Source organism: Dipodomys merriami, unplaced genomic scaffold, assembly GCF_024711535.1.
Source record: "Dipodomys merriami isolate MVZ:Mamm:240054 unplaced genomic scaffold, mDipMer1.0.p SCAF_628, whole genome shotgun sequence".
Taxonomy (NCBI): domain Eukaryota; kingdom Metazoa; phylum Chordata; class Mammalia; order Rodentia; family Heteromyidae; genus Dipodomys; species Dipodomys merriami.
This window is the reverse complement of record NW_027206211.1, coordinates 482,584-553,068: the sequence shown is the minus strand read 5'-3', so window position 1 is coordinate 553,068 and position 70,485 is coordinate 482,584. Positions and strand designations below refer to the sequence as shown.

The following is a 70,485-nucleotide window of genomic DNA, read 5'->3' as shown; positions in this document are numbered from 1 at the left end:
CTAGGCTATTGAGGGTCCTGGCTTTGGGGGTATGGCTTGGAAGTAAGGCCATTGGGCTGCTGGTCCTGGGGGGACGTGGCCTGGCAACAGTGATGCTATTGTGTAGTCTGGCTTTGAGGGCGTGGCCTGGGCGTGCTGCCATTGGATGGCTGGCCTGGGGGGCGTGGCCTGGCAGGAACCAGGCCGTTGGGTGCCCTGGCTTTGGGGACTGAGCACCCAGCACCTCCCCATGGTGACCCAAGGCAGGGACTTAGCACCCACCACCTCCCCATGGTGACTCAGGGACTGAGCACCCAGCACCTCTCCATGGTGACCCAGGGCAGGGACTGAGCACCCAGCACCTCCCCATGGTGACCCAAAGTGGGGACTCAGCACCCAGCACCTCCCCATAGTGACTCAGGATGGGGACTGAGCACCCAGCACCTCCCTAAGGTGCCCCAGATCCAGCAGTAAGCACCCAGCACCTCCCCATGGTGACCCAGAATGGGGACTGAGCACCCAGCACCTCCCCATGGTGACCCAGGATGGGGAATAAGCCCCCAGTACCTGCCCATGGTGACCCAGGACCAAGACTAAGCACCCAGCACCTCCCCATGGTGACCTAGGGCCAGGACTAAGCACCCAGCACCTCCCCATGGTAACCCAGGATGGGGACTAAGCACCCAGCAACTCCCCATGGTGACCCAGGGCCAGGTCTAAGCACCCAGCACCTCCCCATGATGACCCAGGGCCAGGACTAAGTACCCAGCACCTCCCCATGATGACCCAGGGGAGGGACTGAGCACCCAGCACCTCCCCATGATGACCCAGGGACTGAGCACCCAGCACCTCCCCATGGTGACCCAAAGTGGGGACTAAGCACCCAGCACCTCCCCATAGTGACTCAGGATGGGGACTGAGCACCCAGCACCTCCCCATAGTGACTCAGGATGGGGACTGAGCACCTAGCACCTCCCTATGGTGCCCCAGATCCAGGAGTAAGTACTCAGCACTTCCCCATGGTGACCAAGGGCAGGGACTAAGCACCCAGCACCTCCCCATGGTGACCCAGGACCAGGACTAAGCACCCATCACCTCCCCATGGTGACCCAGGGCCAGGACTAAGCACCCAGCACTATCCCATGATGACCCAGGGCTGGGACTAAGCACCTAGCACTATCCCAGGGTGACCCAGAGTGGGGACTAAGCACCCAGCACCTTCCCATAGTGACTCACAATATCCCCCAAGCACCCAGCACCATCCCATAATGACCCAAGACAGGAACTAAGCACCCAGCACCTCCCCAGGATGATCCCCAAGCACCCAGCACCACCCCATAGTAACCCAGGGCTGGGACTAAGCACCCAACACCTCATCATAGTGACCTAGGATGATTCCCAAGCACCCAGCACCATCCCATGACGACTCAGGGCTGGGACTAAGCAACCAGCACCTCCTCAGAGTAACCCAGGACCAGGACTAAGCACCCAGCACCATCCTATGATGACCCAGGGCTGGGACTAAGCACCCAGCACCTCTCCATGGTGACCCAGGGGAGGTACTGAGAACCTAGCACCATCCCATGATGACCCAGGACAGGGACTAAGCAACCAGCACCTCCTCAGAGTAACCCAGAACTGGAACTAAGCACCCAGCACCACCACCTGGGGAACAAGGACTGAGCCTAAGCATTCAGCACCTCTCCATGGAGACCAAGGATAGGAACTAAGCACCCAGCACCTCCCCATGGTGACCCAGGAACGGGACTTCACACCCAGCACCTCCCTACTGTTTACATAAGTCAGGTACCAAGCACCCAGCACCTGCCTATTACTAACTCAGGACAGGTACCAAGCACCCAGCACTTCCCCACAGGGACTCTGGATAATCAGCAAGCACCTAGCACCTCACGTGTGTGTCCTTTCCCTCCCCCTGACCCCATCCCAGGTTCTCCATGTGGCGCGATGACCGCTGGTTGTACAGGATGATGGACTATGTGCCTGGTGGCGAACTCCTCAGCTACCTGCGCGCCCGCCAAGATCCTGTGCGCACTGGCCTTCCTGCAGGTGAGCGGACCAGCAATGATGGGGGCCGCCCATCCATCCATCCATCCATCCATCCATCCATCCACCCACCCATCCATCCACCCATCCATCCATCCACCCATCCATCCATCCATTTACCCATCCATCCAGCCATCCATCCACCCACTCATCCATCCACCCACCTATCCATCCATCCACCTATTCATCCACCCATCCATCCATCCACCCATCCATCCACCCATCCATCCATCCACCCACCCATCCATCCACCCATCGATCCTCCATCCATCCACCCACCCATCCATCCATCCACTCATCCATCCATCCACCCATCCACTCATCCAGCCACCCATCCAGCCACCCATCCACCTATCCATCCATCCACCCATCCATCCACTCATCCACCCATCCATCCATCCACCCATCCACCCACCCATCCATCCACCCATCCATCCACCATACATCCATCCAGAAAGTTCCAGAAAGTTCCCCCAAGGTTCCAGAAGGTCCCAGAAAGTTCCAGGTTTCAGAATAACTCAGCACATTCCCCAGGCAGGCGTTCCCTCCACCCAGACACACCCCAACACTCCCACCCCCCTTCTTTGGCCCAGGAATGATTTTGGGGGGAGGGGGGGAGGGAAGGAGGGTATTGATGATATTGGTATTGGTGTTGGTATTGATACTGATCCTCTCATGGTCTATTGATGATAGGTTTTCCCAGGGGATCTGTTTGATCTAAGGACTTGAGACGCTTCCAGGACAACCCATGGAAGGTTCTAGAAAGAAGCCAGGGCTGGGGCTGGTTTCTGTTTCCTCCCCCCCATTCTCCCCAACATCTGGGACCCAGTTGTGTTCATCCCTTGGGATTCTCCTCCATGGGAGAAGTTGAGGATGGATGATGACATCACCCCTTCCCATGATCTTTTGCGGTGACTGGTCCAGGGTCCCTTGACTATTCTTGTTCTTCTTGTTGTTGTTGTTGATTTATTATGATTAGCTCATGTGCATGGTCTTGTCTTTCCCTTCCCCCTGCCCCAACCAAGCTTCTAGAAGCTTCTGGGACAAATTGCTGATGGATTTCCTGTGTGTGTGTCAGACTCAACCAGAACCCAGCCAATGGCTTCCTCTTCTCAATGCCTGGAAATCCGCCCAACACTTCCTGGAAGGGGGGAGGGGGAGGGGGAATGGAGGAAATGAATAATGAATGAATGAATTCCCTCCTTCCTTCCCTCCTTCCAATCCTTCCTTCCCTCCATCCTTTCTTCCTTCCTTCCCTCCTTCCTTCCTTCCTTCCCTCCTTCCTTCTTTCCTTCCTTCCTTCCTCCTTCCTTCCCTTCTTCCTTCCCTCGTTCCCTCCTTCCTTCCTTCCTTCCTCCTTCCTTCCCTCCAATCCTTCCTTCCTTCACTCCTTCCTTCCTTCCTTCCTCCTTCCTTCCCTCCAATCCTTCCCTCCTTCCTTCCTTCCAATCCTTCCTTCCTTCCCTCTATCCTTTCTTCCTTCCTTCCTTCCCTCCCTCCCTCCCTCCTTCCTTCCTTCACTCCTTCCTTCCTTCCTTTCTTCCTTCCTTCTTCCTTCCCTCCAATCCTTCCTTCCTTCCCTCCTTCCTTCCTTCCCTCCATCCTTCCTTCCCTCCTTCCTTCTTTCTAATCCTTCCCTCCTTCCCTCCTTCCTTCCTTCCCTCCCTCTGAAAGATTAAAAATTGACCATTACCATTACTAACTTGCTAACTGCTGATTCTGCTTCTGTAAACTTGCTTACGCTAGCATTGACCCTTCCCTTCCCAGAAATGAGTTAAGAAGTTTCAGGGACCAGATGCCGGCCCCAGGACAAGGTCAGTGGTCATAGATAAAGAACAGACAGTATGTGTTCCTCAGTTCCCATTTAGAAATTCCCCAGACAGGACCTTGAGATAACGACCACCTGGCAAGACCACAAGCTAAGCCAAGTGTCAACCAATCATAGGCCTGTAACCATGTAACCCCCCCCTTAAACCAACCATGGGCCAGTCATTTTACAAAGAGTGTTACAAAATTTCCCGAGTGGCAAGGTGATTGTTGGCGTATATGATGACCTTTAAATGGACCAATCATGGGATGCTTTGTGTTATGCATTAATCTTGTGGTTTTTGCCTTTAAAAAAAGGCTTGTAACCGCTGCTCGGGGCTCCCTGTCTGCTCGGGACAGAGAGTACGTTTGCGCAAACATCAAATAAACTCCTCTTGCTTATTGCATCTCCCGGCCTGGAGTCTGAGTTTTCTGGGGCGCCCTCCCGTTGACGAAAGTATCCTAGGGGGCTAGGGTCTTTCATTTGGTGCATTGGCCGGGAACCAGGCACCCCCAAACCCCAGATTCCAGGACCGGCAGGAAGTAAGATAGAGCTCTTGTCTTTTGTGTTTGTCGTGTTCGTTTTATGTTTTGGGGATCCAAAAGTGCCTGTACAGGACGTGTGTGGTGGACCAGAGGGAAAAGCAGACATGCCCACTACCCTGGTCCCGCCCTGGGCTTCTACCCCAGGGTGCGTGAATTTGTGGTGGACTAGAGGGCAAAGCAGACGTGCCCACTACCCTAGTCCTGCCCTGGAGTCCTACTCCAGGGTCGCGTGGAGGGGGGACGAGATCCGAGTGTCTCTGTGTTTGGGGGAGTTAAGGCACGGCCGGCCTCTCCCTTCTGAAGTTTCTCTCCTCATTTTTGCTCACTCGGGGACCGCGCGGCGTTTGTCTAGTCTTGTCTGTGTGTGTCTGACATTAATTGTCTTTGGTGTTTGTTTTGTGACTTTCAAGGAAATGGGTCAACAAGCGAGTCACTCCTAGGACACCTGAGACCTTGTCCTAGTTCGTTTAAAAACAAAAACCGCTGGTTCTGCTTTTGTAACTTGCTTGTTTGTCACTTATGAATCTGCCACTGACCACCTGCGAGTGGCCTCAGTTAGATCTCAGCCTCGGGCCTTGCCTCGGGGGGGTCTAAACGTGGGGGAGAACCTGTCAGTCTGAGGGGATGGCTGCTAGGGACTTCTTTCCCTTGCCCCAAGATGACTGGCAATTCTCCTCCGCCTTGGAAGGCCCCTGGGTCAACGTCTGCAGGAATCTAAGAGAAAAATCCTCCGGAGGTGAGTAGGGGTGTTGAGTTCCCTGGTAAGTGAATGGTGGTAAGATGTCACCCCATTCACTGAGACTTGATTTTGTCTTTGTGGCCACTTGTTTGTCTTGTTAACTTTAGTATGTGTTTGTTTTATGTTTTCTGGGGTAGGGAAGTTCTGGGTGAGTGTGGCAGGCTCACCCAGCAGACTCTGGATTCAGCTTGCTGAGTGAGAACAGCACAGAGTTCCGGTAGGGATAAACTGGGGCCCATTATTCGCCAACTCAGCCTTCAGTTCTTGTCTAGTTCTGTTTTAAAATTGGTACCAGTTTTAAATGTGGATCCTTGGTTTTTGTGTTTATCTGTGTTTTTGTTATTTATTTATTTGAACATCTCTGGGGAAATAAAAGTTCCAGCTGGGCTCAGTCACAGACCTGCTATGCCCACCCTCCTTTGAGGCATGGAAGGTTACTGGGCTAGTTTGGTTCCCTTCAAGCCTCAGGCTGCATTTTCTCCTTGTGGAGGCTGCCAGCAGGGTGGGTGTAGAAGGCTGTGTGCCTAGTTTGGACTTTTTCAGCTAGTCCTGACAATGTAACAATTTGTAAAGTGCTCTTGTTTAAAATTGGATTAAAAAAAAAAACTGGCTAGTTTAGTTTCAGGTGACCCCCTCCCCCAGCCCTCCTCCAACAGAAGGGATTCAAAGAGACTAATTAGTGAATTGCCTTGCTAGATAAGCAAGCTCTGGAAAAATAAAGCCCAACAAAGGTACCTAGTTTAAAAGAAATACTGTCTTACATTTTTGTTTAAAAACTTTAAAAGGTGTACGTATGACTGATTTTGATTTTTTGGGTGCTTTAAGATCTGTGTGAGTGTTTTGTGTGTGTGTCTGTGAACTTGTTCAAAGATAAAAATTGTCAGCATGCTGTAACAATTGGGTGAGTTTAAATTTAAAATTCAAAAGGTTGTGAGGTTTGGACATTACCAAAAATTCTAAAAAAAAAAATCTTCACATTGTTTTAAATGGCTTTTTAAAGATTTTTTAACTTGCAAATTAGGAAATCTGGTATTTTAAAAACTAATGTTTTAAAATACATAAGACTGTTTATACTGTAATCAAGTTATCTGGCTTAACAAAAATGCATTGGCTGTTTGGGATCTAGTTCCCTTGGCTAAAATTTGGGATAAATATTAAAAATTTAAATGTAAAGGTTAGTTTAACACTGTCAAAGATGTAACTTGTTCTGTCTGTCTAAAAACTGTGTATTTCATTCAAGAACCAAGAGATAAGAAAAGGAAAAACTAAAAGTGTGGCTGAAATTAGGAAAGCAACTCCATTTGTAATAGCCCCACAAAAAATAAAATACCTAGGAATTAACTTAACCAAAGAAGTGAAGGACCTCTATGATGAAAACTTTAAAATCTTGAAAACGGAAATCAACACAGAACTTAAAAAATGGCAAAACCTCCCATGCTCCTGGATTGGCAAGATTAACATCGTGAAAATGGCAATACTTCCCAAGGCTATCTACAAATTCAACGCGATACCTATCAAAATTCCACCCTCATTCTTCAAGGAAATAGAGGAGGCAATCCAAAAATTCATATGGAACAATAAAAGACCCCGAATAGCAAAAACGCTCCTCAACGGAAAGAACACTGCTGGAGGAATATCAATACCAAATTTCAAACTCTACTATAAAGCCATAGTAATCAAAACAGCTTGGTATTGTCATAAGAACAGACCTCAGGACCAATGGAATAGAATTGAAAACCCAGAAATGAACCTACAGACCTATAGCCATCTAATCTTCGATAAGGAAGCTAAAACAATAGAATGGAAGAAAGACAACCTCTTCAGTAAATGGTGCTGGCAAAATTGGTTAACTACATGTAGAAAACTAAAGCTAGACCCTTATATATCACCCTGCACCAGAATCAACTCCAAATGGATCAAAGACCTTGAAGTCAAAGCAGACACTCTGAAAACATTACAGGATGGAATAGGAGAAACCCTAGGTCTCCTTGGCTCAGGCCGAAATTTTCTGAATAGAGACCCGGAAGCACAACAAATCAAAGAAAGGTTGGACAAATGGGATTGCATAAGGTTGCAGAGCTTCTGCAGGGCAAATGACATAGCTAGCAAGATCAATAGAAAGCCGACCGATTGGGAGAAGATCTTTACTAGCCATACAACGGACAAGGGTCTCATATCTAAAATATACTTGGAACTCAAAAAATTAAACCACCCAACAACAAATCCTCAAAGAAACAACTGCCCAATAAATGAGTGGGCAAAAGACTTAAAGAGAAGCTTCTCTGAAGAAGAAAGAAGGATGGCCAATAGACACATGAAGAAATGTTCAACATCCCTAGCCATAAAAGAAATGCAAATCAAAACAACATTGAGATATCACCTCACTCCAGTTAGAACAGCAAAAATCAAGAACTCTAACAACAACAGATGCTGGAGGGGATGTGGACAGAAAGGAACCTTACTTCATTGTTGGTGGGAATGTAAACTTGTTCAACCACTTTGGAAAGCAGTATGGAGGTTCCTCAGAAGACTTCACATAGATCTCCCCTATGATCCAGCAATCCCACTTTTGGGCATTTACCCAAATGTTTACAAACAAGACCACACTAAAGCTACCAGCACAACTATGTTTATTGCAGCATTATTTACCATAGCTAAGATATGGAACCAACCCAGATGCCCCTCAGTAGATGAATGGATCAAGAAAACGTAGTATATATACAAAATGGAATTCTATGCCTCCATCAGAAAGAATGACATTTCCCCATTTGTTAGGAAATGGAAAGGTTTGGAAAAAATTATATTAAGTGAAGTAAGCCAGGCCCAAAGAAGCATAGGTCCCATGGTTTCCCTTATTTGCAATATCTAGTATAGGTATGAGTCAAGCGGAAAAGGTCAGATAATGTGATGTTACGAAAATGAAACCTTAAATATGTATTTCAATGTTTTCGTTTCTTTCATGCATGTGTTTCTAACACATTTATAAGATTATTTCTTTGTTGCTTTGTATGTCCCTCCCCCACAATGTAACCCCCGCTTTCACTATATTTGATGTCAGTATAACATGTGGAGGAGATGGGGACAAACAAGTCGTTTAAGGATTCAGGTGGACCTGTTGCAACAATGAGAAGTACAAAATGTCATGTCAAAACCAGCTTTACAATGTCGGTGTGGGGGGGGAGGGGGGTATAATTGGGTGGGGGGAGGGGGGTATAATTGGGTGGGGGGAGGGGGGAGGCGGGGAAGGGAGGTGAAGGGTAAACAAAGGAGGAGGCTGCAATGCTTGGTAAGAAATGTATGCATTATCCTGCCCATGTAATTGTAGCACCTCTGTACAGTATGTTCTCAAATAAAATAAAATAAAATTTAAAAAAAAAAAAAAAGAAAAGGAAAAACTAGAAGCCAACAGAAGACCTATCTTTAGGGGTGAGGGGTGAACAGGCAGAAGTGCAGTTCAACTGGACATGGATGGTGGGACAGGCCCTGGGAGGAGTCCACACATGGTGAAAGAGGGCAAGCTGGCACAAACGCAGTTCATCTAACCCTAAAGAGTCGGATTGGGTGCGTACCCATTCCATAGAAGGGGCTGAGTGGCCCATCTTTGTTCTCTCTTTTCCCTGCAGACAGACACTGAAAACATGATGGTTAAAATAAGTGATGTAATGATCTGATTAGTATTGCTAAAACATCCCCTTAAATATGTTAACATTAAAATTAAAAAGGCCTTAAAAAGAGGGCTAAAAAGTTATTTGTATAATGTGACTTGCTTTTAATGTTTTACAATTAGGATGTTTTACAATTAGGAAGTTATAAAGGTGTTAAATCTAGCTTTGTGGTATAGTGAAGGTGACTGTAATTCTTGCATTAAGGAAAAATTGTCATTTGAGTTTAAAAGTTTTAATGTGTAAAAACAAGCAGCCGAGACAATGAGTGACACTTGGCCTCAAGATTTTAAGAGGTTTTTTATAAAATGCAAATAAAAACTAAAGTATAAAATATTAAAGGTGATTAATAGGAGGTTTTTAAAAAAATAGGGAATGGATTTTTGGGTATAAAGTTTAAATGTAAAATTGTTCTTGACATTGGCCTCAATGTGCACAAAGAAGGAAAAAAATTAGGATTATCAAAATGATTGCTATTCTAGTTTGCTCTTATAGGTTTTTATAAGTTTCCAGCAAGCCCAGAGCAAAGCACAGAGGATTCTTAAAAGTTTGTCAGATGTAACTTTGGCTCTTAACAAGTTTCAGGTAAGAGCATGCTTAAAAGCGACTTCTATGTTGACCACCTTGTTGGTTTTAATTGGAGTAAAATGGCCTTTTATAAGACTCACTGATCTGCAAACTGGTTCAAAGCCAGCCCAGGCACAAAAAGGTTCCTGTGAGACTGTCACCTCTATTCAGCCAGCAGAGTACTAGCCCTGGACTGAAGAGTCAGGGGACAGTACTCAAGCCCCAAGCTCGAGACTCACAGTGGCAGAGTACTAGCCCTGGACTGAAGAGTTAGGGGACAGCATTCAAGCCCCGAGTCTGGTACTCAAAGTGGCAGAGTGCTAGCCTTGAGCTGTAGAGCTGAGGGACAGTGCTCAGGCCCCGAGTTCAAGTCCAGCGACCAGCTAAAGGGAAATGCCAATGAGGCATTTATCCAAATGTGGAGAAGACACTCCTGGGACAAAAGCAATGGAGGAGCATCCAGAGGCAGTAAGCCACTGCTTGGATGGCAGAAATGTCAGATCCTAGAGTCATTTGTGTGTGGCCCTTCAAAACTGGTCAGAGCCGGGAGGTCATAGGAAGATAGTTTAAAAGCATGCCTAATGTTCATGACTACCTTGTAAGGGACAGGAACTTGCCAGTCTTCTGTGATAATAAAAAGCTAATGTTCTAAAATATGGGGGATAGTTTAAATCTCAACCCCTTTATGTGCTTTAATTGACAGTAACTATTGAGCTGACATCAGCTACATGAAGTTCATCTGCTCAGAAAAAAGTTTATAAACCCGAGAGTGTGTTTCTATTGATATCTGTCTAAAGGCCTGTAAAGGTAATTTAGGCATTGTTGGGATCTTTAGAGATCACATTCCTAAGCCATCGAGAAAGATGTTTTTGCAAACCAGGGTGCTAAACAAGCTACACTGCTGTAGCCGGAGAAAAGGTCTGTGCAGTTGTCAAAAGTTAAATATTGTTCTAAATGACATCTAACCCTGATGGCCTCTTTGTAAAATAGGCTAAGGTTATAGGTTCCTGGCTAGGTAGGATCAACGCCCCTGAAGTCAGCTTGAAGAAGTTACAGAAGATGGACCTTCGCCCTTCTACCCCCTTTTTAAGATCAAGGGTCCGGAGTCAGAAATTTTGGAAAAATGAGGCAAAAAAAAGGCATAAAAAACAGTGTTAACAGTTGTCGGTGTGCAAGGTATGGAGACTGCATCTGTACTAAGCCTTCTGAGCCTTCTGTGTCTATTTACAAAAATATCTGGTTAGTAAAAAAAAGTTGTGATTTTGGTAAATTGTCCCGGACTATTGTTTGAAGATCTTAAAAACCAGCAGGATCAAAGCCTGCCAAGCCTATGCAATGTATCTTTAACCAGTCTGTGTAGGAATTTACAGCCCAGCATGAGGTGTGACAGTCCCTTGGAGCCACTGAGAGACCCTGCTGCTGCTGCTGCTGCATACCCTAATGGGTAAAGTTCAACAACGGCCTGACAGCCACCTGGAGGAACTCCTGCCTGATTCCATCACCTGAGTCTGCTTCCTGGTTGACTGCTGCTATATCTAAGATCTTGTGAGACATTCTTTTGGGTGATATCCAGAAACCCTCTCTTCCCACAGTGGATATTGGGGACAAAGATATCCCTGGCTTGCTTGTCTTAGGCACTTCAGTGCATAGTGACTGGAAATCCACTCTATGGTCACAGCCTAGTTTGGCTCTGGTATGGTAATGACCTGAGTATGTTATCAATGAAAATTGTAAAGAAGAGGGGGGTAGTAAAGAAAGCCTTGGGAAAAAAATTGTAAAGGAGAGGGGGGTAGTAAAGAAAGCCTTGGAAAGGAAATTGGGGAAAAATTAGTATCCCCTTTAGATAAGAAAGGATTTAAAAAGTAAGGATTGTCTTTAATTGTTTAAAAAAAAAGGGAAAAAAGACAAACCTCAGAAAGTTTAAGTATGTCGCAAATGGTATGAGTATGTTGCAAATGGTATGAGTATGTCTTAAAATTGGAGCTTTCCCTTCTTCCTTCCTTCCTTCCTTCCTTCCTTCATTCATTCTTTCCTTCCTTCCCTCCTTCCTTCCTTTCTTCCTTCCTTTCCTGTGTCCAATCCTTCCCTCCTTCCTTCTTTCCTTGTCTCCAATCCTTCCCTCCTCCTCTCCTTCCTTCCTTCCTTCCTTCCCTCCCCTCCTTCCTTCTTTCCTTCCTCCCTTCCCTCCTTCCCTCCTTCCTTCCTTCCTTCCCTCCTTCCTTCCCTCCTTCCCTCCTTCTTTCCTTTCCTCCTTCCCTCCTTCCTTCCTTCCCTCCAATCCTTCCCTCCTTCCTTCCCTCCTTCCTTCCTCCCTCCTTCCTTCCCTCCTTCCTTCCCTTCCTTCCTTCCTTCCTTCCTTCCTTCCTTCCTTCCTTCCTTCCTTCCTTCCTTCCTTCCTTCCTTCCTCCCTGGTCCAACCCAGGGCCTAGGAGAAGCACCGAGCTCGGGGCCCACAGCACCCATGCTGGGTGCTGATGGCTGAGTCCTTCCTGTGTGCAACGTGGAACAGCAGCTGGGTGGGGGGAGGAGGGGCGCAGGGAAACTGGAAGCCTCTGCTGCTGTGGCTTTTTTTCTCCTGCAGGCCCTGCATGAATCATGGCCTGGAGGAAGCTGGAAACATCTGGAAGGAATTAGCAGGAAATGAGACCAAGATGTGGGAAAAGCCTGCGCCTCCTCCTCCCACTGTGGCTGCTGCTGCTCCACCTCCTCCTCTTCCTCCTCTTCCTTCCTTCCTTCCTCTTCTTCCTTCCTTCCTTCCTTCCTTCCTTCCTTCCCTCCTTCCTTCCTTCCTTCCTTCCCTCCTTCCTTCCTTCCTTCCTTCCCTCCTTCCCTCCTTTCTTCATTCCTTCCCTCCTTCCTTCCTTCCTTCCTTCGTTCCCTCCACTCCTTCCTTCCTTCCTTCCTTCCTTCCTTCCTTTGTTCCCTCCACTCCTTCCCTCCTTCCTTCCTTCCCTCCTTCCTTCCTTCCCTCCACTTCTTCCCTCCTTCCTTCCTTCCTTCCCTCCTTCTCTCCTTCCTTCCTTCTTATGTCTTTCTGTCTGTCTCTGTGAGTCTCTGTATTTCTGTCTCTATCTGTCTCTGTGTCTCTTTCTGTTTTGCAGTCTGTTTGTCTGTCACTCTGTCTCTGTCCATTTGTCTCTATGTCTCTGTGTGTCTGTCTCTGTATCTGTCTGTCTGTCTCTGTCTGTCTGTCTCTGCCTCTGTTCATCTGTCTGTCTGGCTAGCTATGTCTGTCTCTGTCTCTTTCTGTCTCTGTCTGTCTGTCTGTCTGTCTCTGACTCCATTTTTCTGTCTGTTTCTGTTTGTGTCTGTTCATCTGTCTCTGTGTGTCTGTCTGTCTGTCTCTGTGTTTCTCTGTATTTTTCTGTGTCTGTCTCTGTCTGTTCGTCTGTCGGTCTCTCTGTGTGTCTGTCTGTCTTCATCTGTCTGTCTGTCTCTGTGTGTCTCAATCTCTATCTGTCTCTGTCCGTTTGTCTCTGTCTATGTCTCACTCTGTATTTGTCTCTGTCTGTCTGTCCATCCGTCTGTCTGTCTCTGACTCCTTTTTTCTCTTTTACCGTTTCTCTGTCTCTATGGTTCTGTCTGTACGTCTGTCTGTCCCTGTCTGACTCTGTGTCTCTCTGTGTCTGTCCATTTGTCTGTCTCTCTGTCTGCCTCTGTCTGTCCATTTGTCTGTCCATCTGTGTCTGTCTGTTTCTCTATTTCTCTGTCTGTCTGTCTGTCTGTCTCTGTTCATCTGTCTCTCTGTGTCTGTCTGTCTGTCTATCTCTATTTCTGTCTGTCTCTATTTCTCTTTGTGACTTTCTGTCTGTCTGTTTCTCCGTCGGTCTGTTTATCTCTGTGTCTGTCTTTCTGTCTCTATGTCCATTTGTGTCTTTGTCTGTGTCTGTCTGTCTCTGGTTATCTGTCTGTGTCTGTCTGTCTCTCTGTCCATTTGTCTGTCTCTGTCTGTGTCTGTCTGTCTCTCTGTCTCTTTCTGGGTCTGTCTGTCTGTCTCTGACTCCATTTTTCTGTGTTTGTGTCTGTGTCTCTGTCTGTCTGTCCCTGTATCTGTGTGTTTGTCTGTCTGTCTCTGTCTTTCTCTATCTGTGTGTCTGTCTCTCTCTGTGTCTGACTGTCTCTGTTCATCTGTCTCTCTGTGTTTCTCTCTCTCTATTTGTCTCTGTCTCTTTGTCTGTCTGTCTGTCCCTGTCTGTGTGTCTCTCGGTCTCTATTTGTCTCTTTGTCTATCTCTATGTCCATGTCTGTCTCTGTATGTCTGTCTCTGTTCATCTGTCTCTCTGTGTCTGTCTGTCTGTATCTCTCTGCCTATCGCTCTGTGTCTATTTTTCTGTTTCTGTCTGTGTGTCTGTCCGTGTTCATCTACCTCTCTGTGTATCTGTCTGTCTCTTGTGTTTCTCTGTATTTGTCTCTGTCTCTCTGTGTCCATCTGTCTGTCTATGTCTGTGAGTCTGTCTGTCTGTGTTCATCTGTCTCTCTCTGTCTGTTTGTCTCTGTCTCTGTCTGTCCATCTGTCATTCTCTGTGTCCGTCTGTCTCTGTATCTGTTTGTCTCTGTCTATCTGTGTCTGTCTGTCTCTGTGTCTGTCTCTCTGTCCATGTCTGTCTCTGTTCATCTCTCTCTCTCTGTCTCTGTGTCTGTCTGTCTCTCTCTCTGTCTCTGTCTGTCTGTCTCTATATTTATCTGTCTGTATCTCTCTGTGTGTCTCTGTCTGTCTCTATATTTGTCTGTATCTCTCTGTCTGTCTGTCTATTTTTCTCTCTCTGTCTGTGTCTGTCTCTGTTCATCTGCCTCTCTGTGTGTCTGTCTGTCTCTTGTGTTTCTCTGTATTTGTGTCTGTCTCTCCATCTCTCTCTGTCTGTGTGTCTCTCTGTGTCTCTGTCTCTCTCTGTTTATCTGTTTCTGTCTGTGTTTTGTCTCTCTGTCTCTGTCTGTCCATCTGTCATTCTCTCTGTCTGTCTCTGTCTCTCTGAGTCTGTCTGTCTGTTCATCTCTCTCTGTGTCTGTCTGTCTGTCTGTCTCTCTGTCTGTCTCTGTCTGTCTGTCTCTGTCTGTCTGTCTATATTTGTATGTCTGTATCTCTCTGTCTGTCTCTCTGTGTCTGTCTATTTTTCCCTCTCTGTCTGTCTGTGTGTCTGTCCCTGTTTATCTGCCTGTCTGTGTGTCTGTCTGTCTCTGTCTCTCTGTCTCTCTCTGTCTATCTGTGTGTCTGTCTGTGTGTCTGTCTTTGACTCCATTCCTCTGTCTTTCTGGCTGCGTTTCCTCTCTGTCTGTCTGTCTATCCCCCCTCCTCCCCCGCCCCCCCACACCCCCTCTTTCTCAGCTCTGTGCCCCCCACCCCACAGGTCTGGCCTTTTCCCCTTCCTCTCCCCTCCTCCTCCTCCTCCTCCTCCTCCTCCTCCTCCTCCTCCTCCTCCTCCTCCTCCTCTTCCTCTTCCTCCTCTCTCTTTCCTTCCAGAACTTTCTCTTCGGCCGTTTCTCCCTCCCCCTCCCCAGCATCCCCCCCTTCCCCGCCTGGCCTGGTGGGGGGGATTCAGGGTCTCCCCATCCCCCTCTCCCCGACCCCCACCCCTTCTTTTTCTTCCGTGCTTCCCCTCCCTCCTTTTCCCACTGACACCCCCCCTCAGCCCAGGCTGTGTGGGGCGGAGCTGAGGCTCAGGCCGCAGCGTGGCGGGGTGGGGACATCTGGGCCTGGGCGGATAAAAGAGGAGCCCGCAAGCTGTGCTGTGCTGTCTGGAGACACAGAACAGAGAGACAGACAGACAGACAGACCAGGTGAGGGGGCCTGGACGAGGGGTGGAGGGGGGTGAGGGGATCTTGGGGTACAGGGGATCCTGGGAGGGGGGAAAGGGGGAGGTGTAGGGATTTGGGGGTTCTGGGGGTCAAGGAGGAGAGGTTAGGGGTCAGGGAGATGCAGGGGGAAACATGGTCAATCCTGGGGTTCCCAGGACCCCAAAGTTCATTGGGGGAAAGCACAAGGATTCCTGGGAAGAGGGGGTCAAAGGCCCAGAGAGCAAAGGTCCTGGGGTGCAGCCAGCAAAGGAGTTCAAAGGTCAAGGAGGGGGGAGACAGAGGTCAGGGGAGGGCGGACACCTGGGACATGGGCAAGATCAGGGAGCCAAGGTCCTGGGGTGCAAAGTTCAGGGGTGAGGGAGTCAGGAAGAGGGGGAATGGGAAGTTCAGGGGTGCAGGGATCAGAGGTCACCAATCTGGGGGGTGAGGGAAGGCATCTGTCACGGGGGTCCTGGGTCCTAGGTTCCCCCAAGTTCAGAGGGGAAAAGCCCAGGGAGCAAAGGTCCTGGGGTGCAGAGTTCAGGGGGTGCAGGGGTCACAGGTCACAGGAATCTGGGGTACCAGGGTCCCAGGGCCCAGAGGTAATGGAAAACCCACCTTAGGGGTGCAGGGTGTCATGGTCCTCCTCTTCCTCCTCTTTCTCCTGTCCTCCTCCTCTTTCTCTTCTTCCTTCTCCTCTTCCTCTCTTCCTCCTCCTCTTCCTCCTCCTCCTCTTCCTCCCCATCCATCCATCCATCTACCCATCCATCCATCTACCCATTCATCCACCCATCCATCCACACATCCATCCATCCACCACCCATCCATCCATCCATCCATCTGCCCATCCACCCATCCATCCACCCATCCATCCATCCATCCATCCATCCACCCATCCATCCACCCATCCATCCATTCATCCACCCATCCATCCATCTACCCATCCATCCATCCACCCACCCACCCACCCATCCATCCACCCATTCATCCATCCATGAAGCCACGCCCCCTGTGGCTGGTCCAACCCATTCTCTTCCTCCTCCTTTTCTTCCTCTTCTTCCTCCTCCTCCTCCTTTCCTTCCTCCTCATTGTTATTACTATTATTCTCATCATAGTTATTATTATTACTGTTATTGACATTGTTGTTTTTACTATCATGGTTGTTACTGTTATTGTTAATATGATGGTTATGATCATCATTATTGTCATGGTTATTACTATTATGGGTATTGTGGTTATTATTGTTATTGTTGTCATGATGTTTGGGTTATTGTTATGATTGTTATTGTTGTTATTGTTACTATGGTGATGGTTATTATTATGGTTACTGCTATTGTTGTCATGATGGTTATTATTGTTATTGTTGTTGTCATTGTTATTATTATAGTTATTATTGTTGCCATGGTTATTACTATTATGGGTATTATGGTTATTATTGTTATCGTTGTTATTATTGTCATTGTTATTGTTATTATAGTTGTTATTGTTGTCATGGTTATTATTGTCATTGCTATTGTTATTATAGTTATTATTATTGTCACAATGGTTATTGTTGTTGTTGTTCTTGTTACTGTGGTGGTGACGGTCGTTGGCATATTCTTCGCCAAGCCTTCCTTGTTGCTCAGGAGGCTGAGATCTGGAGGATCATGGTTCAAAGCCACCTCCACCCCCTCTCCCCACCCCCCCCCAGGACCAACCGAGAGACCCGGATCTCCAGTGAACCCCCCAACCTGGAAAGGTAGGTGAGGAGCTCCGGCCCCGGGTTCGCGTCCCGGGGAGGGGGGGCTGATGGAGGTGGGAGGAAGAGGAGGAGGAGGAGGAGGAGGAGGAGGGTGATGGGTGATAGGAAGCCAGGGGGAAATGGGGTGTTGAGTACTTAGTACTTAGTCCTGGGGAGGGGGGAGGGGGGATGGACAATGACAGAAACAGACAGACAGACAGAAGAGATACACAGACAGATGTAGACACACAGACAGACAGACAGACACAGACATGACACACAGAGAGAGAGAGAGACACAGACAAACAGACAGACCAAGATGTGCAGACAGACAGGGAGAGACAGAGACAGGACAGACAGACACACAGACAGACATACAGACAGACAGAGACACAGAGACTGAGAGAGAGACAGAGACAGAAGAGACAGACAGGCACAGACAGTCAAACTGAGCCAGGACAGATAGACAGAGACACAGAGACAGGAAGAGACAGATGGACACAGGCACAGACAGAGACAGAGACAGAGAGACAGAGATGGACGTGAGAGAAACTGGCACAGACAGACACAGAGAGACAGACAGACAGACAGACAAAGAGACAGAAGAGAGACAGACAGGGAGAGACAGATGCACCGAGACAGATAGACATAGAGACAGACATACAGAGGCACAGAGAGACGGGCAGACAGACACAGACAGACAGAGACAAGTGACAGATGGAGAGAGGCAAAAGAGACAGACAGAGACAGGAAGATAGAGACAGACAGACAGACAGACAGACACAGACAGACTAATATGAGACAGACAGATGTAGACATGGAGACAGGGAGAGACCGACAGAGGTAAATGGACAGACACAAGAGACAGACAGATGTGAACAGAGACAGACAGGAAGACACAGAGACAGAACAGACAGACAGAAGAGACACAGACAGATGTAGACACAGAGACAGACAGACAGAGAGAGACACACACAGACAGATGAAGATGTGCAGACAGACAGGGAGAGACAGACAGAGACAGGACAGACAGACAGAGACACACAGACAGAGACACAGACAGACAGAGACACAGACAGACAGACAGGGAAAGACAGATGGCAGAAACAGAAGAGACAGACAGGCACAGACAGACAAACTGAGCCAGGACAGATAGACAGAGACACAGAGACAGGAAGAGACAGACAGACACAGGCACAGACAGAGACAGAACAGACAGACAGAGATGGACATGAGAGAAACCGGCACAGACAGACACAGAGAGACAGACAGACAGAAAAGACAGAGAGAAGTGACAGATGGAGAGAGGTAGAAGAGACAGACAGACAGAGACAAGAAACAGACAGACAGCTGTAGACACAGAGACAGGAAGGGAGATGAACAGACATGGAGAGACAGCAACAGAGAGAGATAGACACAAGCACAGAGAGACAGAGACAAGAGACAGACACAGAGACGGACACAGACAGAGACAAACAGACAGAGACAGAACAGACTGACAGACAGGCAGATGGAGACAGGGAGAGACCGACAGAGGTAGACAGACAGACAGACTGAGACACAGATGTGAACACAGAGACTGACAGGAAGAGACAGAGACAGGACAGACAGACACAAGAGACAGAACAGACACAGACAGACAGACAGAGATAAGAGACAGACAGACTCAGAGACAGACAGAGAGAGACAGATGGACAGACACAGAACAGATAGACACAGGGGCAGACTGACTGACAGAAGAGTCAGACACAGACTGAGACAGACAGACAGACATCAACATACAGACAGACATGAGACAGAGACAGACAGACAGAGACAGAGACAAGTGACAGATGGAGAGAGGCAGAAGAGACAGAACCAAGAAGACAGAGACAGACAGACAGAGAGACTAATGGACAGATAACAGACAGAGACAGAGAGGCAGACAGACAGAGACAGACAGAGGGAGACATGGAGACAGGGGGAGACCAACAGAGATAGACGGACAGACAGACAGACAGATAGGGAGAGACAGATGGATAGAGACAGACAGACACAGACAGAGACAGAGAGACAGAGGCAGAGAAAAGACAGATGGACAGAGACAGGAAGACAGACACAGACAGAACAGACAGACAGACAGAGGCAGATGTGACAGAAACAGTCACAGACGGACAGACAGATACAAGAGACAGACATATGAATACAGAGACATACAGGAAGAGACAGAGATAGAACAGACAGACAGACAACAGAAGAGACAGACAGATGTAGTTACAGAGACGGAAAGACAGACACATGAGACAGAGACACACAGACAGACGAAGATGTACAGACAGACGGAGACACACAGAACACACACAGACAGAGACACAGAGACAGACAGATGGACAGAGACAGAAGAGACACAGACAGAGAGACACAGACAGACATGAGCCAGAGACACAGACATGACTGACAGACAGACGGAGACAGACAGAATCAGAAGAGACAGACAGGCACAGACAGACAAACTGAGCCAGGACAGATAGACAGACATAGACACAGAGACAGGAAGAGACAGACAGACACAGGTACAGACAGACAGAGAGACAGACAAAGAGAAGAGACAAAAGACAGACAGACAGACAAACAGATGTACACAAAGAGACATACAGGGAGAGACAGATGCACCGAGACAGACAGACAAAGAGAACAGACAGACACAGGCACAGAGAGACGGACAGACAGAGAGAGACAAGTGACAGATGGAGAGAGACAGATGAGACAGACAGACAGAGAACACAGACAGATGTAGACACAGAGACAGACAGGAAGAGACAGACAGACAGAGACAGACATGTAGACACAGAGAGAAGAAACAGACTCAGACAGACAGACAGACAGACAGACAGAGGACACAGATGTAGACACAGAGACAGACAAGAAGAGACAGACAGTCAGAGACAGACATGTAGACACAGAGATAGAGAAGAAACAGACAGACGCAGGCACAGACAGATAGATGGGCAGACACAGAGGAGACAGATGGACAAGCAGACACAGATAGAGACAAGTGACAGATGGACAGAGACAAGAGTCACACAGACAGACAGAGACAAAAGACAGACAAGTACAGACAGAAGAGAAAAGAGACAAACAGACACAGACAGGAAGACAGACGGGGACAGACAGACAGACTGAGACAGAAGAAACCGACACAGGCACAGAAAGACAGACTGAGAAGAGACAGACAGACACAGAGAGACAGAGACATGAGAGCCAATGGACAGACAAGAGACAGAAGAGACACAGACAGACAGACATATACACAGAGACAAAGACATGAGACAGACAGACAGATGGAGACAGAGACGGACAGAGGGAACAGACACAGACTGACAGACATGAGACTGATGGACAGACAAGAGACAGACACAGAGATGAGAGCCAGAGCCAGACGGAGACACAGACACAGACAGGGAGAGATAGATGGACAGACAGAACAGACAGACAGACAGATGGAGACAGGGAGAGACCGACAGAGGTAGACGGACAGACAGACAGACTGAGACAGACAGGAAGAGACAGAGACAGAATAGAAAGACAGATACAAGAGACAGACAGAGACAGAACAAAAACAGACAGAGATAAGAGACAGACAGACAGGGAGACAGACAGACACAGGCAGACACAGAGACAGAGAGACAGATGGACAGACACAGAACAGATAGACGCAGGGGCAGACAGACCGACAGAGAGAAGAGTCAGATACAGACAGACAGACAGACAGACAGACGTCAACACAGAGACAGACATGAGACAGAGACAGACAGACACAAGTGACAGATGGAGAGAGGCAGAAGAGACAGACAGACGAGCCAGGAAGACAGAAACAGACAGACAGACAGACAGACAGACAGACAGACAGACAGACAGACAGACAGACAGAGGACACAGATGTAGACACAGAGACAGACAGACAGACACAGACTGAGACAGAAGAGACCCAGACAGATGTACACACAGAGACACACAGGAAGAGAAACGGATAGAGACAGACACAGGCATAGACAGACAGACATAGAGACAAGAGACAGATGGACAGAGACAGAAGAGACAAAGAGACAGACAGGCACAGTCACAGACAGACAAACTCAGCCAGGACAGATAGACAGACATAGACACAGAGACAGGAAGAGACGGACGGACACAGGCACAGACAGACAGAGACAGAACAGACAGACAGAGATGGATGTGAGAGAAACTGGCACAGACAGACACAGAGAGACAGACAGACAAAGAGAAGAGACAGAAGAGACAGACAGGGACAGACAGACAGATGTACACACAGAGACAGACAGGGAGAGACAAATGCACAGAGACAGATAGACAAAGACAAGAGACAGACAGACAGACACAGACAAAGACAAGTGACAGATGGAGAGAGACAGACGAGACAGACAGATGGAGCCAGGAAGACAGAGACAGACAGACAGAGGACAGACAGATGTAGAGACAGTGACAGGAAGAGACAGACGGACACAGGGACAGACAGACAGAGACAGGGACAGACAGACAGACAGAAGAGACAGACATGTAGACACAGAGACAGAGAAGAAACAGACTCAGACAGACAGACGCAGGCACAGACAGACAGATGGGCAGACAGAGGAGACAGATGGACAGACAGACAGACACAGAGACAGGCAGGAAGGGAGATGGACAGACACAGAGAGACAGACAGACAGAGACAGAGACAGACAGGAAGAGACACAGACAGATGGACAGAGACAGGAAGACAGACAGACAGATAGAACAGACCAACAGAGATAGACACAGACACAGAGAGACAGACAGACAGAGACAAGAGACAGACGGGGACAGACAGACTGAGACAGAAGAGACACCAAGACAGATAGACAGAGACAGACGGACAGACAGAAACAAAAGACACACAGAGACAGACTGAGACAGAAGAGATCCAGACAGACAGATGTACACACACAGACGGACAGGAAGAGAGTCAGACAGAGACAGAGACAAGAGACAGATGGACAGAGACAGACAGACATGAGACTGGTAGACAGACACAGGGAGAGACAGAGATAACAGACAGACAGACGTCAACACAGACAGACAGAGACAAAAGACAGAGACAAACAGAGATGTGGAGACAGACAGACATCAACACAGACAGTGATGGAACAGACAGACAGACAAGATCGATGGACAGACAAGAGACAGAGATAGAGAAACCCAGACAGACAGACGGAGATGTACAGACAGATGGAGACACAGAGATAGACAGGGAAAGACAGAACAGACAGACAGAGAGACATGAGACCAATGGACAGATAACAGACAGAGACAGAGAGACACAGACAGAGACAGACAGACAGAGACACAGAGACAGGGAGAGACTGACAGAGGTAGATGGACAGAGACAGGCAGATGTCAACACAGACAGAACAGACAGACAGAGATAAGAGACAGAGACAGACACAGAGACAGACAGAGACAAAGACGGACACAGACAGACAGACAGACAGGGACACAGACAGACAGATACAGACAGACAGAGATAAGAGACAGACAGAGGGAGACAGACATAAGAGACAGACACAGACAGACAGACACAGAGGCAGACAGGGAGAGACAGACCAGACAGACAGACATGAGAGAGACCAATGGACAGATAACAGACAGAGACAGAGAGGCAGACAGACAGACAGATAAGAGACAGACAGACAGATGTCAACACAGAGACAGACAGACAGGGAGACAGACAGACACAGACAAAGACAGACAGAAAGCTAAAGACAGAGAGATAGACATGGAGAGACAGATGGACAGAGACAGACAGACAGAGCAGGTCTTCCCGGTCTCTTTTTCCTTGTGTCTCTCGACTTCCTGATCATATTCCTGTTGGTTGGTGTTTTCCTTCTTCCTCTTCTGTCTCCTCTTCCTCTTCCATCTTCTCTTCCATCTCCTCTTCTTCTTCCATTTCCTCTTCCTCTTCCATCTCCTCTTCCGTCTCCTCTTCCATCTCCTCTTCCGTCTCCTCTTCCCTCTTCTCTTCCTCTTCCGTCTCCTCTTCCATCTTCTCTTCTATCTCCTCTTCCTCTTCCGTCTCCTCTTCCGTCTCCTCTTCTGTCTCCTCTTCCATCTCCTCTTCCGTCTCCTCTTCCGTCTCCTCTTCCGTCTCCTCTTCCGTCTCCTCTTCCATCTCCTCTTCCATCTCCTCTTCCTCTTCCATCTCCTCTTCCTCTCCTCTTCCATCTCCTCTTCCTCTCCTCTTCCTCTTCCATCTCCTCTTCCTCTCCTCTTCCTCTTCCGCCTCCTCTTCGATCTCTTCCTCTTCCATCTCCTCTTCCTCTCCTCTTCCTCTTCCGTCTCCTCTTCCATCTCCTCTTCCTCTTCCGTCTCCTCTTCCTCTTCCGTCTCCCATTCTGTCTCCTCTTCCTCTTCCATCTCCTCTTCCATCTCCTCTTCCGTCTCCTCTTCCGTCTCCTCTTCCATCTGCCCTTCTGTCTCCTCTTCCTCTTCCATCTCCTCTTCTGTCTCCTCTTCCTCTTCTGTCTCCTCTTCCATCTTCTCTTCCATCTTCTCTTCCATCTCCTCTTCCGTCTCCTCTTCCATCTCCTCTTCCATCTCCTTTTCCTCTTCCATCTCCTCTTCTGTGTCCTCTTCCATGTCCTCTTCCTCTTCCATCTCCTCTTCTATCTCCTCTCCGGTCTCCTCTTCCATCTCCTCTTCCTCTTCCATCTCCTTTTCCTCTTCCATCTCCTCTTCCTCTTCCATCTCCTTTTCCTCTTCCATCTCCTCTTCCTTCTCCTCTTCCATCTCCTTTTCCATCTCCTCTTCTTTCTCCTCTTCCATCTCCTCTTCCTCTCCCATCTCCTCTTCCATCTCCTCTTCCATCTCTTCCGTCTCCTCTTCCATCTCCTCTTCCTCTCCTGTCTCCTCTTCCATCTCCTCTTCCGTCTCCTCTTCCGTCTCCTCTTCCGTCTCCTCTTCCGTCTCCTCTTCCATCTCCTCTTCCGTCTCCTCTTCCGTCTCCTCTTCCTCTTCCGTCTCCTCTTCCTTTTCCATCTCCTCTTCCGTCTCCTCTTCCGTCTCCTCTTCTATCTCCTCTTCTGTCTCCTCTTCCATCTCCTCTTCCTCTTCCATCTCCTTTTCCTCTTCCATCTCCTCTTCTGTCTCCTCTTCCATCTCCTCTTCCTCTTCCATCTCCTCTTTCATCTCCTCTTCCTCTTCCATCTCCTCTTCCTCTTCCCCTTCCTCTTCCTCGTGTCCATGTCCTTCTTCCTCTTCCTGTTCTTCTGATACATCTCCTTCCTCTTCCCATTCTCCTTCCTCTTTCTCCCCATTGTCTCCCTGACCCCCACAGATTGCCTCACATCCTTGAACCTCCATCCCCGGGCCTCCAACTTCCAGCCTCCATCCCTGGCCTCCATCCTTGGGCCTCCACCCCCTTGGACCTCCATCTCCAGCCTCCACTCCTGGCCTCCATCCCCAGCCTCCACCCCATTTGGCCTACTTTCCTCTATCCACAGGGCCTCCATCCCTAGCTTCCACCCTCCTGGGCCTCCTTCCCTGGGCCTCCAACTTCCAGTCTCCATCCCCAGCCTCCACCCCATTAGGCCTCCATCCCTGGGCCTCCATCCCCAGCTTCCAATACCTCTGGGCCTCCTTCTCTGGCCTCCAACTTCCAGTCTCCATCCTCAGCCTCTACCTCTGGCCTCCACCTTCCTGGACCTCCATCCCCAGCCTCCATACCTGGCCTCTAACCCCGAGGCCCCCATCCCTGGACCTCCACTTCCCTTAGGCCTCCATCCCTGGGCCTCCAGCCCCTGGGCCTCCAACTTCCAGTCTCCTTCCTCAGCCTCCACCCCTATCCTCCACCCTGTTGGACCTCCATCCCCAGTCTCCACCCTGGCCTCTAATCCCTAGGCCTCCTTCCCTGGGCCTCCAACTTCCAGCCTCCATTTCCCTGGGCCTCCACCCCTGGGCCTCCATCCCCAGCCTCCCCCCTCCATCCCAGCCCCAGGATGGGGGGCCCCCGCCCCTGGGCCTCGCTGCTGCTGCTGCTGCTCCTGTGTGGCCCCCACTCAGCCCCCGCCACCCGCTGCCCCAGGACCTGCGCCTGCTACGTCCCCACCGAGCTCCACTGCACCTTCCGCAGCCTCAGGGCCGTGCCCCACGTGCTGGACCCCAAGATAGAGCGCGTGAACCTGGGGTGAGGCCTGGGGGGGGAAGGGGGGAAGGAAGGGAAGGAAGAGGAAGGAAGGAAGGAAGGAAGGAAGGAAGGAAGGAAGGAAGGAAGGAAAGAAGGAGGGAAGGAGGGAAGGAGGGAAAGAAGGAAGGAGAGAAGGAGGGAAGGAAGGAAGATGGAGGGAAGGAAGGGAGGATAGAAGGAAGGAAGGAAGGAGGGAAGGAAAGAAGGAGGGAGGGAAGGAAGGAGGGAAGGAAGGAAGGAGGGAAGGATGGAAGGAAGGAAGGAGGGAGAGAAGGAAGGAAGGAAGGAAGGAAGGAGGGAAGGAGGGAAGGAAAGAAGGAAGGAAGGAAGGAGGGAAGGAGGGAGGGAAGGAAGGAGGGAGGGAGGGAAGGAAGGAAGGAAGCGAGGGAGGAAAGGAAGGAAAGAAGGAAGGAAGGAAGATGATGATGAGTAATGATTCATTATTCTTGACCCTGACCCGGAAACAAAAGTCCTGCCCTCCCAGCGCTGGTTTTCAGGCTGGTTTCCTGATTTCCTCTTCCTGTCCTCTCATCTGTTAAATTAGGTTCAACCACATCCGGGTCCTGACTCACGCTTCCTTCTCCGGTCTCGCGAGACTTCAGCTGCTGCTGCTGCACGGAAACGAGATCGCGGGCATCACCGAGGGCGCCCTGAGCGACCTGGGTGCACTGCAGGTGCGCAGGGAGTGGGCGGAATTGGAAGGAAGTGGAAGGAAGTTTGGCAGGAAGTGGGGCAGAAATACGCAGTGAAGTGGGACAAAGTAGGGGAGGAAGTAGGGCGGAAGTTTGAGGAAATAGATACGGAAGTGGGAGGAAGTAGGGCTGGAAGTGGGAAGGAAGTTGGAGGAAGAAGGAAGTGGGAAAAGAGTAGGGAGGAAGGAGGGGGGAAATGCGGAGGAAGACAGGCAGAAATGGGGATCAAATAGCAAAGGAAGTGGGGAGGAAGTAGGGAATCAATGGAGGAAGTAGAGACGGACATGGAAGGAAGTCAAGGCAGAAGGGAGGCGGAAGTGGGGCAGAAGTGAGACGGAAATGGATAAGGACCTGGGAAGAAGTAGGGCCAGAAGTGTAGCCGGATGTTGAGTGGAAATAGGGAAGGAAGTGGAGCAGAAGTGGGTCGGAAGTAGTGAGGATATGGATCTGGAAGTGGAAGTAGGGCCGGAAGTGGAGTGGAAATCGGGAAGTAGGGAGGAAGTGTGAGGAAGTAGGGACGAAAATAAGCCGGAAGTGGGGAGGAAGTGGGAGGAAGTAGGGGTGGAAGTGGGGCGGAAGTGGTTAGGATAGGGTTCCGGAAGTGAGAAGTGGGGTGGAAATAGGGAAGGAAGTGGGGAGGAAGCAGGACGAAGTAGGGGCGGAAGTGGGGCGGAAGTGGGGCGGAAGTGGTGAGGATATGGATCCGGAAGTGGAGTGAAAATAGGGAAGGAAGTGGGAGGAAGTGGGGGCGGAAGTGACCCAGAAGTGGGGAATGATATATAGCCGGAAGAGGGGAAGAAAGTGGAAATAGGACCATGGGTAGGACCGGAAGTGGGGCAGAAATAAGGAAGGAAATGGATAGGAAGTGGGATGTCGGGGCTGAAGTGAGGCGGAAGTGAGCCAGAAGTGGGGCAGAAGTGGTGAGGATATGGATCCAGAAGATACAGGAAGTAGGGCCGTAAATGTGGCTGGAAGTGCGGAGGAACTTGGAGGAAGTAGAGGCGGAAATCAGCCGGAAGTGGGGAGGAAGTGACCCAGAACTGGGGCGGAAGTGAGTCGGAAGTAGGGAGGAAGTGAGACTGGGGCAGAAGTGGGAATGGAAGAAGTGAGGAAATGTACTCGGAAGTGGGAGGAAGTAGAGGCAGAATTTGGCAGAAGCCGGATGTGGAGCAGAAGTGTGACAGGAAGTGGTATGGAAATAGGGCAGAAGTGAGAACGAAAGGGGGTGAAAGAGATCGGAAGTGGGGCGGAAGTGACCCCGAAGTGGCCCTTCGGATCCCAGAAACGCCCCCTTTGACCCACGCAGGTGCTGAAGCTGAGCTACAACCAGCTTCGGGCACTGCACACGGGCTCCCTGCGGGGCCTGCGGCGCCTGTCCCGGCTGTACCTGGACCACAACCGGCTGGAGTCGGTGCACCCATGGGCACTGCTGGGGCTGGCATCGTTGCGGCTGCTGCGTCTGGATGGGAACCGGCTGGCGGCGCTGGCGCCCGAGACGCTGGCCACGCTGCGTGTGCGCGGGGTCCCGGCCTGCACGCTGGGCGTGCTGCAACTGGCCGGGAACCGCCTGGCAGCGCTGCCTGCCGGCACCCTGGCCCGCGTACCCACGCTGCGCGCGCTGCATCTGCAGGATAACCCCTGGGCCTGCGGCTGCTGTGCGCGCTGAATGGAGGACCTGTAGGGGCGGGGCCGAGGTGAGCAGAGGGGGCATGGTCAAGCGCAGGCCAATGAGAGGGCGGGGCAGGGCTGAGGCGATGCAGAGGGAGCATGACCAAGATACAGCCAGTGAAAAAGGACGGGGTCGTGGCTGGGCGTAAGTGAGTAGCCGAGCTCCCCGAGTCACGTGGGGCAGAGGCGTGGCCGAGGTGCCCAGGGGGGCGTGGCCGAGCTCCAGCCAGTAAAAAACGGCAGCAGTGTGGCTGGGCGTGGCTGGGCATTAGTGAGGAGCTGCAGGGGGCGTGGCCAAGGTCTAGCCACTAAGGCGGGGCGGGGACGTTGCTGAGGCTCCACAGGGAGGGTGTGGCCCAGCTTCAGCCACTCAGGCAGGGCGAGGGTGTGGCTAAGACTCCACGGGGGCGTGGCCGAGGTCCAACCAGTCAGGTGAGATGAGGACGTGGCTGAGGTGACACGGGGGCATGGCTGAGCTCCAGCCAGTCAGGCAGGGCAGGGGTGTGGCTGAGGCTCGGCAGGGAGTGTGGCCAATCTCCAGCCAGTCAGGCATGGCGGGGGCGTGGCTGAGAACCCCCAGGAAGGGCGTGGCTGAGCTCCAGCCAGTCAGGCGCGGCGGGAGCGTGGCCGAGGCTCCCCAGGGGGGCGTGTCCCATGTCAGCCCCGCCCCTCTCCCGTTCCCCCCTGCAGGCGTGCTGCGCTGTGGGAAGGAACAGGCGTGTGCGGCCTGCGCCAGCCCCGCTGACCGCCGCGGCCTGGACCTGCGTCGCCTGCCGCCACGCATGCGCTGTCGGTCGCCGCGCATCCACACTGACTGGGCGGATGGCGAGGAGCCGCCAAAAGCGGAAGTGGAGGCAGAGGAAGAGGAAGTGGAGGACTGGGAAGATGTGGGCGAGGTGCGGCTGAGGCTGACAGACGCCCGTGGCCGCACCGCCCACCTTGCCTGCCGCCTGCAGCGCGCGCCCGTCGTGCGCGACCTCGACGTGCGGCCCGGCCTCGCCCCCGACACCCCTGCGCACGTGCGCCTGACGCTCAGTGCCGCCCTCGTCTGCTATGCCGACCTGCCCACCTCGCACATGCCCGCCGCCTGCTGGGAGGCGATGATGACACTGATGATGTCGCGCTGATGCTGCGCTGGGACCCGGAGGCGCTGGGTCACGCCCACCCGGATGGGGACCTGGGAGATGGATCCGGGGAAGGCCACGCCCAAACCTCGGGCGGAGACCCTGATGGGGATGAGCTGTATCAGGACAGGGACTCGGATGTAGGCCACGCCCACCGTCAGGGCGGAGACCCAGATGTGGACCATATGTATCAGGCCACAGACTCGGATGTAGGCCATGCCCACCATCGAACCAGGAACCCTGATATAGGCCACGTCCACCAGGGAGCCAGAGACCCTGATGTAGGCCCTGCCCACACTCAGGACAGAGACCCGGTTGTAGGCCACACCCATCTGCAGGACAAATACCCGGATGTAGGCTATATGTATCAAGCCCGAGACCCAGATGTAGGGCCCTCCCGCCAGCAGGACAGACACCCGGATGTAGGCCATGAGTATGATCAGGACATAGGCCCCGCCCACCCTGAGGACAGAGACCCAGATGTAGGCCCCGAGTATGACCAGGATGGAGGCCACGCCCACTCTGAGGCTAGAGACCCGGATGTCCGTGACATGGATGAGGGCCCTGCCCACCCTGAGGACAGAGACCCTGATGTCAATGACCCGGATGAGGGCCCCGCCCACTCTGAGGACAGAGACCCGGATGTAGGCCCCTGGTATGACCAGGATGGAGGCCACGCCCACCCTGAGGCCAGTTTCCCGGATGTCCATGACCCGGATGTGGGCAAGGCCTACCGCCTGGTTCGCGGCCCTGGTGCGTCGTCATCGTCGCGGATGTCACTTCCGGGCATGGTGGCCCGGCTGTGGGCGTGGCCTGCCTGGCTTCTGCAGCCCGAGCTGATGCTGCACTGGGCCGGGCTGCGCGGGCCACACATACATCTGACGTGGACGGCGTGCGTGCATGGCCCCGAGGACCCGGAGGACGTGCCCTGGGTGACCCTCGAACCCCGTGATGACCCTGATGATGTGCACGTGGTGACCCCGGGGCAGACTCTGCGGCTGCACTGTGCGGCGCAGGGCTCGGAAACGCCACGCGTGGCCTGGACGCGGCCCGACGGCTCCGTCCTGCGGGGCGATGAGGACGGCGGCCATGACGGGGGGACAACGCTGGAGATCCGCGGGGTGCGCCAGGCTGATGCTGGATGGTACCGCTGAGAGGCCCGAGTGGGGCGCCGCGGGGAAACCGAGGCACGGCACGTGGCCAACGGCGGGGACGGAGCCACGGGGTCCGGGGCCTACATGGAGGAGGAAGCCATGGAATCTGAGGCCTATGGTGTGAATGAAGCCATAGGATCCAAGGCCTACACTGAGGAGAAAGCCACGAGATCTGAGGCCTACCCTGAGGAGAAAGCCACAGGATCCCAGGCCTATGCTGAGGAGAAAGCCATCAAATCTGAGGCCTATGACGTGAATGAAGCCATAGAATCTGAGGCCTACACTGAGGAGAAAGCCAAAGGATCCAGTGCCTATGGCTCAGATGAAGCCATGAGATCCGAGGCCTACACTGAGGAAAAAGCCACAAAATCTGAGACCTATGGTGAAGAAAAAGCCATAGAGTCCGAGGCTTACGCTGTGAATGAAGCCATAGAATCCGAGGCCTATGGTGCAAATGAAGCCATAGAATTCGAGGCCTTCACTGAGGAAAAAGCCATAGGATCTGAGGCCTACACAGAGGAGAAAGCCATAGGCCCCGCAGCCTACACCGTGTCTGAAGCCACAGGCCGTGCAGCCTTTGACACCTCTGAAGCCACAGGCCCCGCAGCCCCGTCTGCAGCCCCAGGCCCCGCGGCCTTTGATGCCTCTGAAGCCACAGCCCCGCGGCCTACGTCCCATCTGCAGCCCCGGGCCCTGTGGCCTACGGTGGCTTTGAGGCCGCCATGGCAGGCCGGGCGCAGCGCGTGTTCATGGTGGCGTCGCGGGCGCCAGCGGCCACGGCTCTGGCGCTGCCTGTGGGCGCCGCGCTGCGGCTGGGCTGCCGAGCGGAGGCGGAGCCGGCGGCGCGCGTGGGCTGGCTGCTGCCGGGCGGGCGCTGGGCCTGGGCGGGGACGGAGCTGGGGACGGACGGCGTCGGGGTCAGGGCGGACGGGACACTGACGCTGCCCGCGCTGGGTCCGCAGCACAGTGGACGCTATGTGTACATGGCCGCCAACGCGCTGGGGATGGCGCGCTGGGATGCGGACGTCAGCGTGGGTGGGGCGGCGGGGGACAAGATGGCGGAAGCCAAGATGGCGGAATCAAAGATGGAAGAATCCAAGATGACGGAAAGCAAGATGGCCAAAAACAAGATGGCAGAATCAAAGATGAAAGGCAACAAGATGGCGGAAAACAAGATGGAGAGAATTAAGATGGCGGATTCCAAGATGGTGGACACCAAGATGGCGGAATCAAACATGGAGAGAAACAAGATGGAGGAATCCAAGATGGAGGGAACCAAGATGGCCGAATCCAACATGGCCGACACCAACATGGCGGATTCAAAGATGGTGGACGCCAAGATGGCGAAATCCAAAATGGAGGGAAACAAGATCGCGGAAAGCAACATGGCGGAATCCAAGATGGAGGAATCCAAGACTGAGGGAATTAAGATGTCGGATTCCAAGATGGTGGAGGCCAAGATGGCGGATTCAAAAATGGCGGATTCCAAGATGGCGGGCGCCGCTGCGGAAGCGGCCGCGGGGGCGTCTCGCCGCGCTGACATCATTGTTGACGCACCGAGCTCAGGCCGGGGCACCGGGGAAGCACGGCTGTGGCGTCGGCGTCCTGCGGGCGGCCCCGGGCGTGGGCAGCAACGGCGTCCGCTGCCTCCGCCTCCCCCTCCCGCCCCGCGTGCCGCCCCTGCTGGCCGCGGGTTCGAGCCCGCCTTGCCGCGCCGCCCGCGCCCGCCAGTGGCTGCCGAGCACATCCGGCCCGAGCACTGGGCGCGCATCCTGGCGCGCGTGCGCGGCCGCGGCACGGGTGACTTCTGGGCCCCGCCCACCCTGCTTCCGGTCTCCACGGAGACCTCCCTGATTCCGGCGTCCACACTTCCGTTTTCCACACTTCCGGTTTTGACGCAAATATCCCCACTTCCGGTCTCCGTGTCTTCCGCCGACCCACTTCCGGTCTCCACTCAGACCTCACCACTTCCGGTCTCCACTCAGACCACCCCACTTCTGGTCTCCACACTGCCAGTTTCCACTCGAACATCACCACTTCCTGTCTTCACTACTTCCGCCTACCCACTTCCGCTCTCCCCGCGGACCTCCCCACTTCCAGTCTCCACTCGGACCCCCGCACTTCCTGCTTCCACACTTCCAGTTTCCACTCGAAAATTCCTACTTCCGGTCTCCACTCGGACCACCCCACTTCCGGCTTCCACATTTCCGGTTTTGTCTCGAACATCCCCACTTCTGGGCTCCACTCGCAGATCTACACTTCCGGTCTCCACGCGGAGATCCCCACTTCCGGTCTCCATTCGGACCACCCCACTTCCTGTTTCCCCACTTCCGGTTTCCACTCGGAAATCCCCACTTACGGCCTCAACTACTTCGGCCTACCCACTTCCGTTTTCGACGGAGAGATCCCCACTTCCGGCTTCCACACCTCCGGTTTCCCCACGGACCTCCCCACTTCCGGTCTCCAGTCGGACCACCTGACTTCCGGTTACCACTCGGAGATCCCCACTTCTGACTTCCACACTTTCAGTCTCCCCACGGACCTCTCTACTTCCGGTTTCAACACGGACATCCCCACTTCCGGCCTCCACCCCTGGAGCATCCGCTGCTCCGACCTCTGCACTTCCGTCCTCCTCACTTCCGGCCTCCTTACTTCCGGCCTCCAGGAGGTTTGGCGGCGGCCACAGGTGGGGGCAACAGCACAAAGCCCACCGCGCCTGGCCGGGCCCCACGGCGAACCCCCGTGACCCCGTGGTCACGACCCTGCACGGCCGTGCCCCGGATGCCCTCCCTTCCCGTCCTGTGGCTTCCCCCGACGGTGACCCCGGGACCTTTGACCCACGATCCCCGGCCCCGCCCGCCGTGACCCTGCCCCGTGGGGCCTGGAACGAGCTGGACACGGGTGAGCCTCAGTTTACCCATCTGTTTCCTGCAGGCTCTTGGCGTGGGGGCGGGGGACTGAGGGGAGCCAGATAGGAGGTGGAGGTTAGAGGTCACAGGGAGGATACAAGACGGTCAGAGGTCACGGGGAGGTTAGGGTCATGGGGGTCAAAGGTCACAGGGAAATCAGGGGTCACAGTCGGGTCAGTGGTTGCAGAGAGGTCAGAGGTCATGGAGAGGTCACGGGGAGGTGAGAGGCCATGGGCAGGTGAGAAGTGGATGGGAGGTCAAAGGTCATGGGGAACTCAGGGGTCATGGAGAGGTCACGGGGAGGTCTCGGGAGGGTCACTGGGAGGTCAGAGGTCATGGGGAAGCCAGGAGTCACAGGAGGTAAGAGGTCACAGAGTAGTCAGAGGTCATGGAGAGGTCACAGGGAGGTCAGGGGTCACTGGGAGGGCAGAGGGCATGGGGAGGGGAGGGGCGAAGTCCTTTACTCTGTCTGTCTGTTGTCTGTGTTCCTGGCCTTGTGGGGCACAGGATGTCTGGGGAGACAAACACACACGCACGGACAGACAGGCAGACAGACATAGAGCAGACAGATAGAGGGACGGATGGATAGACAGACAGACAGACAGACAGATAGGTGGATAGACGGATGAATGGACGGATAGACAGAGCCATAGAGAGACAGACAGATGGACAGAAGGACGGATAGACAGGTAGACAGACAGTAGACAGACAGATGGACAGATAGACAGACAGATAGACTGATAGATAAATAGATAAACAAATGGACGGATAGACAGAGCCATAGACAGATAGACAGAGAGATACAGGGACAGATGGATGTGGAGACAGACAGACATGGAAACATACATGGTTGGATGGATGGATAGATAGGTAGACAGACAGACAGCTGGATGGATAGATAGACCAATGGACAGATAGACAGAGCCATAGACAAAGAGATAGATGGACAGATAGATGGGTAGACAGACAGACAGACTGATGGATGTATAGACAGATAGGTAGACAGACACCAGACAGACGGATGGATACAGAGACAGGTGGACAGATGGACGGACAGACAGATAGAAGGACAGATGGACAGATAGGTAGACAGACAGATAAACCAATGGACAGATAGACAGAGCCATAGAGAGACAGACAGAGAGATACATGGACTGATGGATGGATAAACAGATAGACTGATGGACGGATAGACAGAGCCATAGAGAGATATATACCAGAGACATGGACAGATAGATAGAAAGAGACAGACAGACCGACCGACCAATGGAAGGATGGACAGACAGAGCCATAGAGAGACAGACAGACAGACAGAGATACATGGACAGATGGATGGATAGACAGACAGACAGATAGAAACATACATGGTTGGATGGATGGATAGGTACACAGACAGACAGACAGACAGATAGATAGACAGACAGACCAATGGAGGGATAGACAGAGCCATAGAGACAGATAGACAGAAGAATGGACAGAGAGATGAACAGATGGACAGATGAACAGATGGATAGATGGACCAATGGACAGATAGACAGACAGAGGCATACACAGTCAGAGACAGATGGACAGATGGATGGATAGACAGACGGGTGGATGGATGGATGGATTGAAAGAGCTAACATGGACAGGTGGGTGGGTAGACAGACGGACGGACTGATGGATGTATAGACAGATAGGTAGACAGACACCAGACAGACAGGCAGACAGATAGAGAGACAGGTGGATGACAGATGGACAGATAGCTAGATGGATGGACCAGTGGACAAATACACAGAATCATAGATAGACAGACAGAGCAATGGACAGATAGACAAACAGAGCCATAGACAGAGAGAGAGAGAGAGAGAGAGAGAGAGAGAGAGAGAGAGAGAGAGAGAGAGAGAGAGAGAGATGGACGGAAGGAAGGATACACAGGTAGGTAGACAGACAGTAGATGGATGGACAGATGAATGGACAGACAGATACATCGGTGGATGGAGCGACACAGACACATGGACAGATAGACGGATGGACTGCTGGATGTATAGACAGATGGACAGACAGAGAGACAGAGGGACAAACAGAGGGACAGAGAGACAGAGGGACAGAGAAACGGATGGACAGACAGATGGACAGACGGACGGACAAGTAGACATGAACAGACAGAGGGACAGACAGACAGACATAGACATACTGACAGATGGATAGACAGACGGACAGAGAGATGGACAGCCGAATGGACAGACAGACAGAGGGACAGAGCACTGTCTCCGACCAGCACAGGGGCCTTTATCCAACGCCCTGTCCCTCCCTCTGTCCGTCTGTCCATCCCCAGGCGTGGAGCTGACCCCAGCTGTGCCGGACACACATGGGATAGACACGAGTGGATCTGATGCTGGCATGATGGACACGCGTGGAAATGTCACGCGTGGATCTGAAACTCACACGATGGTCATGCGTGGAAAGGACAGGCGTGGACCTCACAGGAGCAAACTGGACACGCGTAGGCCTGCCACTGACTTGATGATCACGTGTGAAAATGTCACACATGACACGGACACGATCAGATGCCTTCCACACTCACTGGACACGCGTGAAATGCACATAACTGCATCTGACATGCGTGGAAATGTCACACGTGGAAATGTCACACGTGTAAATGTCACGTGTGAAAGGGACACAATCATGTCCGTTATTCATAGGCCTAACCCCAGTGGAAATGTCACGCGTGGACCTGACTCTCAGATGATGGTCACACGTGGAAATGTCACACGTGAAAGGGACACGATCAGACCCCTTCTGCGTGGACCTGACACTCTTAGAATGCACATACATGGATCAGACATGCGTGCAAATGTCACGCTTGGATATGACAGGCGTGGAACGGACACGATCAGGTCCATTATTCATAGACCTGACACGCGTGAAAATGTCACGTGTGAAAATGTCACGCATGGAATGGACGCGATCAGGTCCCTTCTGCATGGCCCTGATACTCTTGGACCGCACATGCATGGATCTGTCATGCATGTAAATGTCACGCATGAATCTGACACTCACACAATGGTCACATGTGGAAATATCACTCGTGAAAGGGACACGATCACATCCCTTCCACACTCACCTGATACACATGAAGTGAGCATGCGTGGCTCTGACACACGTGGAAATGTCATGCACGCTTCCCCCGCTCCCCCCGTGCTGCGCGAGGCACCCACGGAGTTCGTGTCGGCCCATGCAGGCCTCACCCTGCACCTGCCCTGCACAGCCCAGGCCTGGCCCCCTGCGGCCCAACACTGGCGTCTACCTGACGGGACCTACGGAGACCGGTGCATGTGCACACGCACCCTCGACTCAGCGACATCTACGTCCTCCCCAATGGCACGCTGGTGCTGCGCCGCCTGCAGGCCCCGCGCCATGCTGGTGAGTACGAGTGCGTAGCCGCCAACGCGCTAAGCAGCGCAAAACGCACCGTGCACGTCGAAGTCACGCCCGCGCACCCGCGTCTCCCCCCCAGCGTCCGACCCCGAGGCCCGCTCGCCACGCGCGTGCCCCACGGCGCTGACCTCACGCTGCACTGCCACGCGCGCGGGGACCCCGCCCCACGCGTGTTCTGGAGGCTGCCAGATGGGCGCCTGGTGGATGCTGGGAGCAGGTGAGTGTGGGAAGCTGGGGGCATCCATCCATCCACCCGTGCATCTACCCATCCACACATCCATCCATCCACTCATCCATCCACCCATCGATCCACCCATCGATCCACCCATCCACTCACCCATCCATCCATCCACCCATCCATCCATTCATCCATCTACCCATCCATCCACCCACCCATCCACCCTTCCATCCATCCACCCATCCACCCATCCATCCACCCACCCACCCATCCACCCATCCTTCCATCCATCTACCCATCCATCCACCCATCCATCTACCCATCCATCCACCCATCCATCTACCCATCCATCCACCCATCCATCCATCCACCCATCCATCCACTCATCCATCCACCCATCCATCTATCCACCCATAGTTGGGATAAAGATGATACCCCTTGATAGATAGTTAATTGATAGAGGATGGATTAGACAGATGACATAGACACAGTAGGCCATAGATAACAAATCGATTATCGATTAAATATTGATAGAGATGAGGTGGGGATGGTAGATTCATTAGCAGTGAATAGGTAATTGATAGTGAAAGACCCTAGTCCCCTAGGATACTTTCGTCAACAGGAGGGCACCCCAGAAAACTCAGACTCCAGGCCGGGAGATGCAATAAGCATGAGGAGTTTATTTGACGTTTGCGCAAACGGACTCTCTGTCCCGAGCACACAGGAAGCCCCGAGCAGCGGTTACAAGCCCTTTTTAAAGGCAAAAACCACAAGATTAACGCATAACACAAAGCATCCCATGATTGGTCCATTTAAAGGTCACCATATACACCAACAATCACTTTGCCACGCGAGAAATTTTGTAACACTCTTTGTAAAATGACTGGCCCATGGTTGGTTTAAGGGGGGGTTTACATGGTTACAGGCCTATGATTGGTTGACATTTGGCTTAGCTTGTGGTCTTGCCAGGTGGTCGTTATCTCAAGGTCCTGTCTGGGGAATTTCTAAATGGGAACTGAGGAACACGTACTGTCTGTTCTTTATCTACTACCACTGACCTTGTCCTGGGGCCGGCATCTGGTCCCTGAAACTTGTTAACTCATTTTTGGGAAGGGAAGGGTCAGTGCCAGCGTAAGCAAGTTTATAGAAGCAGAATCAGCAGTTAGCAAGTTAGTAATGGTAATGGTCAATTTTTAATCTTTCAATAGGTCCTGGCTTGCCAGATCGCAAGGTAGAACCCTAGTGATCGATCATTGATAGATGATCGATCAGGGATCGATACAAGATGAGTATTGGATGCATATGTCACATGTGCGAATAACTAACATTGGCTTCAAATTTGTCTTCCCTTATGGTCTTTCCTCCTATTACTTTCTTCCCTCCTTCCTTCCCTCCTTCCCTCCTTCCTTCCCTCCTTCCTTCCTTCCCTCCCTCCTTTCTTCCTTCCCTTCTTCCTTCCTTCCTTCCCTCCTTCCCTTCTTGCTTCCTTCCCTCCGATCCTTCCTTCCTTCCCTCCAATCCTTCCTTCCTTCCATCCTTCCTTCCCTACATTCCCTCCTTCCTTCCAACCTCCCTTCCCTACATTCCTCCTTCCTTCCCACCAATCCTTCTATCCTTCCTTCCCTCCAATCCTTCCTTCCTTCCCTCCAATCCTTCCATCCTTCCTTCCCTCCAATCCTTCCATCTTTCCTTCCGTCCAATCTTTCCTTCCTTCCCTCCGATCCTTCCATCCTTCCTACCCTCCAATCCTTCCCTCCAATCCTTCCTTCCCTACATTCTCTCCTTCCTTCCCTCCAATCCTTCCTTCACCCTTCCCACCTTCCTTCCTTCCTTCTTTCCTTCCTTCCTTCCTTCCTTCCTTCCTTCCTTCCTTCCTTCCCTCCCTCTCCCCTCCCCAGCTCTGACATCCGGGTCCGCGCCTTTCCCAATGGCACGCTCTCCGTGCGTCCGGTGACGTCACGCGACGCGGGGGAGTACGTGTGCGTGGCGCGCAACGCCGTGGGTGACGCACATGCACGGCTGCGCGTGGAGTTGGCAGCTGGGCCAGGCACCTCCTATCTGCAACCCGGGCTTCCCGTGACCCCCGTGACCCAGGACGCCGACCCCAGGGAGGACTGCACTGCCCACCACCGCCTCCACGTCCCATCCGGTGTCCTGAGAGACCCGGATATTCAGGTCGCGAGGCCTGATGGGAGTGTGGGGATCTGGGACCTGGGGCCTGCATTAGACCTCGGATGTGTGACCACGGGTGGGGGGACGGGGCCTGGGGTGGGTTCTTCCTCTTCCTCTCAGTCACTTCCTTCTTCCTCTTCCTCTTCATTTCCTGTTTCCTCTTCCTTTCCTTCTTCCTCTTCCTCTCAATCACTTCCTTCTTCTTCCTCTTCCTCTCAACATCATTCAACTTCTTCTTCCTCTTCCTTTCCTTCTTCCTCTTCCTCTCAGTCTCTTCCTTCTTCATTTCCGGTTTCCTCTTCATTTCCTGTTTCCTCTTCCTCTTCACTTCCTGGTTCCTCTTCCTGCTTCCCCTTTGCTTCCTGCTTCACTTCCTGCTTCCTCTTCATCTCCCACTTCCGCTTCCGCCCCGCTAACCCCCGAGCTCTCCGTCCCCTACGGCGCCCCCGTGACCCTCACGTGCCCCGTGACCCAGGGGTCGCGCGCAGTGACCTGGCTGACGCCGGCCTCGCAGTCTGTGGCCATCACTTCCGGCCCAGAGGACGCCCACTTCCGGGTGCTGCCAGACGGGCGTCTGCGCCTGCGAGGGGCACGGCGGGCCGACGCAGGCACGTACACGTGCATGGCGGGGCGGGGCCGGCGCGCCACCGTGCGCCTACACGTGCAGCTGCGGGCGCCGCGCATCCGGGTCACGCCTGACGTCCATGACGACGTGAACGACGACATCCGGGTCTCCCCCGTGGTGCGTCTGCGCGTGCGCTGCCAGGCGGATGGTGTCCCCGAGCCCCGCCTGCTGTGGGAACTTCCCGGCGGGCTGGTACTTCCAGTCCCGTATGGCAGTCGCACTGGGGGAGGGATCAGCGTGGATGCGCACGGGACGTTGGAAATCCCGGATGTGCGTGCGCTGCACAGCGGTGGCAGCTACGCCGTGGCGTGTGTTGCACGCAACCCGGCAGGTGAAGCCCGGATGTGGGTGCGGCTGCGGCCATGGTGGGCGCGGGCTCTGCCCCCTGCGGCTTTGGCTCCGTCCTCTCAGGCGTTGACTCCGCCCCCTGGCGCGCCAGCTCCGCCCCGTCACACACCTGCCCTGCCATCTTGGGCGCTGGCTCTGCCCCCTGGTGCACTGGCTCCGCCCTCTGAGGCAGCTCCGCCCCCTGGCCCGCCTGCCCCGCCATATTGGGCGCTGACTGCGCCCTCTGAGGCGTTGGCTCCACCCACTGGTGTGCCAGCTCCGCCCCATCACGCGCCTGCCCCGCCATCTTGGGCACTGAGTCCGCCCTCTGACGCGCCGACTCCACCCTCTGAGGTGCTGACTCCGCCCCCTGGGGCGGCGTCAGGAGCGGCGCTGCGTGTGCCGCTGGGCGGCAGCTTCCGGCTGCGCTGCCCCACCTCCATGCTTCCGGTGTCCTGGCACCTGCCCGGCGGGCTGGTGCTTCGTGGGCCGCAGAGGAGAGGCCGCTTCACGCTGGGCACTGACGGCAGCCTGGAGGTGCGCGCCGCCTCCGAGCGCGACCGCAGCGCCTACGTCTGCTGCGCCCGCCCCGGGGCGCTGCCCAGACACGCCCCCCGCACGCCGGAAACCAGGATGTTCAGCTTCATTCCCGCCACTAGGCCGCTGGGTGCCATGGCAGGGCGACGGACTGAGGAGACCCAGATGTGGGCCTTCATTCCTGCCATTAGGCCGCGGCGTTCGGTTGTCGGGCAACCAAGTGAAGATACCAGGACTTTGGGCTCCACCGCAGCGTCTAGGCCTCTGCGTTTGGTTGCCGGGCAACAGACCGAGAAGACCCGGATGTGGGGCTTCATTCCTGCCTCTAGGCCGCTGGGTTCAGTTGCCGGGAAACCGCGTGAGACCCTGATATCCAGCTCCAGCAAGACTCCTGCACCCCAGCCGGAAGATGCCCGGATGTGGGGCTCCGAACCTGTGCGTGCTGTACAGAAGCTGCGGTCCGACCAGAGGCCACGGAGAGGCTAGGAACCGGATGTGGACTGGGAGGGACCCAGATGTGGACTGGGAAAGACCTGGATGTCACCTATCTCCAGGTCCACTGACTGAGCGGCCAGGACCAGGATGTGGACTAGAAGGGACCCGGATGTCACTTTCTTCCATTTCCACTGACCCGGATGTGGCATGGAGGAACCGGATGTCACTTTCCTCCAGATGCACTGATGGGTCAAGACCCGGATGTGGACGAGGAGGGACCCGGATGTCACCTTCCTTCATGTCCACTGAGGGGCCAGTACCCAGATGTGGACTGGGAGGGACCCGGATGTCACCCTCATTCGTGTCCACTGACCCAGATGTGGCCTGGGGAACCCGGATGTCACTTATCTCCAGGTCCACTGAAGGGCCAGGACCCGGATGTGGACTGGGGGACCCGGATGTCACCCTCCTCCATGTCCACTCACCTGGATGTGGCGTCAGGGACCCGGATGTCACTTATCTTAGGTCCACTGAGGGGCCAGGACCCGGATGTGGACTGGGGGACCCGGATGTCACCTATCTCCAGGTCCACTGTGGGGCCAGGACCCGGATGTTGCATGGGGAACCCGGACGTTATGTAAGTCCACGTCCATTAACCCGGATGTGGACTGTGGCAGGGACCCGGATGTGTGCTGGGCGGGACCCGGATATCACACACACAGGCCTGGCTGTGGCATGTGGAGTCCCGGATGTCACGCTCCTCTCCTTCCACTGACAGGGTCTAGGACCCGGATGTGACGTGAGGATCCCGGATGTCAGGTCCCTCCACATCCACTGAGGGTCCAAGACCGACATGTGGAATTGGAACTACCCAAATGTTAGGGACCTCCAGGTCCGTGAACCCGGATGTGGGCTGGGTACTCGGATCTTAGTGACTCCAGGTCCGTCAACCTGGATGTGGGCTGGGTACTCGGATGTTAGGGACCTCCAGGTCCCTGAACCTGGATGTGGGGTGAGTACCCAGATGTTAGGGACCTCCAGGTCCGTGAACCTGGATGTGTGGTGAGTACCCAGATGTTAGGGATCTCCAGATCCGGGAAGCCAGACGTGGAGGCGAGTACCAGGATGTCACTTATCTCCAGGTCCACTGGCAGGCGCCAGGACCCGGATGTGAGGGGTTTGGACCTGGATGTGAGTGGTTTGGACCCGGATGTGAGGGGTTGAGACCCAGATGTGAGAGGTGGAACCCGGATGTGGGCGGAGCGGGAGCTCCACACCTTGGCCCCGGGCTCCAGCTGCGCTTTGGGCCGTTGGGGTCCTTTCCCAGACTCGGAGGCAATAAAGCAGCCGTGCTGCTTCTGGATGGAATTCTTCCTCACTTCCACCCCAGCGCAGGCCACGCCCTCCTGAAACCCTCACTTCTGCCCCAGCACAGGCCAAGACCTCCTGAGACCCTCATTTCCGCCCAGCACAGGCCACACTCTCAATTCCGCTCCTAGCACAGGCCACACCCTCCTGGGGCCCTCACTACATTCCCAGCACAGGCCACGCCCTCCTGAGACCTTCACTTCCTTCCCAACACAGGCCACGCCCTCCTGAAACCCTCACTTCCGCCCCAGCGCAGGCCACGCCCACATAGGTCCCTCACTTCCTCCTCGTTGCAGGCCACACCCTCCTGAGACCCTCACTTCCGCCTCATTGCAGACCACTCCCTCCTGAGACCCTCAGTTTAGCTCCAGCAGAGGCCACGCCCTCCTGAGTCCCTCACTTCCATCCCAGCACAGGCAACGCCCTCCTGAGTCCCTCACTTCCATCCCAGCACAGGCCACGCCCTCCTGAGACCTTCATTTCCTCCCCAGCACAGACCACGCCCTCCTGAGCACAGGCCACGCCCTCCTGAGACCCTCAATTCCGCCCAGCACAGGGCACGCCCTCATTTCCGCTCCTAGCACAGGCCACGCCCTTCTGGGACCCTCACTACATTCCCAGCCCAGGCCACGCCCTCCTGAGCTCTGGCCACACCCTACTGAGCGCAGACCATGCCCCCTGGGCACAGGCCACGCTCCCTGACGGTCCTGACTCTTATTGCAGCCCTCCATGTAGTTCTCGAGGTTACCCTTCTCCCCTTCCTCCTGCCTCTGCCAGGTCTGGCAATTTCTTGGCGCCCAGCCCAGCAACTCCGGGCTTTTTCCTTCCTTCCCCTCCTTCCCCTTCAGCACCAATCCTGTTCCTTTCTAGGGAACAAAGGGGACTTTTATTTTGGAGGGGGAGATGTGGTGCTTTCCAAGGAACAAGGGGACTTTTATTTTTGAGGGGGGTTGTGGAGTTCTGGCTGCTGGAGTGACGTGGACATTTGAGTCCTGCGAGCTTCCTGGCTGGCAGGGAGAGCAGCAGGCCCAGGCGCTGATGGCAGAGAACTGTGGATGTGAGTTCGTCTTCTGGGGAACATGGGGAGAGGTGTGGGGACCCGGGGTGGGGGGGCTTCGATTGCTTTTTGGAGCCCCCCCGCATGTCCCACCATGCCTCGGGGTGGGGGCTGCAGGGCCCCGCCACAGGCCTGGAAAGACGAGGTGAGGGGCTGATGTACTGGTGGGGACAACAGCAGCCTGGCCCTGGGGTGGCCGGATGTTCCTCAGCTCTTCCCCACTTCCTGCTTCTGGCCTTCTCTTCCAGGAAACGGGGAGCATCATGAGAAGGACGCGATCCTGGACGCCATGTTGGTCAGGAGAGGGCCTGGAGGGAGGGGGCGTCCTTCCATCCCTCTTCCCATCCACCCATCCATCCATCCACCTATCCATCCACCCATCCACCCATCCATCCACCCATCCACCCAAACATCCATCCACCCACCCATCCATCCATCCATCCATCCATTCACCCACCCATCCATCCATCCATCCATATCCCCATCCATCCATCCCCCTATTCATCCACCGATCCATCCATCCACCCATCCACGTATTCATCCATCCATCCATCCATCCATCCATCCATCCACCCACCCATCCATCCATCCATCCACCCACCCATCCATCCATCCATCCACCCACCCATCCATTCACCCATCCATCCATCCATACACCCACCCACCCATCCACCCATCCACCCATCCATCCATCCACTCATCCATCCAACCATCCATCCATCCACCCATCCATTCACCCATCCATCCACCCACCCACCCATCCATCCATCCATCTATCCATCCATCCACCCATCCATTCACCCATCCATCCATCCAGCCATCCATCCATCCTCCCATCCATCCACCCATCCACCCCTCCTCCTCCTCTCTCTCCTCCTCAGGTCGCACAGCGGCTGTGCAGCCCCACCCCTCGCCTTCCTCCTCCTCCTCTTCCTCCCTCCTGGCCCCTGCACAGGCATCGCCACCTCGCGCCCCAACTTCCTGCTGCTCTTGGCCGACGACCTGGGCCTAGGCGACCTGGGCAGCTTCGGGAACCGCAGCCTGCGGTGAGCAGAGGTGGAGGCCCGGATGTGAGGCCTTAGTTACCCAGATGTGGGAGCTCAGATCCCTGGATGTTCCACCAGGAGAACTGTATAGACATCTAGTAACTCAGTTCCCCGATGTTGGATGTTAGTATTGTGGATGTTGGATATCAGATCCCAGGATGTTGGATCTTAGTGCCCCGGATGTTGGATATCAGGTCCCCGGATGTTACATGTTAGTACCCCGGATTTGAGACCAGGTCCCCGGATGTTGGATATCAGGTCCCCGGATGTTAAATCTTAATACCCCCGATGTGGGAAATCAGGTTCCTGGATGTTGGACTTCAGTTCCCCGGATGTTGGATGTTAGTACCCCGGATGTTGGAGACTAGGTCCCCAGATGTTGGATCTTAGTGCCCCGGATGTTGGATATCAGGTCCCGGGATGTTAAATCTTAGTACCCTGGATGTGGGAGATCATGTCCCCAGATATTGGACTTCAGTGCTCCGGATGTAGGAGTTCAGGTCCCCAGATGTTGGAGGTTAGTGCCCCGAATGTGGAGCTCAGGTCCCCGGATGTTAGATATTAGGACACCAGATGTTGTAGCTCAGACTCCGGATGTTGGATCTTATTCCTCCGGATGTAGGAGCCCAGGTGCCTGGATGTTAGATCTTAGTGTCCCGGATGTTGGATATCAGGTCCCCGGATGTTAGATATTAGTACCCCGGATGTTGGATATCAGATCCCCGGATGTGGGATGTTAGTGCCCCGGATGTTGGAGGACAGGTCCACGGATGTTAGACCTTAATGCCCCGGATGTGGGAAATCAGGTTCCCGGATGTTAGATGTTAGTACCCCGGATGTTAGATGTCAGGTCCTCGGATGTTAGAGATCAGGTCCCCGGATGTTGGAGATCAGGTCCCCAGATGTTGAATCTTACTGCCCCGGATGTTGGATATCAGGTCCCCAGATGTTACATGTTAGTACCCCGGATATTTGAGCTCAGTTCCCCGGATGTTCCACCAGGAGAACTGTATAGACATCTAGTGGACCTCAGGTCCCTGGATGTTGGATGTTAGGTCCCTGGATGTTGGAGTTCAATTCCCAGGATGTTAGATCTCAGTTCCCTGGATGTTGAAGATCAGGTCCCCGGATGTTGGAGATCAGATACCCGGATGTTGGCCCTCAGGTCCCCGGATGTTGGGCCTTAGATCCCTGGATGTAGGAGCCCAGTCCACAGATATAGATCTTAGTACCCTGGATGTGGGATCTCAGGGCCCCAGATGTTGGATCTTAGATCCCCGGATGTTGGTCCTCAGGTTCCCAGATGTTGGATGCCAGGTCTCCAGATGTTGGACCTCAGGTCCCCAGATGTTGGATCTTAGTACCCCGGATGTGGGATCTCAGGTCCCCGGATGTTGGATCTTAGATCCCCGGATGTGGGATCTCAGGGCCCCGGATGTTGGAGTTTAGCTCCTGGGATGTTGGGCATTAGATCCCGGATGTTAGACCCAGGTCCCCGTATGTTCTTGGCTGTGACTCAGTTTCCCTCTCCCCCCACAGCACCCCGCACCTGGACGGCCTGGCCCGGGATGGCGTGCGGCTGACCCAGCACCTGGCGGCAGCGTCCGTCTGCAGCCCAAGCCGCGCGGCCTTCCTGACGGGACGCTACCCTGTGTGCCTGGGTCGGTATGGGGGGGACATCCGGGGAACAGAGGGAGAGCTGGGGGGGAGGCGGGGTCGGGACATCCGGGGATCTGAGAGCCAACATCCGGGGTACTAAGATCCAACATCCGTGGACCTGATATCCAACATCTGGGGATCTGAAACCCAACATCTGGGGATCTGAAACCCAACATCCGGGGATCTAAAGCCCAACATCCGGGGAACTGAGCACCAACATCCGGGGCACTGAGCTCTAACATCCAGGGACTTCATCTCTAACATCCGGGTTACTAAGATCCAACATCTGGGGATCTGAGCACCAACATCTGGGGCACTGAACTCTAACATTCGGGAACCTTATCTCTAACATCCATTGTACTAAGATCCAACATCCGGGGATCTGAGGCCTAACATTCTGGGAACTGAACTCCAACATCCGAGGACCTTACATCCACCATCTGGGGTACTAAGATCCAAAATCCAGGAACCTGAGCCCCAACATCCAGGGAACTGAGCTCCAACATCTGAGGATCTGAGGGCCAACATACCTGAACCTGAGCTCCAATATCCGGGGTAGTAAGATCCAACATCCAGGGAACTGAGCTACAACATCCGGGTAACTGAAGTCCAACATCTGGGGTCCTGATATCCACCATACAGGGCACTGAACTCCATCATCCGGGATCTGAGGGCCAACATCCGGGATACTAACATCCAACATCCGGGGACCTGAGGTCCAACATCCAGGGAACTGAGGCCCAACATCTAGGGCACTGAGGTCCACCAGAGGGAGGAGAGGACTACTCTGAGGATCTCAGGTTCAAATCCCTGAGACTCTGGGACTTCTCCCCTGAACTGCCAGGAAACTGGAAGTTACGCCATATTGGTTTCCCCCAGGGGCTCCCAGGGCTGGGGTCCTTTCCAGGTGGGCAGGTCCCAGGCTATCCCAGACACAGCAGGCCTTCCCCCTGAAGGTGCTAGATGCCCCCTCCTGACTCAGGATGCCATCATCACTGACCTAGGGTCCTTCTCCTCTCTCTTGGAAGGCATGGTGACCACCAACGGGGCGCGCGTGCTGCAGTGGGCGGCCGTGTCTGGCGGGCTGCCCACCTCCGAGATCACCTTTGCCAAGATCCTGCAGGAGCAGGGATATGCCACCGGCCTCATAGGTAAGAGAGAAATCGGATCCATCCATCCATCCACCCATCCCCCATCCATCCACCCATCCATCCATCCATCCACCCATCCATCCATCCATCCATCCACCCATCCACCCATCCATCCATCCATCCATCCACTCATCCTTCCATCCATCCACCCATCCACCTATTCATCCATCCACCCACCCATCCACCCATCCATTCATCCATCCACCCATCCATCCATCCATACATACATACATACACCCACCCACCCATCCATCCACCCTTCCATTCATCCATCCATCCATCCACCCACCCATCCATCCATCCATCCATCCACCCATCCACCCATCCATCCATCCACTGTGCATCCATCCATCCACCCATCCATCCATCCACCCATTCCCCTATTCATCCATCCATCCATCCACCCACCCACCCACCCATCCATCCATCCATCCATCCATCCATCCACCCATCCATCCATCCATCCATCCACCCATCCATCCACCCACCCATCCATCCACCCATCCATCCACCCATCCACCCATCCATCGACCCATCCACCCATCCATTCACTCATCCATCCATCTCTTCCCCTCAAGGCAAATGGCACCTGGGCCTCAACTGTGAGTCCCCCACTGACCACTGCCACCACCCCTTGAACCACGGGTTCGACTCCTTCTTCGGGGTCCCCTTCACCCTGATGGGGGACTGCCTACAAGTGGAGCCCTCGGAGAAGCGAGCGCGTCTGCAAGGGCCCCTGGACCTGGGGGCGCAGCTGCTGCTGCTTTCCCTGCTCTGCCTGGCCGCTGGGAAGCTCACGGGCCTGCTGGGCCTGCGCTGGGTGCCCTGGGTACTGGGCCCCGGATGTGGGGCCTTGCTCCTGGCCTGCACCTCCCGCCTCTTAGGTGTCTTCATCGTCCACGCCGACTGCTTCCTGATGAGGGATCACCAGGTCGTCCAGCAGCCTCTGAGGTTCGAGGCCAGCGCGGGGCTCTTCTTGCGGGAGGCTGAGGCCTTCATCCACAGGTCAGCCTGGGGTCGGGGAGGGGGACAGATGCCATCTACTAGATCTCTATAGTAAACGGGTAGACCTTAGATCCCCAGATGTACATCCAGTAGATCTCTATAGTCAACTGTCAACCTCAAATCCCCGAATGTTCCACTAGGAGATCTCTATAGGCATCTGGTAGACCTCAGATCCCCGGATATACATCCAGTAGATCTGTATAGTCAACCGGTCAATCTCAAATCCCCGGATGTTCCATCAATATATCTCTATAGACATCTGGTAGACCTCAGATCCCCGGATGTACATCTACTAGATCTCTATAGTCAACTGGTAGACCTCAGGTGCCCAGATGTATATCCAGTAGATCTCTATAGTCAACTGTCAACCTCAAATCCCCGCATGTTCCATCAATGGATCTCTATAGACATCTGGTAGACCTCAAGTCCCTGAATGTTACATCTAGTATATCTCTATATACATCTGGTAGACCTCAGGTTCCCGGATGTTCCATCAGTAGATCTGCAGAGACATCTGGTAGACCTCAAATCCCAGGATGTTACATCCAGTAGATCTCTATAGACATCTGGTAGACCTCAGGTCCCTGGATGTTCCATCTAGTAGATCTGTAGAGACATCTGGTAGACTTCAGATCAGACCACGATCGATTTTTGGTAGTATTGATCAGATCATGATCGATTATTGGTAATAACTGATCAGCTCATGTTCGATTATTGGTATTATCGATCAGATGATGTTCGATTATTGGTATTATCGATCACACCACGATCGAATATTGGTATTATTGATCAGATCCTGTTCGATTATTAGTAATATCTGATCAGCTCATGTTCTATTATTGGTCATATCGATCAGATGATGTTTGATTATTGGTAATAACTGATCAGATCTGTTGGATTATTGGTAATAACTGATCAGATCACGATCGATTATTGGTATTTTCGATCAGATCACTATTGATTATTGGTATTATTGATCACATCACGATCGATTATTGGTATTATCTGATCAGATCAGGATCGATTATCAATCATCTGATCGATTATTGGCAATACCTGATCAGGTCGGTTATCGGTGAGGTTATTGATGATGGGGGCGGGTTCTGACGTGGGTCCGCAGGCACCAGGCCCGCCCCTTCCTCCTCCTCGTCTCCTTCCTCCACGTCCACGTCCCGCTGGTCACCTCACCCGCCTTCCGGGGCCGCAGCGCGCACGGCGCCTACGGCGACAACGTGGAGGAGCTCGACTGGATGGTGGGTGAGTGCGGGGAGGGAGGGAACTGAGGCACGGTGCTTGGGATGAGGGAAACTGAGGCATGGGGGTGGGGTGAGCAGGATGGGGAAACTGAGGCACGGGGGTGGGGTGAGTTAGTTGGGGGAAACTGAGGCACGGAGATGGGGTGAGCGGGATGGGGGAAACAGGCATGGGAGTGGGGTCAATGGGTTGGGGTAAACTGAGGCACGGTGCACTTGGGTAAACTGAGTCACTGGGCATGTTGGGGGTAAACTGAGGCACAGTGCACTTGGGTAAACTGAGGCACGGTGCATGTTGGGTAAACTGAAGCATGGTGCATGTTCAGGGTGAACTCATGCACGGTGCATTTGGGTAAACTGAGGTACTGTGGATGTGGGTAAACTGAGGCCCGCGTATAGGGGTAAGCTGAGGCACGGTGCATGTTGGGTAAACTGAGTCACTGGGTTTTGGGGTAAACTGAGGCATGGTGCATGTTGGGTAAACTGAGGCACGGGGACGAGGTGAGTGGGTTGAGTAAACTGAGGCACCGGGATGGGGGTAAACTGAGGCACGGGGACGGGGTCAGCGGGTCGGGGTAAACTGAGGCACGGTGCATTTGGGTAAACTTAGGCACGGTGCACTTGGGTAAACTGAGGCAAAGTGCATTTGGGTAAACTGAGGCACAGTGCATATTGGGGGTAAACTGAGGCACGGTGCATGTTGGGAGTAAACTGAGGCCCAGTGAGTGTTGGGGGTAAACTGAGGCACGGTGCCTGTTGGGTAAACTGAGGCACGGTGCATGTTGGAGGTAAAACGAGGCACAGTGGACGCTGGGAGTAAACTGAGGCACGGACCCATTTCCCCCCCCACAGGGCAACTGCTGGCGGCGCTGGACGGCGCGGGGCTAGGGCGCCGCACCCTTGTCTACTTCACGTCGGACCACGGTGCCTCGCTGGAGGCCCGGGCTGGGGGCACCCGCCTCGGGGGTTCCAACGGCGTGCACCGAGGCGAGGGGGAAACTGAGGCAGGGCGGGCGGGGCCTCCCACGCGGCCCGCCCCCGCCCCTTGACCTTTGCCCTTCGCCCCTCCCCTTGCAGGTGGCAAAGGCATGGGGGGCTGGGAGGGCGGCATCCGGGTCCCTGGGCTGGCGCGCTGGACCGGGATGCTGCCCGCAGGGCGCCTGGTGCCTGAGCCCACCAGCCTCATGGACCTGTTCCCCACTGTGGTGCGCCTGGCCGGGGGCTGGGTTCCGGCGGACAGGTACGAGTTCGCTGGCCTGGGTCCCCACGGGGTGGGGGGGAAGGGGGGTCATCCGGGGCCTCGGGGATCCCAAGGGGGGAGGCTGAGGCCTGCTCATTCGGGTCTCTGGGGGCTCAGAAGCCTGCACATCTGGGTCTCTGAGGGCTCAGACCTGCACATCCGGGTGTCTGGGGGCTCAGGAGCCTGCACATCCGGGTCCCTGAGACCCAGAACCCGGGGCTCAGGCCTTGACATCCGGGTCTCTGGGGGCTCAGAAGCCTTTACATCTGGGTAACTAAGGGCTCAGGCCTGCAAATCCGGGCCTCTGAGCACTCAGAAGCCTGGACATCTGGGTCTCTGAGGACTCAGGCCTTCATATCCGCATCTCTAAGGCATCAGGGCTGCACATCCAGGTCTCTGAGTACCTAGGTCCAGGTCTCAGGCCTGGACATCCGGGTCTCTGAGGGCTCAGGACTGCACATCTGGGTCTCTGAGGGCTCAGAAGCATGGACATCCGGGTCTCTGAGCGCTCAGAAGCTTGGATATCCGGGTCTCTGAGGCCTCAGGCCTGCACATCCAGGTCTATAAGACCAGAGGCCTGGGTCTTAGACCTGCACATCCGGGTCTCTGGGGGCTCAGAAACCTGGACATCTGGGTCTCTGGGATCTCTGGCCTGCACATCCGGGCCTCTGAGCACTCTGAAGCCTGCACATCTGGGTCTCTGAGTGTTCAGGAGCCTGGACATCCGGGTCTTGAAGGCCTCAGAAGCCTGAACATCCAGGTCTCTGAGGGCTCAGAAGCCTGCAGATCTGGGTCTCTAAATGCTCAAGCCTTGACATCCAGGTCTCTGGGATCTCTGGCCTGCACATCTGGGTCTCTGGGGGCTCTGGCCTGGACATCTGGGTCTCTGAGTGCTCAGAAGCCTACACATCCGGGTCCTGCAGGGAGGTGGACGGCCGGGACCTGATGCCCGCGCTGCTGGGGATGGCGCAGGCCGCAGGCCACGACTTCCTGCTGCACTACTGCGAGGCCCGGCTGCATGCCGTGCGCTGGTTCGACCGCCCAAGTGAGTGCCTCGACCTCCGCCGGGCCCCGGGGTGGGAGAGGGAGCTGCATGCATGCACGCAGAGACCCGGATGCAAGGCCTGGGGGTGGATGTGGGAATCCCCGGATGTGGGAATCCCGGGATGTGAGGACCTGGATGGAAGGCATGAGATGGGAATCCCCTGATGTAAGGTCCCGGATGTGAAGTCCCTGATGGGAATTCCTGGATGTGAGGCTCCAGATGTGAGGTACTGGATGAGAATCCCTGGATGTGAGGCCCCGGATGTGAGGCCTCAGATGGGAATCCCCAGATGTGAGGCCCTGGATGTGAGGTCCCAGATGGGAATCCCTGGATGTGAGGTCCCAGATGTGAGGTCCCGCATGTGAATCCCCGGATGTGAAGTACCGCATGTGAATCCCCGGATGTGAGGTCCTGGATGTGATTCCCTGGATGTGAGGTCCTAGATGGGAATCCCCGGATGTGAATACCCAGATGTGAGGTCCTGGATGGGAATCCCCGAATGTAAGGTCTTGCGTGTGAATGCCCTGATGTGAATCCCCCGATGTGATGTCCTGGATGTGAATTCCCGGATGGGAATCCCCGGATGTGAGGCCCAGGATGTTACTCCTTTCCCCCCACCCACCGCAGGCCGCACGGTGTGGAAGCTGCACTTCGCCACTCCGCGCTTCGACCCGCCGGGCTCGGGCGCCTGCCTCGGTTTCCCTGCCTGCGCCTGCTCTGGGTGGCGCATGACCCGCCACCTGCGGCCACTGCTCTTTGACCTGACTGCGGACCCAGGGGAGACCCGCCCGCTGCGGGGGCCCGATGGCGACACGCAGGCGCGTGGAGGCCGCGGAGGCCCGGATGCTGCGCACGCGCCGCCCCCGCGCGGCCCCGCCCCTCGCCCCTGCACACAACACCTGGAGCCCGCACCTGCAGCCCTGCTGCGCGCCCGGACTGCTCTGCGCCTGCGACCGCCTGATCCCCGACCTCTGACCCTGACCCGACCCCCAACCCCCAACTGCCCGGGGCTACGGCAGATCCTGGCCTGCGCCTCTCACATCCGGGGACTCACATGCGGGTATACTCAAATACAGAGATTCCCACATCTGGGGATTCCCACATACAGACTCTCACATCCGGGGATTCCTACATCCAGGGATTCTCACATCCGGGGATTCTCACTTCTGGTGACACATCTGGGGATTCCCGGGGATGAATTCACACATCCGGGAAATCCCACATCCGGGGACTTTTACACCCGGGGATTCTCACAACCAGAGATTCTCACACCCGGAGACTTTTACATCCGGGGATTCTCACATCCAGAGACTCTCACATCCGGGGATTCCTACATACAGACTCTCACATCCAGAGATTCTCACATCCGGGGATTCTCACATCTGGAAATTCTCACATCCAGAGATTGCCACATCTGGAGATTCTCATATCCAGGCATTCCTACATCCGGGGATTCTCAGACCAGGGAATTCGCACATCTGGGGAAATCTTACATCCAGAGACTCTCACATCCGGGGATTCTCACATCCGGGGATTCTCACATCTGGGGATTCTCGCATCCAGGGATTCTCACGTCTGGGTATTCCCACAGCCGGAGATTCTTACATCCGGGGATTCCCACATCTAGAGATTCCTACATCCGGGGATTGTCACATCCAGGAATTTTTACATCCAGAGACTCTCACATGCGGGGATTCTCACATCTGGGGAAGTCTTACATCCGGGGATTCCCACATCTGGGGATTTTCACATTCAGAGAGTCTTACATCTGGGGATTCTCAGACCCAGGGATTCCCACATCCGGGGACTCTCACATCCTGAGCCTCTCCTCCTGGACCTCCACCTTGGGCCTCCCATCCGGGGCCTTTCCCCAGCCTCCCATCCGGGGCCCTGTCACATCCGGGCCTATGTCCTCTAACTTCTCACACAATAAAACCTCGTGAGCACCACACCACATGGCAGAGTTAGGGGTCACGGGGGTCAGAGGCCGGGCACTGGTCCTGCCTTCCATTTCAGGTCATTTCTGGTTGATGCTAGGATACAGAGCTGGTCCCGCCTTCCATTTGAGGACATTTCTGGTCGTTGCTAGTGTATAGGACTGGTCCCACCTTCCATTTCAGGCCACTTCTGGTCGTTGCTAGGGTATAGGACTAGTCCCACCTTCCATTTCAGGTCATTTCCGGTCATTGCTAGGGTATAGGACTACTCCCACCTTCCATTTCAGGCCACTTCAGGTCGTTCATAGGGTATAGGACTGGTCCCGCCTTCCATTTCAGGCCACTTCCGGTCATTGCTAGGGTATAAGACTAGTCCCACCTTCCATTTCAGGTCATTTCTGGTCATTGCTAAGGTATAGGACTAGGCCTACTTTCCATTTCAGGCCACTTCTGGTCATTGCTAGGGTATAGGACTGGTCCCGCCTTCCATTTCAGACCATTTCCAGTCGTTGCTAGAATACAGGGCTGGTCCCACCTTCCATTTCAGGTCATTTCTGGTGGTTGCTAGGGTATTGGACTAGTCCCGCCTTCCATTTCAGGCCATTTCCGGTGGTTGCTAGGGTATTGGACTAGTCCCGCCTTCCATTTCAGACCATTTCCGGTGGGTTGCTAGGATACAGGCTTGGTCTCACCCTCCTCCAGGACGTCCCACCACCTAGATTCACAACTGATTGGCCTATTCCATGAAAGCCCCGTCCTCACTTTCCTAATTCACTTGTCATTGGTCCAGCTGTAAGACACGCCCCTTAGCCTCCCCTCCCAAATCCAACTCGCTGCTGATTGGACCTCACACTACAGTCCCGACCCTAACTACCTGAACTTGGATTCAGATTGGCCCAGCAGGATTGGAGATGTGGGGTACCCGGATGTTGGACCACTCTAAGGGAGGGGGGGGTGGTTGGGTTGATGGATGGGTGGATGACCAGGCCTGCGACCTCTTCCCCTTCTGTGCCTGTCCCAGGGGTCCCCAATGACCTCTCCAGGGATTGACCCAGATGGGCCTATAGCTCCTTATTGCGGTAGGATAAGTCGAGGTCGGAGGTCTGTGTCTCCCTAGGCCTAGGATGCATTGCACCTGCACGACATCCGGGTCTTCTCTGGAGGGAGGGACCCATTGGCTTCCCCGGGGACTCCTCCAGCCACGACCCCTGCTCTGATTGGCTGACACGCCTGTCTCTCCATACTTTGGCCCCACCCAGGGAAGCTGGGGGTCCAGTCCCGCCTCTTCCTTGGGTGATATTGAAAGGCAGGGTGTGCTGTCCATCATCCCTGGGCCCTGCCCCCTGCCAAGCCAATAGCTGGAGAGTTGATATGTGTGAAGCCATGCCTCTTCGTGGCTAGCTCTATGGACGCTGTGGGTGCCCATCACCCAGAGGTCCCGCCCACTAGTGAATGTATGGGCACAGGGGCTTTTCTCACTTCCAGGTCCCGCCTCCTGGCTGTTGAAAGGCCACAGGGGCTGTCTGTCTCCTCCAGGTCCTGCCCCCTGGCTGTTGTGTGGACATTTGTCCTGTCTGTCATCTTCAGACCACGCCCCCTTGTTGTATAATCATGTGTCCTGTCTGTCACCTTCAGGCCACGCCCCCTTGTATTATCAAGTGTCCTGTCGACTTCAGGCCACGCCCCTTGCAATTGGGTGGCCACACAAGCTGTCATTTACCTCCAGGTCCTGCCTCCTACTCCGTCTTAGGTCCTGTCAAGCCGAAGCCCCGCCCACAAGTGACTGACTGGACACTCTAGCTGTCCATCACCATCCTGTCCCGCCCTGCGCCTGTCTCCACACTGAGCAGGGGCCAGAGGGGAAGGGAAACGCTGCCTGGGCTCGTGCACCGCGCATGTGCAAGGAGTGGTTCCAAAGAGGCGGAGCCTGTGCATGCGCCATGGAAAGATGGGCGGGGCAGACAGGCCTGACAGCGCGCATGTGCTCTTTACGTTGATTTTATTCGTCCCTCCCCGCCAGGCTCCTTCTTATGCTTCCGCTTCCGCCTGCTGCTGGAGGCCCCGGGTTCGAATCCAGCCTCACACTGGGGCGGGGCCTGGGGGGAGGGGAGGTGCAGGCTGCAGCCACCCGCGGGGGGATCATGTGAGGCCCCCGCCCTGCGCCTCTCCTCATCCGGGAACCCTGAGAGGGGGCGGTTCCCACCTGCATCCCTGCCCACGCCCCGGAAGCAGCATCTGCGACCTCCAGACTAGAAGTAGGTGATGGTGGCACCCACCAGGGCCACGACCACCACGGACACGATGGGGGACACTACCCGGGCCAGCGCGCTGCCTGGAGGGGGCAGAACCGGAACTGGAAATGGGGGGAGAACACACCCAGGAAGGGGGGTGGGGCGTCTCCCTGCAGCTTCTGGTTGGGAAGTGTCCGGAAACAGGAAGCGAGCCAAGGCGAAGGGGGCGGGACAAGGGTGCCTGACCGGAAGTGCTATCACAGCCGTGACAGGAAGTGTCCATGAACAGGGACAGGAAGTGCCCTAGTGTGTCAAGACCGGAAGTTCTTGTGTACTAGGGACAGGAAGTCTCCATAGTCAACACCAGAAGTTGTTATATACTAGGGACCGGCAGTCTCCACAGTCAAGACCAGAAGTTCCTACACACTAGGGACCGGAAATGCCCTTCCAATCAGGACAGGAAGTGCCCTTCCTGTCAGGACCTGAAGTTTCTATACACTAGGGACGGGAAGTCCCCAGTCAGGACCAGAACTTCCTATATACTAGGGACTGGAAATCTCCACAGTCAAAACCGGAAGTTCCTATACACTAGGGACCGGAAGTCCCCATAGTCAATACCAGAAGTTCTTATACACTAGATACCCGAAGTTCCTCTACACTAGGGACCGGAAGTGCCCTTCCAATCAGGACCGGAAGTTCCTATACACTAGGGACCGGAAGTGCCCTTCCAATCAGGACCAAAAGTTCCTGTACACTTGGACCAGAAGTCCCCATAGTCAAGACCAGAAGTTGTTATATACTAGGGACCGGAAGTCTCCACAGTGAAGACCGGAAGTTCTTAAACACTAGGGACCGGAAGTCCCCATAGTCAGGACCAGAAGTTCATATACACTAGGGACCGGAAGTTACTATATACTAGGGACCGGAAGTGCCCAGTCAAGACCGGAAGTTCCTATACACTAGGGACCGGAAATGCCCTTCCAATCAGGACCGGAAGTTCCTATACACTAGGGACCGGAAGTCCCATCACCAGGACCAGAAGTTCCTATACACTAGGGACCGGAAATACCCAGTCGGGACCAGAAGTTGTTATATACTAGGGACCGGAAGTTCCCAATCAGGACCGGAAGTTCCGATACTCTGGACCAGAAGTTCACATACTGTCAGAAGCGGAAGTTCTCATGCCGACTGGAAGTCCCAATACACGCCTGGGCCCAGATCACGAGGGGACCGGAAGTGGGGTGGCCGAGGGGGCGGGACTTACCCTGGAGGGTCTCCGTGGATCACGTGTTCGTCGCCAGCACCTGGGGTGGAGGGGGAGGAGAGACACAGCCCTGGAAGCTCGGCCTCCACATCCGGGTCCTTACATCGGGGTACCCACATCCAGGTCTCTACATCTGTGATCCCATGTCTGGGTCCCTACATCCGGGTCTCTACATCCGGGTCTCCACACTGGGGTCTCCTCATCCGGGTCTCCACATCCAGGTCTCCACACTGGGGTCCCTACATCTGGGTCTCTACATCCAGGTTTCCACATCCGGGTCCCTACATCCAGGTTCCCATGTCTGGTCCCTACATCCGGGTCCATAAATCCGGGCCTCCACACTGGGTTCCCTACATCCGGGCCTCTCCATCCGGGCCTCTCCATCCCCAGCCTCCACATCCGTGCCTCCCCCTTCCATGTCCTCACCTCCTGTGCCTGGTGGGGGTTGGGGCTGGGGTGGAGGCCGGCGTTGGGGCGGGAGGTAGACGTCTGCGGGGAGAGAGAGAGCGAGGGAGGATGGAGGCCGGCCTCCCCCCCTCCCCTTACCCCCTCTCTCCCCTGACCCCTGACTCCCCCTGACCCCTTCTGACCCCGCTCACCTCCATCCCGACCCCGGGGTCGCGGCCTGGGTGGGTCGGGCAGCTGCAGGTACAGCCCTGTGTGCCAGGAGTGGGCCGTACTTCAGTTTCCCCACCCTGGGTGGGCCTGGTGTGGGGGGGGAGGACCCCACTCATCCGAGTTGGGCTTCGGGGTGGGATCTGCAGGCGAAGAGAGAGAGGGTGGTGACCCCTGACCTCCCCTGACCCCCCCCAACCCCTGACCCCAAGGCCTCAGGGGGTGGCATATGGTCACATGGAATTCAGGCCCACAGCTGGATCACGGCCACACATGAGGCCTAGCGGCTAGGGTGAAGCCATGGGGGGGAAGGTGAGAGGTCAGGACTCACCGGGGTCATCCAGGGCATCGGCGAGGTCAAAGTCGGCCTGGCCTGAGGGGGGAAGAGGACGGGTGCTGGGGACGGACGGATGGATGGGGAGACAGACACAGAGACGAACAGACAGACCGAGAGGATGACACACGGACAGACAGACAGACAAGGGATGGACAGCCAGGTGGACAGACAGACTAAGAGGCAGACAGACAGAGAGGAAGACAGATGGACAGAGAGGAGACAGACAGACAGACAGACCCAGACAGAGACTGAGAGGCAGACAGACACAGAGACGGACAGACAGACAGACCGAGAGGATGACACATGGAGAGACAGACAGACAGAGCCAGAGGCAGATGGACAGACAGACAATGAGACAGACAGAGAGGAGACGGACAGACAGACACATGGACACACACACATGGACAGACACACGGACAGACGGGCCCAGACACAGACGGACCTGCAGACAGACAGAGACAGACAGACAAGGGATGGACAGATGACCAAGACAGGATGGACAGATGGACGGACAGGTGAATAGGCAGACCAAGAGGCAGACAGACAGACTGCGAGGAGACAGACAGACAGACAGACCGAGAGGAGATGGACAGACCGACAGAAGCAGATGGACAGAGACACAGACAGACAGACTGAGACGCAGACAGACAGACAGACAGAAAGGAAGACAGATGGACAGAGAGGAGACGGACAGACAGACCGAGAGGCAGGCAGACAGACAGACTGACTGACAGACAGATGGACAGACAGACCAACTGAGAGGAGATGGACAGACAGGCAGACCCAGAGACAGACAGACAGACAGGGACACAGTCAGACAGACTGACTGACAGATGGACAGACAGACAGACAGACAGACAGACCGAGAGGAGACAGACAGACACACAGACACAGAGACAGACAGGCCAACAGGACCAGGTCTTGGCCTCCAACAACCCGGCACAACCTGAAAATCCACCGCCACCTCCCCACCCCACAACCCCAGCCCAGCCCCGGGCCCCGAGGGGGGGGGGAACCCGAAACCACCAGGAGAGGAGGGGGGGACACTAGAAACCACCAAAGAGGGGAGAACTACAAACCACCAAACTGGGGAGAGAACTAGAAACCACCAAACAAGGGAGAACTAGAAACCACCAAAAGGGGGGAGAACTAGAAACCACCAAAGAGGGGGAACTAGAAACCACCAAACTGGGGGTGAAGTAGAAACCACCAAGGTGGGGGAACTAGAAACCACCAAGGGGGAGAGAAACCACCAAGGAGGGGGGAACTAGAAACCACCAAAGAAGGGGGAGAGAACTAGAAACCACCAAGGGGGAGAGAAGTAGAAACCACCAAGGGGGGGGGAGAACTAGAAACCACCAAACAGGGAGAGAGAACTAGAAACAACCAAACTGGGGGGGGGAACTAGAAACCACCAAAGAGGAGAGAACTAGAAACCACCAAGGGAAGAACTAGAAATCACCAAGGGGGGAGAACTAGAAACCACCAAAGAGAGTGGGGGAACTAGAAACCACCAAGGCCTCACCCCGGCCTCCTGGGCCCAGGCCGCAGAGCAGGGTGGCCAGCAGCAGCAGCAGCAGCGCAGGTCCTCCTTGAAACTTGCAAGGCTATGGTCAAAGTCACCCTAAGCAGGAATGTCCTTGAAACCCCTGTCCAACTTCAGTGCCAACAAAGCCAGAAGTAGAGCCAAATGGCTCCAGTGGTAGAGGGCTAGCCTGAGTTCAAGCTCTGGGACTGGCAATAAACAGACATACACAACAATCTGTACAGCCATCCAGCTAAAGCATGTCACCCTCTTGTCCCCAGCTGAATTGGACAGAGTTCCCTGGGAAAGGGGCTGGGGGAGCCACTGTCATCATCACTCTGCCCATTCTGCCTGCATCACAGGATTCCGGCCACACCATTATTTCATGTTCCTTTCTGACCAAAGGGATACAAGAATGGTGGCCATGCCCACATTCCATGCTGCCTGGTAGATGGACTAGGCTCTCTGAGATCCACAGGGGAAAAATCCTGCCACAGGAGCATGGGCCTACTGCAGGCACCCGGGCCAGTGACAGACTGAGCTGGAGCCACAGGCCCTCTCTGCCCCATGAGCTGCCACCACAGCATGCATGGGGATGGGAAGAGGGACATGGGCATGTGAAAAGAAAATCTGCTTCGTCCACGACCTGACTGATGAGGTAGACTTCCAGAGTCCAGCAGGTGAGCTCCACCATTGATGCAGCCAGCTGTCGGCACACATCCAAACCATCGAGGAGTCCCTCATGGTGTGTAAAGAGTAGATGTTGATCTTGAATGAGCTGTGTTGGGAGAAAGCCAAGTGCATGCACTGGCTGTCCTAGGAGAAGATAGAGAAGAGGAGAGTGCTGCGGGAACTGCTGTCACTCCTCGCAAGGGAAGGCACAGACTCTCCAGATACCAGCACAGGCTGAGCTCCCCACCACCAGCACTGCTTCAGACGCCTCAGGGCCCGTGGTGGGTGAAATCAGGGAGGAGCAGAAAGGTTTTGCAGAATTGCAACTTGAAGACAGCATGGAAACTGCCAGAGGAGAGGTCAGGGTTCCCGACCCCATAGTGGACTCCCCCAAGGAGCACGTCCTGCCCCAGATGTCGCACATCCAGTTCCGCCCACAGCTCCCAGGCTCAGGGGAGGAGTGCTCCCTCACTTTCTTCTGTAGACTGATGTGGATGATGACTCTCTATGTGACATACTGACTCTCAAAAGCCTTGGCAGCCACCAGAAGTAGGTGGCCAGGTGGCTTTCTCTCAAGCCTCCATCAGCCGGGTGACAGGAAGGTTAAACTGGGGGTCGGGTAGGGCAAAGGCTGCAGGGAGGTGGCCAAAATTCAAGGGTTATCTAATGGCCCATTGGTGGCCAGGAAAGAGGCCCATGTTATGCTTATCACAAAGAATAAATTGTTTTCAAAGCGAAATAAAAAGCCTCCAACAAAGATTTGTTCTTCTAGTCCTGGGGCTTGAACTCAGGGCCTGGACATTGTCCTGAGCTCTTTTTGATCAAGACTGGCACTCTACCAGTTGAACCCCACCTCCCTTTCCAGCTTTTTCTGTGTGGAATAGAACCCAGGGCTTCAGGCATGCTAGGTGACCACTCTACCACTGAGCCACATTCTCAGCTAGGATGATTCTCCCCCCTCCCAAACCCATATGACAATTCCTCAGATAAATAGGAAGTAGGTGGTGGTGTATGCATCAAATACCTAGGCCAGCAGCCACCAGGCTTAGTGGGGAAAAGATTGTAGTGTAGAAATCTCTGATTTTGCATGCACGTGGTGTGTGTGTGTGTGTGTGTGTGTGTGTGTGTGTGTGTGTGTGTGTGTGTGTGTGTGTGTGAACTCAGGCCTAGGCTCTATCCCTGAGTTTTCTTGCTCAAGGCTAGTGCTCTGCCACTTGAGCCACAGCCCCTCTTGCTTTTGGATGGTTAATTGTAGGTAAGAGTCTCAAGGACTTTCCTGTCCAGGGTGGCTTTGAATCATGATGGGGGCCCCAAGGAAGCAAGAGTAAACACAACTCTCAAGTACTATCCCTATGGTGGGCTACTCCTGCACCCTGCGGACCAGATGTGAAACATGCGGCCCTGTGCCATCAACCTCTAGAGTTCAATTTGGGGAAGTGACCAGGGCCAAGCTGACTTTTGCTCACCCTGATTGCTGATGCCCCAGCAGGTCTGTTCCACCCCAGACCAAGAGAGCTCCAGGAGGCCCGGCTTACCAGGGGCACAAAAAAGGGAGAGGTCAGCTCCAGGCTGAGCTAAGAGCCTTTGCCCACAGGTACCCCAACATGTCCTTACTTATCACCATAAGACCTGTAAAAGAACAAACCCCAAAAACAAAATTGGAGCTGTGCCTCCAAGTGGTAGAGCTCTAGCATTGAACCAAAGAGCTCAGGGACAGGGCCCCCAAGCTTTGAGTTCTAGACCCCCAGCTGACTTCCCCCATAAAACACAGCTTGTCTAAATGTGAACTAGTCGGATTTGTGCAGTGTTTCTGAAGAATGGTGATACTGAAGAAAGCACCCTAATTCTAATGACAGCTGAATTTGTGACATACAGCTATGTGCTGAGTCCTTCACAGGGCGCTATTTGCTGGGTCCTTCCCACATGGGGGTTTTGTGCTGAGTCCTCAAAAAGGTGCTGTTTGCTGAGTCATTCCAAAGGGTGCTATGTGCTGAGTCCCTGAGAAGTGTGGGCCGTCCTGGTTTTTTCAAAGGATGCTGTGTGCTGAGTCCATTACACAACGTACTGTATGCTGAGTCCTTCAATAGGTGTGGTGAGCTACTGCATCGCAAAGGGTCCTGCTATGTGCTGACCACTGGTGAAGAGAGGGATGAGGTGAGTTTTTTGAGTGCTGTGTGCTGAGTCCTTTACACAGGGGGCTGTGTACTGTCCTTCAAATGGAGCTGTTCGCTGAGTGCTTCCACAGTATGGTATGTGCTGAGTCCTTCAAAATTGTTCTACGTGCTGAGTTTTTTGAAGGGTGCTGTGCACTGGATGTTTTACACAGGGTGCTTTATACTCAGCCCTTCAAAGGGTGCTGTGTGCCGAGTACTCTACCCAGCATACTACATGCTGAGTCCTCAAAGGGAGCTGTGTGCTGAGTCCTTTACACAGGGTGCTTTGTGCTGTTTTTGGAAGTGTGCTGTGTGTTGAGTCATCCCAAAGGGTGCTAATTTCTGAGTCCTTGAGAGGTAGTTATCCCCAACACTCACACACACACACGCACAAACACACATACACACACAAATTTCACTATGCACCTGCTTGGTGTGTGGAGTGGAGGGGGATGGAGGAAAGTCTCCTCCAGCGGTGGGGCTGAGGGGAGATTCAATTCCCCAGACCGGTACTGGGGGTGGGGGGTAGTGATGAGCTGAGGTAAGGCTGCAATTACCATGGTCTGGGAGCCTCAGGGCCCAGTCAGGGCTGCAATTTTGGCCAGGGCTTTGGGGCTGGGCCCAGGGGAGGAGGGGGTGGGGCCCAGGAGCACACTTTGGTGGCAGCAATGTCCAGGGGCCCAAGGGGGCTGGGGCATGTGCACAGCAGAGGCGAGGTGGCCCAGGAGAGGAGTATGGGGCAGAAAGAGAGCTGGGAGAAGAATGAGCATGAGCACAAGCACCAGTGGAAACGACTTCAGTGGCTGGCGGCTGTTCCGATCATAGCCTGGGTCCTGGCCGGTTGCATAGAGCATGTGGAGCCTGCATGGCAGGCCATGGCGTGCGTAGCCCCTGCAGCAGCCATGGTGCCCCTGAGTCTGAGGTCCCGGTTCAGGGAGCTAGGCAGAGTCAGCAGCTGCTGAGGCAGAGGCGGCAGCCACAGGGGACGAGGCCACTGAGGGGGAGGCAGTGGCTGAGGAGAAGGAGCAGAGGCTGAGTGCTGCCCCACCACGTGCCAGCAGACGCCCCTGCCCCTTCCCAGAAGATCTGCATTTCAAACATGCTGCAGGCTCAGACTGGTGGAGCCTCTTGCAGTCACCTGGCGGAGATGGCACACCCCTATCTGGCTTGTGGCCCTGACTTGGTCCTGGCCCCGAGCCCTCAGACTCAGGGCTCGCACCCAGAGTCTCAGCCTACAGCTTCTCCCAGCAGCACAGGTGAGTGGCTGCACTGCGGGCCAGCACCTCGCGTGACCCCTGCACCCTGTGACTCCACCACTCTACCCCTTCCACCCCACCCCCGCAGGCCAGGAACTCAGCCTCTTGCCTCCCCTCTCCTGTCCTGCCTGCACCTCCCCAGCACCCCACAGTCCGCCCTGGCTCTGCCACAAATGCACCCCAGGGGTGGGGGTTGGAACTGGGTGTCGACCTGAGGATCCCACCCCCATCCCTAGCATCCAGTGTCCCAGGAAAATGAGACATGCAAGGATGGGTGAGGAGCACCCATCCAGGGACACCACAGAGCCCCTGGCTGGAGCAGTGGGAGCCACACAGCCTTGCATCTGCACCCTTCCTCTCCCTGGTGGGAACCTATGGCTTTAGTCAGAGGTGGTGAGCTGCACCTCCACACCTGCCTTCTTAGGTCTTTTCCTTTTTGCTGGGGAGGGGGGGGTTGGATGCAGAAGATAGGCCCCTCCCTTGCTGTGTGAGCCCTTGTCTTCTGTGCTCAGTCACCCTTTCACCTGCGGACATTCCCAGAAGAGCCCACTAGAGAGGTGAGGGCACTGGGGTCAGATAGAAGGTGGATATTTGGGAGAAATACACACCCCTTCTAACAGATATACACCCAGCCTGTACCCCAACCCCAGCTGTCAACAGTTCTGATCACATTTCCCAGCTCTGCCAGCTTCTGCTAGTGCTCCCAGTCCATCTGGTCTTCTCATCCTCCCCAAGATCTGCCAAGTCGCCCCGAAGTATATAGGCTGAAAATAGGGAGTCTAACCATGTATATAGCCTTTAGAACCCCATCAGAGTCCCCAACAACGCCCCCACCCCAGGTCAGACACCTCTCAGGTGGCACCATGACCCCCTGCTTTGTTTTCTGTCCAGGCTCTGAGGAGCCACATGTCTCGGGACTCCTTCACCCAGCGTCCTGGCCTAGGGTTTTGGTGAATGAGGAGTCAAAGCTGGTTGTTCCCAAGGGGAAGGGTCTGGCCCTGGAGAAACGGGGAGGCAGGGTGGTTCTGCATTATTAGAGCATTGTTCCGCTTGGGTGGTTGCCCCTGATTCTGACAAGGGAACCCCTGTGCTTAAGCTGGTACATTGCCCAGATGAGAAACAAACTCCGGAGAGGCACTGCTCTGAGTCTGTGTTTGTGTGTGTGTGTGTGTGTGTGTGTGTGTGTGTGTGTGTGTGTGTGTGTGTGTGTGTGTGTGTGTGTGTTTGTTGGGAGAGCAGGGAGGATGAGAACAATGAAAATATATTTAAGTCACCATGTCTAAAAAGAGCAAAAGCATTTTATTTGTTGTTCTTTTTTCATTAATGCCCACTAGGAGACCAGCCACAATTTTTGTTTTCTCTTTCACCATTTCATGGCTCCTTTAGGGAAGGTTTCAGTAGATGTTCCTTTCCACCTCTTTCTTCCCCTTTCCTGCAGCCCACAGTAGCTGCTGGACCTGTGTGGGTCTCCCTTAGGAGGCCTGTGTGAACCACAGACCAGAGTGGACACCTGCTCTTCTGTCTTCAGCCAGAAGGCTCATGAGGCTACTGTGATCACAGCTGCACTCTTCCAGCCAGACAGTCTGCTCTGGTGTGTATAGTTGGAGCTAATTCAAGGTTGGGAATGAGTCTGCCAAACATAAATAGGGAACGAGATGGGGGGTAGTAGGGCAGGGGTTGTGAAGCTAGGAGGGTCTGGGAAGTGACGATTGGTGTGACATAGCAGATGGTTCACCACGACCGAGGATGAGAGGGGAATCTTACCCAGGGTATTGACGGTGTACGTGGGCATCTTGGCATGGGGCTCCAGGCCCCCAATGGTGGCAAGGATTCCCTCCAGGGGCAGTGCACTGGTGGGTAGTCCTCCCTGGAGTCCTGCAGACTCCAAGTTGTGTCCTTCTTGGGCTGTTTCCAGCTGCGCAATGGTAGGCAACTGTGTTCCCTCTGCTGGAGCCTACTTGGGATCAGGACATGGCAGTTAGCTAAGGCTCTCTGAATGCCATTTTCTATGACCCGCTGTAGGCTGTCTGGAAGGAAAAGGGGACCACTAACTTTGGAACCCTTTAAGTTTGATTGGGACATGTGAAATGCCAGCTTTTCCAGGGTTTTTCCTTGAAGCTGGCAATTTCTAACTAATGCTTGGGATTCTGGGTCAAATTAGATGGACCATTTCAGCCACCAAACAATGATATTCAAAGCAGCACAAGCAGAGTTCCCTAGCCAGATGGTCTCCTGCTATGAACGTCGTGCCTTGACTGCTTTTCTCCGGTAGATGCTGATTCTTCTCCAGCTCTCTTTAGGGTGACCACCACAGTTGAGGATGTTGTGGGGAGCAGAGATTGTGACTTCGCCATCTGCAGCCTACTAGCTGTGAGTAGAGAAAATTCCCAGGACCTGTACTGGACTCTGGGAAATTCAGAGACCTGGGATGCCTCAGGGATCCTATCTCTGGAACATGAAACTTGGGGGCTGGATATGGTGGACCATCCTGTCTGGCCCCAGGGAGTGGAGAGGAGGCCCCTTGAGCCAGGCTTTCACCTCAGGGCAACCTTTTTCACAGCTGAGTGGGAAAGTGAGTGCCACACAGCTGGTCAGCCGCTGGACAGAGATCCTTGAGAAGATAGGCATCCCAGAGGCCCTGGAATCCAGTGAGTACATCATGGCTCACGTCCTTAGAACCAAAACAATTAAGTGCGGTGGCACCAGGAGGGTGGGAAGAAGGAGGAGGGAGAACTGTGGGAGAGCTACATCAGGCTTTACCCCGACCCAGGATGCTTACCTGAATTGGATGGGACTTTTCTGTAGTATTGTCATGGACAGATGCTCATCTATTTATCTAACAAAACATTACAGTGTGTGCCAGTTCCTGGGGGGGGGGGGAGAGGTGGGGGTCATACACAATGAAAGGTTCCAGTGCTGGTTCCACAGCACATGAAGAAATTTTGGTTTGAGCTGGATGTTGGTGCCCCACACCTGCCATCCTAGCTACTTAGGAGGCTGAAATAGGAGGATTGAAGCTTAAGGCCCAGGCAGAAAAGCCTGTAAGACTCTTATCTCCAACTAACTACCAAAAAGAAAATGCCAGAACTAGGCTCAAGCTGTAGACTGTTGGCCTTGAGTACAAAGGCTCAGGGACAGCACCCAGGCTCTGAGTTCAAGCACAGGAGTGACACAAAGAAAGGAAAAAGAAAGAGAGGAGGGAAGGATGGAGGGAGAAAAGGAGGAAAGGAAGGAAGAAGGGAGCATACAAGCCTTGGTTTGGAGTCCCTGGATCAAGGGAGCCAACCATTCACAATCTCTGTGGGGACAGTTTCTGAGCCTAAAGCTCGTATGTAGGACCAAGCCACTGACCCGTTCATGACATCAGCAACTTCATGACATCCAATATCTGAGTGGTCGCTGACTGCAGAGGGAAACAGCCTCTGGTAGACCCTAGGGCTCAGGGTGGGTCACAGAGTTTCAATCTGTCCTGGTTCACCAAGTTTATTTTCTGGTCAGATAAGAAGAAAATGTCCAAGGGCTAGGGAAGTATAGGGTGAGGGAGTGTCAAGAGGGGCAAGGGATAAGCAGGAAGATGAAGAGGGAGGATGATCTCAGATCAGGTGTGTCAGGCCATTGAAGCCATGACCTCACCTGACAACCTAGATCATCAGTGATAGAGCCTTCGACCCAGCCACATGCCTATGAAAAGTCCTGGTACTCTGGGTTCACCGTTGACGATTTGGCTGTCATCTGCTGCAGAATGCCTGTGAAGTACATCCTTGGGGACTGGGACTTTTGCTGGCTCAATCTGAAGATGACACCCCCAGTGTTCATTCCTCAACCAGAGAAAGAGGTAAGCGGGCCACTGGAAGAGGACACCCGGGGAATGAGGGCGAGAGTCAGACCCGTGTTGCCCTCAGACTTCCTTTAGGGGACTCTAGGGCCGCGTGACTGCCATCCTCAGAGGTAGAGGTGGGTCTCTTTGCTGGCTCAGCCATTAATCTAGATGGCAGATTGGGATTCAGAGAGGGCCGACTGAAGATCGAGGCTAGTGGGAAAACCAGAGGCAGTGGGCTCGGAGCAGGGTTGTTTCTTTGAGGATACTCACAACCCAGGAACATTCCTGGGATGGATGGGCTCTTTTCTCCTCCCTGAGAGAGAGGGACCTAGAGCCCTCCAGTCTGCATCCCTTGGCTGAGAAATCCTTTCATTCCCATATCCTGTAGTTGTATAACTAGACCTCACCTGACTGCCCTGTGTCAAGGCAGGACAGTGAGAGATCTTGAGTCCTTGATGAGGTCATGGGATCCTCAGTATGGATTGTACTTGAATGTCCTGACTTGGTGCATGGTCAGTCTCATCTAAGACTGCCATGATCTAGGACATAGAAGCTAGAGAGTCAGAGCAGGATGGGGTCTATTCTGTGAGTCTTGAGTATTATGTGTGCGTTTTGAGCTCCCATGTGCTCACCTGCTTCCTTTACTTGGGTGCGTCTATGCTAGAAAAAGCTTAAAACTAAGGCCTGTGTCCCATCCCTTGTTTTATGCTCAAAGCTAGCACTTTACCATTTGAGCCACAGCTCCACTTGCAACGTTTTGGGGTGTTTAATTGGAGATAAGAGTTCTCAATGACTTTGCTGCCAAGGGTGCATCCAACTGCAGTCCTCAGATCTCAGTCTCCTGAGGGGATAGGATGACAGGCATGAAAAAGCCTCTTTGGCTGGGTGCCAATGGCTCATGGCTGTCATCCTAAGTACTCAGGAGCTGAGATCTTAGGATCATGGTTCAAAGCCAGCTTGGGCAGAAAAGACCCTCAGACTCTTCTCTCCAATAAAGCACCAGAAACCCAGAAGTGGTGCTGTGGCTCAAGTAGTAGAGTGCTGGACTTGAGCTGAAGAGCTCAGGGATAGCACCCAGGCCCAGAGTTCAAGCCCCACAACCAACAAAAAGAAAGAAAGTAAAACATCTTTGCCTGCAAAGGATGGTGGAGGTGTGTTTGTGTGTGTGTACAGTGGGGGTGGTAGACATTTAGCGCCCCACTCACTTATCATTTTAGATGGATTGTCCAAATCTCTTAGTCCATGGCAGCCGATTCTTGACCACAGGTGAAGCTCTGGGTTGGATGTCTACCATCGGCCCTCAGTCTCCTCATGGGACAGTTGTGAGGAAACAAGGGACTAATACAGAGGGCTCTCTAGAGCTGGGCTAGGCACAGAGGGAGCAGCTGTCAGATATGGTTCTCAAAAATTCTGTGAGCATATGACAGGAAGTTACCTAGAAAGGGCTCAGATGGGGTCTGTTATTAATCCTGCAACAGGTATAGGATTATGAAACAAAACATGGCCGTCTTTCATCATTAATCTATCCCCATGAGGAAGGGGATCCTTAACTGTATTCAGTCTTGCAACTGGGGAAAATGAGGCATTGACAAGCCAGGTGACTTACTCATGACCTCCAGCAGACAGGAAGCTCGGCCTGACTTCTCTGCCATGCTTCCTAGGACAGTGAGTGTTATTCAGCCCACTTCTTGTGGTGGGAGGTCCACTTTTGTCATGTGTGAGCCTTGAATTTGAGACCTGGATGCTGTGCCTGAGCTCCTTAGATCAAGGCTAGCGATCTACCACATGAGCCACAGCATCACTTCCAGTTTTCTGTTGGTTCTTTGAGTATAAGAGTTTCACAGACATTCCTGCCTGGGCTAGCTGTGAATCATGATCTTCACATCTCAGCCTCCTGTGTAGTTAGGATTATAGGCCTGAGCCACCAGCACCTGGCTTACGTGTAATTCTGGCCCTCTCTTCCTCTTTCTCTCTCTCTCTCTCCCACCTCTCTCCTCTCTCCCTCTCTTTCTCTCTTGCCCCTCTTTCCCTCTCTCTCTAGGTCTCTCTCTTTCTCTCTCAGGAACTGGTTGAATAGGTGCTGGAGGAGGTGGCCCAGCATCCCCATGTGGCTGGAACCAAAGGTGGCCCTCTCATTCTGGAGGTGGGCTGAGGGTCAGGAGCTCTTTTGCTCAGCCTATTGAACTAGCTTCATGAGGTAAGCCCCTCTGTGCCCCGGCTAGACTGTGATGGTTATTCCTTGTCCATCCCTTGAGTCCTTCCTCACATCCCTCTGCTACACCGTTGAAGGAAAGTGGATGAGGAGATGTTGCCTTGTCCTTCTGCCCAGCACAATCCTGGGACTCTGACCCATACCCCCACCTATCTGGTCAGGGCCTGGCTATAAGACAATGAAAACAGTCCATGTCTAATACCTTTTGCTGGCGAGTGTAGTTTTGGTTAGGGGGGTGGGGTGCAGAGGAAAGACCCAAGACCTGACAACTTCCGTTGGACATTTGTTCTTGTGACAGAGCTATGTCATTGCTGTGGATAAGGAGGAAGCCACATCAGACTGACCCAGAACAATGCTCAAAGATAAGTAGGCTGTTGAAGTATCAAACCTACTCATGTCTGCTTCCTACTCCCAACAAGGAGGTGTAATGTGGGTGGCCCGGCCCATTATAAATGGATGGTGGCGGTCAGAGGCTCATGGCTCCCATCCATCATCCTGGCTCTTTGGGAGGCTGAGGTCTTATGGTCATGACTCAGAGCCAGGCCGGGCAGGAAAGTCCAGGAGATTCTTATCTCCCATAAATCACCTCCTCTCCAAATCCACACACAAGCCAGATGTGCTGTGGCTCAAGTGGTAGAGCCTCAGCCTTGAACAAAAGAAGCTCAGGGATAACACCCAGACCCTGAATCCAAGTCCTAAGACTAACACAATCATAAAATAAATGAACAGTGTACACCTTTTATCTGACTACTAAGAAAGATGGATATAGTTTTCTGCTGGTACTTGTAGCCAAAGGTAAGGGGCTTCCCTTGATGTTCCCCTAAACCTCTCCTCTCCTTTATCTGTCCAGGCTTAGGTTGCAGGACAGAATTCGGATCATCCCCCTGGATGTGACCTTAGTTACCCTCCCCCATCCACCTTCCTTGGGGTCAGGATCCTGGATGCTCTCCCTGCTGGGAGGATGAGGCACCAGAGAGATGAGGGTAGGTATCCCGGACACTTATACACAGACACACACACACACACACACACACACACACACAAACACACATATGAACACACAAACACCCCTAAGCCAATATGATCTTATACATAAATATATGTATATATTATAAATATATCATATATAGTTATATTTTAAATGTGTACCATAAATATTGACTTATATTTAAATGTAATTCATCTCATCATTTATACATATATATATATGCATACTTTTTGGGGGGGGCAGTCTTGGGGCTTGAACTCTAGGCTTGAGTGCTGTCCCTGTGCTCTTCTGCTCAAGGTAAGAGCTCTACCACTTGAGACATAGTGCCACTTACAGTTTTCTGGTGGTTTATTGG

At 53.9% G+C, this 70,485-nt stretch overlaps 2 protein-coding genes and 1 long non-coding RNA gene across 14 annotated transcripts in view; all 3 read left to right on the top strand.

Moving 5' to 3' along the window:
• Positions 1–4,256, top strand: part of LOC138815160 (uncharacterized) — a 4,722-nt gene extending 466 nt beyond the window's left edge. Inside the window, exons 2-3 of the long non-coding RNA XR_011368193.1 lie at positions 1,928–2,046; positions 2,737–4,256. This is a non-coding gene — a long non-coding RNA (uncharacterized lncRNA). The remainder of the gene's footprint in view (positions 1–1,927; positions 2,047–2,736) is intronic.
• A 25,521-nt stretch (positions 4,257–29,777) lies between these two features.
• Positions 29,778–36,153, top strand: LOC138815153 (ras-associated and pleckstrin homology domains-containing protein 1-like). Its single transcript, XM_070004418.1, has 4 exons — positions 29,778–30,291; positions 30,378–32,594; positions 34,920–36,007; positions 36,102–36,153. The coding sequence occupies exons 1-2, from the start codon at positions 29,778–29,780 to the stop codon at positions 32,171–32,173; spliced, it is 2,310 nt and encodes a 769-aa protein (XP_069860519.1). The 3' UTR covers positions 32,174–32,594; positions 34,920–36,007; positions 36,102–36,153.
• A 3,788-nt stretch (positions 36,154–39,941) lies between these two features.
• LOC138815158 (arylsulfatase L-like) lies at positions 39,942–53,071 on the top strand. 12 transcript variants are annotated; one of them, XM_070004421.1, is made up of 11 exons: positions 39,942–40,933; positions 42,970–43,016; positions 43,603–43,767; positions 45,307–45,428; positions 46,455–46,577; positions 47,462–47,582; positions 48,703–48,839; positions 49,688–49,822; positions 49,913–50,075; positions 50,999–51,120; positions 51,748–53,071. In XM_070004421.1, the coding sequence occupies exons 1-11, from the start codon at positions 40,271–40,273 to the stop codon at positions 53,061–53,063; spliced, it is 3,114 nt and encodes a 1,037-aa protein (XP_069860522.1). In that variant the 5' UTR covers positions 39,942–40,270; the 3' UTR covers positions 53,064–53,071. The 12 variants fall into 12 exon arrangements, with proteins under 12 accessions (XP_069860522.1, XP_069860521.1, XP_069860524.1 ...); XM_070004420.1 differs by having other exon boundaries at positions 47,156–47,582; XM_070004423.1 differs by having other exon boundaries at positions 40,847–41,188; positions 47,156–47,582.
• The last annotated feature ends 17,414 nt before the right edge of the window (positions 53,072–70,485 follow it).

Excerpts from the sequence above, each read along its gene's own strand:
- LOC138815158 (XM_070004420.1), top strand. The coding sequence starts at position 40,271 with ATGCCCGGATGTGGGGCTCCGAACCTGTGCGTGCTGTACAGAAGCTGC. Across the intron at positions 43,017-43,602 it reads CGATCCTGGACGCCATGTTG|GTCGCACAGCGGCTGTGCAG; the intron begins GTCAGGAGAGGG and ends TCTCCTCCTCAG. Across the intron at positions 46,578-47,155 it reads ATATGCCACCGGCCTCATAG|GCAAATGGCACCTGGGCCTC; the intron begins GTAAGAGAGAAA and ends CTTCCCCTCAAG.
- LOC138815153 (XM_070004418.1), top strand. The coding sequence starts at position 29,778 with ATGGAGGAGGAAGCCATGGAATCTGAGGCCTATGGTGTGAATGAAGCC. Across the intron at positions 30,292-30,377 it reads TGACACCTCTGAAGCCACAG|CCCCGGGCCCTGTGGCCTAC; the intron begins GCCCCGCAGCCC and ends TCCCATCTGCAG.